At 33.8% G+C, this 63,295-nt stretch overlaps 2 protein-coding genes and 1 pseudogene across 2 annotated transcripts; 1 reads left to right on the top strand and 2 right to left on the bottom strand.

Annotated features, from left to right (window-relative positions):
• Positions 1-6,005: 6,005 nt before the first annotated feature.
• On the top strand, positions 6,006-8,005 carry LOC120068861 (transcription factor TCP9). Its single transcript, XM_039020505.2, has one exon. It carries the CDS (start codon positions 6,117-6,119, stop codon positions 7,143-7,145), a length of 1,029 nt encoding a protein of 342 aa, XP_038876433.1. The 5' UTR covers positions 6,006-6,116; the 3' UTR covers positions 7,146-8,005.
• Positions 8,006-14,025: 6,020 nt separating this feature from the next.
• Positions 14,026-33,309, bottom strand: LOC120068858 (phospholipase D beta 2-like). The gene is made up of 11 exons (XM_039020504.2): positions 32,999-33,309; positions 30,950-32,924; positions 30,202-30,318; positions 28,811-29,005; positions 27,310-27,555; positions 27,065-27,133; positions 26,762-26,909; positions 26,202-26,350; positions 25,319-25,495; positions 24,327-24,524; positions 14,026-14,565 (listed from the first exon to the last, which is right to left on the bottom strand). The coding sequence occupies exons 2-11, from the start codon at positions 32,630-32,632 to the stop codon at positions 14,272-14,274; spliced, it is 3,276 nt and encodes a 1,091-aa protein (XP_038876432.1). The 5' UTR covers positions 32,633-32,924; positions 32,999-33,309; the 3' UTR covers positions 14,026-14,271.
• Positions 19,927-20,758, bottom strand: LOC120068859 (small RNA binding protein 1 pseudogene; annotated as a pseudogene).
• Positions 33,310-63,295: the final 29,986 nt, after the last annotated feature.

Genomic DNA, 63,295 nt, shown 5'->3' with positions numbered 1-63,295 from the left:
TATTAAGAAATAAATTTTTAGGAACCATTTTTTTCGATATAAGAATCACTTAACACTAAACTTACCTAAACTTGACAAACTAAAAAAGTATCTAAAATCATAAGTACAACAAGGTAAAAGCCAATAAAAAAAATAATTCAACTAGGAATAGAAAATATCCGAGAGAGCTCTTCGAGCCAACTCATGAGCAGAAATATTTCATTCCATCCGAAAAATTATATAAAAAACCATTATTCATTAGAATTATTTTATATATAAGATACCATTCTTTTTTCTAAAATTATTTTATATATAAGGATGGTTCATTAAGACATATAAGATGTTACTGAACTTTTGGAAGCAACAAATTAAATTATATATATAATAAGACCTACAAATTTTATATGGGATTGTGGGCATATTGGACATCATAAACATCAAGATGGGATTATAATCACCCCACTTGTGAAAAATCTTGTAGCCAATTGAAATGCAAAGCACCAAATGGGAGTGTTGTTTTTTTTTTTCAACCACTTTAATTGGACTTATTTGAAAGCCTTTTATACTATATAGTTATTTACTTGGACCACCCAGAAATGTTACCTAGCTAGTGTTGTGTTAACTTGATTTCTTAGGCCAATATAGGACACATCCACATTCAATACATCATTAAACCATCATAAATACTTTGTCCAAAAAAAAAAAATCCATCATAAATACTTGTAATATAAACTACTCTATGAATTCTTAATTTAAGACATCTAAAAGATTTATATTTCTCTATAAAAAAAAAAATTAATTAATAAACTAGTTATTCATATTAATAATAGTGTAGGACCCATAATTTATAGTCTCCAAAGTAGATCAAAAGTCACCCTTTCTTAAAGTTTCTTAAAATTCATACACGCAACTTAATTTATTTATTTTTCTTTTATATTTAACCTTCTATAAAATTTAAGAAACATGCAAAATTAATCATTCCAATTAATAATCCTGAAATTTTACCAATAATTAGTAGCTCTTTTGTATGAATTTGACGTTTGAATAACTTCTTATTCAAAGTGTAGCATTCTTAAGAGACTAAAATTACTATCAATAACGGTTGATATATTTAAATACATATCTTATGTAGTGACAGATTCATAAATTTTGTTGACAGAAGATTTTATATAATTTAGTAAAAATAAATGTAATAAATGGGGCTTAAACCTAAATTTAGAGGAATTGAAAGACAGATTTACTACTCGACTAACTAGTGGTTTTCATACTAATAATTTAAAGAGTAAAGAGGGGTCGGACTCGAGCCCCTGAATCCGTACTAAATTTGGAGAGTTTGAAAAATTTTAATTAAAATAAAAAGGTATGCATAAATACATCATTATATTGAAACCATTCCAATAAAAAATAATTTATTTATCAGAAGCTTTTCAAAAAAGAAAAAAAGAAAAGCAAAGAAAAGAAAAAGTATCTGCAGGAAAAATTCATTCCCTTGTAGTTTCTTACAAGGAATCCCTAATTCCATCTTGCAAATATATTAGGATTAGTTTTTATCATAGAAGGGCAGCAGAGTAATTTTGTTTGTTTATTGTTAAATTCTAACAATACAACTCAATGCAAACTTTGGGATATTTTAGATGTATGTGGATATTTATAATTGATAGCCTTTTTTAATTAAATTATGATATACATTTTCTTCTTTGACTAAGATTTCTTAATATATAATAATATCAATCAGATTTTCGATTATCTTTTGCTTTTGCAGTTGAATCTTCTATTTTTCATTGTTTCTACTCTTAGCCTTTTTTTAAAAATTAATTTTAAGGATAATTCAACTTATTAAAATATATATACTCAATCAAAATATTAGAGGCTTGAATTCTCACCTCCACGTCATTCTAAATTTAAAGGAAAAAAATATTTGTAAGATATAAAAACTTTTTTGAGATATATAATTCAAAATATTATAAACATAATAAAAATTAAAAGACTAGCAATATAATTGACATTTAAAACCTTAGCTAAACCTCAAATTCTAAAGGGTCGTTTGGTTGGAGGAAAAAGATGGTGGAAATAGGAATGAGTTTACAAAGTCCATGTTTGGTTGATGAGATTTGTTTATTTATCTTGGAAAAGATAATTCCTAGGTATCTTTTACCCACAAATGAAGGAATTGCATACCCATTAAGAAATGTGGATTTTTATTTCTTATACCGCTTCCTACCACGATTTTCCTTCCTTCCAGTCGTGAAATTGTATAGCATTTTGTTACGTGTAGCATTTTATAAGCCTCAGCGATCGTGTGGATAATTTAAGTGATCGTATAATATTTTGTAAACGATCGTTTGGACTTGTTTTCACAATCTCAATTTTTTTTTATCTTTGATTCCCAATAATTTTATTTTCAAACATATAATTTTTAGAAATCTTTAATTTCTAGGCATTGAGAAAACTTCAATTCAAACTGTTCCTAAATATCTTTATTTTAGATATTTGATTCTAGAAAAAAATAGTGTGGATTGGAAGTCATGCCCATCCGATATTGATCAGTTGCATCATGTAATACCAATGTGTAACGTGCTACTGGTGGACAGAAAATAAATCAGCTTATAATATTTGAGATGTATTTTATTATTACTATCTTGGGAGATTAAATCATTTCTTATTGAGAAAAAAAAAATTAAATCGTTACTCATTAAATCATTGAGAAAAAAATGAAATCAAACATGTTAAAAATGTTTTAAATCATATTTTATTTTTTTAAAATATTTATTTCTTTCTGGTCTTTAGACACTTTATACTTTGAGATCTTCTATTTAGTCCACAGTATTTGAAGAAAAAGATGGTTTACTTATTTTCATACCTTTTTTTTTTCTTTTGTAGTATGTATGCATGTAAAATGAGCCCCCAAATTGAAATACAGCTTTTTATTTTTTATTTTTCAAATATTTTGGTGATTATCACACATTGAATTTATTACCTCATATAAGATACATTTATTATAAGGGCTAATGTTGTTGTGGGTAAAAAATATAGCTAAGTATTTAACTATAACTAAGGAAATGACTCAAGAGATCAATCTTAAAGGGATCAATTCACGATATTAAATTACAAGAACCATAAAGATCAACTGCTAGAGTTCAGTCATGAAAGTTAAGAAAGGCCATAGAGACCAATTTTGTAGACTTCACGAAGGTCGACTCATAGGATCGATCATGTTATGCGTCTACCATGAGAGAAAAATAATGCCTTAGTATGGGGGTTGGTTCTATGAACACCGACACTTAGGCAAAGATATGTCAAAGTGTTTAATTTTTACATGTTTGTGGGTCCACTAGTGAAATGAAATCTCACAATTCAAAACGGTTTGATTAATGACCCAAGAAGTTAATTAGCGAATGTCCATTGCAAGACGGTTTCTATATAACAAAGAGAGCTCGTGACATTTGAGGTATGGTGGAAACATTTTAAATTATCTATTCTCTCAACTCTCTAAATTATTACTAACTTGATTGTTGAAGTGCTAGTGGCCAAACATCATATGGATGATAAATTAGTAATAATTTAGAAAGATGAGAGAATAGAGCAAAATTTGAATTGTCAACTAAACATGTCCTTAAATTTCGATGATATCATGTAAATATATTATATTAAAGAATTTACAGTTTAGTTAAAAATGTGTTGTAACTAAGTTATATTACAAATTAAATCTATAAGTGCTTGTTAAGCTTAAAAAAGTTTCACTTATTTATTAACGTACACGTACACACATCCACACAAATTATAGCAACATGTTTGTCACAAGATAAGAAAAGTCAAGGTTAAACTATACCAAATATCCCTTAATTTTGCTACTTTTAATTCTCTAGTAGAGTCTGAAAAGTGTTCAATTTAAGTATTGGATTTTGAGATTATTTTAAAAGTTACACCATTTTTATGTTAAAGTGAGGTGCAAAGTAATGTACTAGCTAGCATGTAAAATTTAAAGTGTGTATGTGACATAATCTAAAATTATATGTCAACTTTGTAGAAGATAATCATTATAACCATTCATTTCAGTTTAAAAGATGTTCTTAACATCTTTTGTGATACATTCACGCAATCAATTTTATATGTCAATCTGTTGTAAACGATGTCATGTATGCATTCTAGTTTTTACATGTTTAGTTTTCTTATTAATTATTCATTATCTTAATTTCCTTTTAAAAAATCTTCAATAATATTTTTTGAAATAGTTTCAAAGTTCAAGAATTAAAATGAAACTTTTAAAATTTAAAAATATTTTGTATGATTTAACCTAAAATAAGGCTTTAACTTGAGGTTGTTGTAATTTTTAAAATAATATAGATAATTGTGATTTTAGAAAAATGAGTTGTAATGTGAAGCAAACTAGTGTTTGATAAATTCCAACTTTAGACTAATATTTTTTTTAAGTACTCAAACTTGAGCAAGTTAGAGTGTTTCACAAATAAATACTAAATTATCGTGTTTTTGTTAGAATAGCCTATTAAAAATTGTGTGTGTGTTTTTTTTAATAGATTAATGGTTAAATATTGAGGAAAAAAGGCTTTATTTATTATTATTTTTTAAAAAAAAAAGAAAAAAGAGAGAGATCTGGTTATAAGAAAATCGAAAAGATAGCAAAGTACTGATTTTAAGAACAATAGGAAGTGATCGTGAAGGTATGTTTAAAAAGTAATTAAATGATTTGAATTAAAATTAGTTTTACATAATACAAATAAGGATTAAAATATTGTTTTGAAATCAGTAATAACGTTCTCAAAATGAATCCCAAACCCAGCTCAACACTTTAAAAGAGAGAAAGGAAAGTATGTTTTGGACCACGCCCTCAAACTTTTGGGCCCACTGACCTCATCCAACATTTTGGCCACCATTTACCCACCTTGCCTACTCTAATATCATCCATTACCACATTATCGTCCACCAAAACGCCAACTACACTCATTTCAATTAATTAAAATATATATCGTTTAATAAATTTAATCTTCAAATGGTCCAATAACCATACTCCAACCGACATGTTCTTTATATTATTAATCTTGAAATCAGAAGTTGGATTTTCTATTTAATATACAATTGTGGTAGAATCTTAAATTATTTGGTAAATATAAATCACACTCATACTATTTTTTAATTCTAACTTCCTTAGAAACTTGTCATCGTCTTTGACTAATTTTCTACCAACCACAAATATATCTTTTCATATATATATATATATATCAACAACATTTAGATTTTTATAACAAAATTTTATTAAACTTTTATCGAATAATTTACATGGAAATAAAGGTATTTTCAAATAATTATGTTATAGTAAATTTGATATAAAACAATTGAAATGATATTTTTACTTTAGTGACTTTAGATAAAACACAGCATAATTTGTCAAGTTTAAAAATGAAATTTATGGAATGCTATTTTTCTTTATATCACGGTTGACTTTTCTTAAAGCTGTCATAAAATAATTTGAAATGTATATTAATGGGAAACTAAATCCTCTGATTAGCACAACATGTTTAGAAGTGATTTTGAATTCATGGTTTGCATAATCGAAAATCACTTATAAAAATGTGTTTAGTGATTTAAAAATAATATTATTTTAAGAGAATCATACAACACTAATAAAATATTATTTAGTATACAGTGTAAAATATATAATTTGTTGAAAAATTGTAAAAAAAGAAAAAAAAAAGGTGATTTGAATGATATGAAAAATGAGTGGGAAAGCTGGGGTAAAATACGGAGAGGAGAATTTATAATATTTGGGGGTAGCGTTAGAAAGTTAGTGGGTTTTAGAGAGAGGCGAATGGGAATGGGAATTTTGGCAAGTTGGGAGTTAATGGAAGAAGAAGAAGAGGAGGAGGGTAGGTCCATCCATCATCCCCCACCTTTGAGTCTTTGACCCAACCCCAAAGGATAATCTTCCTCCACTCCTGGGCCCCACCTCTTTGTGGGTCCATTCATTCCCCCCCTCCATTTCCACATTATTATTATTAATCCCCCACTTTTCCCTCTTTTCCCAATCTTCTTCCCCACCCACCTTTATATACCTTATTCCTTTTCTTACCCTAAATCCCTTCTTCTCACTTCTCTCACTCTTCTCTCTTCTCTCTTCTCCCATGGCCGATATTCAGAAACAAGAACTCGACGACGACGACGACTCTCCCTCCACCCATCTCCCTATCAATCACTCCGATTCCTCCCGATTGGACCTTCTTCCCCTCCCTCCCAAGCAGGAGCATCCCGACTCCCACCACTCCAACCTCCCCCCCTCCGGAATGCAGCTCCTCAACTTCACCCCAGATATTGCTAAAACAGTCTCAACTCTCCCTCCCAAGAGAGCCTCTACCAAGGATCGCCACACCAAGGTCGAGGGCAGAGGCCGGAGAATCCGAATTCCGGCCACCTGTGCCGCGCGTATCTTCCAGTTGACTCGAGAGCTCGGCCACAAGTCCGACGGCGAAACTATCCGCTGGCTTCTCGAGCGGGCCGAGCCCGCAATCATCGCCGCTACTGGGACTGGTACCATTCCCGCCATCGCCATGTCTGTTAATGGCACTCTCAAAATCCCCACCACCACTTCCTCTTCTATCCAAGATTCCGCTGATCCTTCCGCCGCTAAGAAGCGGCGTAAACGCCCCGCTAACAGTGACTACGTCGACGTAAGCCACGCCCTCTCCGTCTCCGTCTCCGCCTCGAACGGCGTCCTTCAGGCCGGTACCGTCCCCGGTTCCCCCGCCGTCCAACAGGCTTTTCCACCGGGCTTCGTTCCAGTGTGGGCCATCCCATCCAACGCCATAATTCCCGGGGCGGTTTTCATGGTTCCATCCGTGGCATGCTCTTCCACCCGTCCACAGTTGTTCTCATTTCCGGCTCCGGTGGCGCCGCTTATCAGCACGACGGCGCGGCCCATTTCCACCTTCTCGTCGAAACCAGACACGTCTCACATTCAATCCAGCCCCACCAATCAAAGCTCTAGCACTTCAAGCTCCTCCGCTTCCAAGTCTCAATCCGTCATGGCACCGATCTCGAGCTCCACCGCCCAGACGACCGGAAAAACGACGACGCAGATGCTTAGAGACTTCTCGTTGGAGATATACAATAAGGAAGAGCTTCAATTCATGTCTCGCTCATCCTCGAAACATTGACTAGAAGGAAAGAACGGAAACATAATAGATTGGAGCTTGTATTCCATTCTCTCTTAGTCTGTATCTCTCTCTCTCACCTCGTGTAATCTATCCGCCATTGACAAACCAGAAAAGAAGCTTGAGTTGAGAAAAAAGGGAAGAAGGAGAAAAGTATCTTCCTTTCTTTTATTTCGTTGGAAGTGTAGCGGAAGGAAGGGGAAGCACGAGGGAATCACGTGATAGACGTGAGGATCGAAAAGTAAATGCACGTGTAAGGTGGGGTGGGATTATTTTCTTTTTATTTTTTGGGTGAAGGGTGCAAACTGCAAAGGTGTGGGGACCATATCAGCGACGAGGTGGGTCAACACTACGGAAAGAGAGAGATATTTTTTTTTAAAACATTTAGAAGGAAAAAAAAAAGAAGCGGGGTCCAGTTCAGTGGTGGAAACGAGTTGTGCTGCTCCGTGGACCGCGCAAGCCGGGTGTAGGGACCACTAATTGAGCTCGTTGTGTAATGTGATGGAGGTGGTGGTCGGGCGGGTCCACTTGATGGGCCCAAAGGCGGCCCTATGGGCCTGCATCATGTGGTGGTCCCGGCTGCCGTGTCGTGGGTTCGGTGGTCCGAGCCAGATGTATGGCTGGAGGATAAACCGACACGTGTTAGATTGTGGGTCAGAAGAACTTAGTTATGGACACGTGGATGAGTGAGATTGGTTTGGTATCAGATGCTTTTCTGGAAACTTAGCTGGTTATTTTGGTGTGAGAGAGAGAGAGAGAGATGAGGGAGGGATTTGTAAATTCATTCTTTAGCTGAATTCTTGATAATCCATTAATCATTAGTTACTGCGTCACTATAAAGATATATACCTGTTATTTACTTATTTCTTTTGTGAATGCTATATATTTTTAGTTCCAACATTTGCACAACATTTTAGTTTAGTATTATTGACGTAATGGTAATACTTTGATGTGCTGTTTACACTCATAAATAATTCTCTTACTACTAACTCATGCAAATAATAATAATAATAATAATAATAAATAATGTGGGAAGGAGAAATGCACGCGAACTCGATCTCAAATATTTGAGGAGAGTTGTTAGTAGAATACATTTTAAATAATAAATTTTTACTCTCATGTGTTAAATTATCGTTTGTTAACCAATTTAACATACCATGTCAAGATTTAAGTAACGGGTTAACGATAAGATATTATAGAGATTAAAAATTAAATATTTTGTGTTAAATATATATTTTTTTAATTTGACGGAGAATATTGTACATGTGCATTTTTTTTAAAAAAAAATTATTCATTAACTTGGTTAATCACTTCATTAGTTAGTTTATTACAATGTTTTAGCTTAACTGCATGCAGTGTTAATCTTGAAATGAGCTATGCTATATCATTCTTAGTCAAATCATGTCATCAACACTTCAGAGAGGTTGGTCTTTATTGGCTCGATATATGAACATACCTATTATCATTTCTTGTGGGGTAGAGTTGACATCCCCCTATTATGCAATTGCAACACAAATCCATCATAGTCCTTAATAATAATGTCTCTCTTTTAATTTGGAAGTTTGTTTTTTATGGCGAATAATAATAATAATTATTATTATTTTGCCAAATGAGTTTTACAACTTTCACTATGATGCAAAATTCTATACCTTACTCTTAAACTTGACTCAAGATCTAGGTAATAGATGATGTTGAGGATTGCTCATGGTAAGGTCCAAAGTCTACAAACTGATCCAACTTTAAAAGATACAAAAAAAAAGCATAAGAAGCGTGCATCCCAAAAGGAAAATGTTAGTGCCTTAGGGTTAGATGTGACTAGTCGAGTCCGTAAATACATACCAATTAAGAAATAAACGACTTGAAGGCAAATTTGCAGCCTGCAACATCATCGTTGAGAATATCCCATACACCACCTACCATCACATGCAACCGTGAGCATGTGTCAAATGAGAGACTTATAAATAATCACATTCAACCACCTCATGGGGAGACTTAGTACTCTTCGAATAAGAGAGCCAACTTTAAATCTTTAAGTGCTTAACCAAATTAGTCGTTCATTGTACTAGCTTAAGGCATCAGAGTATAATAGGGTCAGCTTAGATAAGATCCAAGACTAGACTAAAAAAAAGTGGGTTGTGAAGGAACAGTGAAGTTCCATTGCGGAAGCTGGGATCGTCCCAATTTTTTAATTTTTACACATAATGAAAATTACAGAACAGAATATCCATAAAACCAACTAATTTACAGCATGCTGAGAGAAGGGAAAAAGGAATTAGGGTTAAGGTTTCAAGAAACTTACCCTTGTAGATATCGAGACTTTCACGAAATCCCCTTTCCAAAAGGATCACGAACAATAAACCACGAACAGTAAAACCAAGGGACACCACCATAAGAATTACCTCTGTATTCTCTTGGGATGAGAATTTCTCAGAAGGTGTGGCCTCTGAGTTTTATTTTCTTGAAGAGAGGGAGAGATTTTTGAGAGAGAAAGGTGTCTCAAAGAAAAATTACCGTGAGCGATGCTTTTCTCTATACTCAATTGGGTAGAAGATAAAGGTCTCTTTGACCACCCCACTCACTACGATAAATCAAGAGAGAATTAAGGGGAGGAAAATTATTTCCACCCCTTTAATTCTAAAATTAGATTAAATTAAAATTAATTTTAATTATATATATATATATATATATATATATAATAACTAACTTTTATATCATACATAATACATAACCTATTGTTTTATATTGTATCAAATACAATATAACCTATAGCTTTAATTTTCTCATTAATACATGATATTTAATATAAGTCTCATTTATACTAAATTTAATTATATGAATCTAATTCACATAATTAATATTTGAATCATATTCAAATATTTATTTCCTCTCAAATAAACTTTATATTATAATGTATCAAATACATTATATTAATTATATGTAATATAATTAATTTAAATTATAATTAATTTCCTAAATTAATTTGAACAATTCAAATTAATCCAAAATTAATTCTCATTAATCCCTGTTGAGGTACAAAGGAGATCTTATGGAGCTGTAGATTGAAGCTTCAATAATAGTTGAATAATTAATTATTCAACATCTATTAACTATCGACTACTCCACTAAAGACCAATAACTGCATTCTTCACACTACAGATATATTTATGTGTCCATTGGATATAACCAAAAGTGTGATAATCCTTCATAAATTGCTCATAAGTATAGTTGAGTCGGCAAATATTCCCAACTCCTCAATCAGACAAATCCCCAGAGTCGACGATCTAGCCACCCTCACCCATATAAATCAAAGGACTGCCTTCATAGGCAAGAGTTCACAACTCACTTAGAATTTATATCATGTCACATATGGTCATCCTGGTGAAATGTAAGTCTCTATTATGAACAGTGTTATATAATGAGACTAGTCATTTCGTGGTCCAATCTTATACAAACTCCTTTGAATAGAACACCCCCGCTCACATGTCTCTACAAGAAAAATTAGAATAATATCATTTGTAGTACTTTATAACATCTAAAAGCGGGTCGTATTCTTAGTGTCACCAAGATAAAGTATCCAACCTTATCCATCTACTAAGACCATTTAAGTTATCACTTAAACATGATTCACTTGTATATCTCTACATACATGTTTAAGCTATAGATGATAACCTTGGAGGTTAGTTTATTGGTTTTATGGGTTAATGCTATTAAATTTCGAATAAAACATCTCATATTTTATTAAATAAATAAAATGTTTATACAATACAATTACAAACTACATGACCCATGAAAGGCATCAACCCCAATAGAATAGAGGTCAAAACTACCAGACACCTACCCAAGCAACCCAAAGTGATCGAGATCTGAGTGCTAATGACAATTTATTTTGGTCACACTTGGCTTTAAATAAAACCACTAAAATCATTTTTCTTTTGTCTCTAGTAGAGATGTCCATTCGGCAGGGCAGGGCCGAGGATGTCATTCCCCATCTCCATCCCTGTGAAATTTTCCACAAGGATCGGGGCGAGATTCTCCGGAGGAATTTGCGAGAATCGGGTTCCCCGCGGGAAATTTTTCCCCGTTACCTTTTTTTTTTTTGTAAGAAATCAATTAATTTAAATCACTAACATGAGCAAATTACAATTAAATAATTAACTTTTATCACTATATTGTTTATTATGGTTAGTTTTACATGACAAATTGAATTTAAAGATAAAGTTTTGGCTTAAAAAAACTAATTAAAATTTTTTAATAAAAAGAAATAAATATAAATCAAATTATTATTCATATATATAATCTAAATTTAAATATTCAATTTAAACATATTCATTATCTTTCACAATAAATAATCAAATTTAAAATTTAAATGTAATACTTATATAATAATAATAATAACTATATTAAATAAATATGTAGAAGCTAATCGAGGTAGGGATGGAGAACGAGGCGGGGGCGAGGAATGCATTTCCCATCCTCGTCCCCGTTTAGCTTACGGAGAATTTTTTTTCCCACTCCCTCCTCCATTCCCCGCCTAATAAGAGAATCATCGTCCTATCCCCATGAAAAAATTGAACATCTCTAGTCTCCACTCACTTTCCATGATGTTAAGCCTTCAACTAAAGGCATCAACTTGCAGCATTCTGTGAAGCACTATATTATGAATCGAAACTCCCCAAGTGGGACTAACATGAGAAAAATGTCTATAGAGCAAAAAGGCAAACTCATTCTCTCAAGCTATATATTTCTAAGAAGTGGTTATTTAAAAGAACCAAACACTAAGTTGACCTACTTTTCTATGTGTTTTATGAATCTTGGACATTGTATGATCATTCTTATTCCTTCTTATTATTGAGAAACGAACTGGCCTGTCATGTTGCTCTTTTCAACCTCTTACTTTATTATTCATTCCATAAAACAATAGAAATGTCAAATTTAAATGATCTAACAAAGAAACCACAGGCTGATATGTGAATTCTTTTAGATCTTTTTTTATTTAACAAGAATGATAATGAGGGGATATGTGAATAATTTGCAAATAAATATTCTAATTTATTCCCACCTAAAAATGAGCTAGGAATGATGTGTGTTACACTAAATTTGAGATTTATTCTTATGGATTACATCATTTTAGATGAATAGGGAATGTTGTTCTCATTCTCTGTCTTAATGATTCTCACCCATATACTTTTTTTTCAAAACACTTTTTCAACATAAAATTTGATTTTTATTTTTATTTTCTCACTATTTGGGATAAAGTATATGTTTCGATTAAGAAGTCGAATTCAAATTCTCCACCCCACTTGTTAAATTAAAAGAAAAGGGATTTTAATTTATTTTTCATGTTTACCTCTTTGGTACAATAGGAGATGAGGAAATTCAAATTACAGATCTCTTAGTCGCTAATACATACTATATGCCGATTGAATTATGTTCGCTCTGACATATCAATAATAGTTTATATGCATGTTTTAGTTGTAGTTCGAAAATAATTTCGATAAAGGTATAGTATTAAAAGTTATTTTTCATTCCACGTTATTAAATTTCAATTGGATTTTCTCCGCTTCCCATGCCTTCAATTTTTCTTTTTTGGCCTTAATTCTATAATAATTAAGGTCCGTTTGGTTTTTTTTTTTTTTTACTTTTGGTTTTTGAAAATTAAGTCTATTTCCTCATCATTTCTTACCACAATTTGCTTCTCTTTCGAGTACAATGTTTATTTTCTTTGCTAAATTCCAAATTTCAAAAACAAATGTTTAAAAGCAACTTTTTTTATTTTTCAAAATTTGGCGTGATTTTTTAAACCATTGGTAAAATTTAGATAGTAAAAAAATAAATTTAGATGTGGAAGTTGTGTTTATATAAATTTGGGGATATAAGTAGTGTCTATATAGGCTTAGTTTTTAAAAATAAAAAACAAAAAATCAGATGATTACCAAACAAGACTTAAAACATTAAATTTATCAAGATTTATGAAACCAAAATTTTTAGGAGAAAAATGGACTCCTCATTTCATTACCATTTTAACACATAAAAATTCCTAAATCGCAAATGCAATTCCAAACAAACTAGTAAGTTATTTTTCTTGTTATAATTGCACTCATTGATTTTTAATTACATACATTGAGCTCTTAAAAATTTACATAATTGTGAAAACGTTCAAGTTAATTTAGATCCCATTTGATAATCATTTTGTTTTTCAATTTTTGTTTTTAAAAATTAAGCTTATAAATACTACTTCCACATTGAAATTTCTTTGTTTGTTATTTACTTTTTACTAATGGTTTAAAATTTAAACCAAACCAAAATTTGAAAACTAAAAAAAGTAATTTTTGAAAACTTGTTTTTGTTTTGAGAATCTGGCTAAGAATTCAACCATTGTACTTAATAAAGACGCAAATCATTATAAAAAATGGAAAAAAAAAATAAACTTAATTTTCAAAAACAAAAAACAAATGGGTCGTAACTTTTATAATTTTGTTGCTAAGAATTCAACAATTATACTTAAAAAAGATGCGAATCATTTTAAGAAATAAAGAGAAAATAAGCTTAATTTTCAAAAACAAAAAACAAAATAATTACCAAATTGAGCCTCACCTACTCCCTCGATTAGGTTCTCAGCTTATTAATTATCTCTTCTTTTTCTTCTTCACAAAAAAATTGATATTGATTTTTTGAAAATATTAGTTTCGAACTTTTTACGTAAGTTGGCTGATAATCCTTCCAATAGAATGTGTGCTACACATGAGCGTGGGCCGTCTACAAGTAAACATTTAAAAGTTCGCTAGTATAATTCATAAATGGTTAAATTTTTTCCATAAATAAACATGAACATGGAGGAAAAGTAATAGGACTCCCATCAATTACCGTTGGATTATAGTCATTGTTGGCTCCAAATAATAGATGTTATTTAACATTATAATGAACCCATGCAATAGGGTTACAAAGGCCACTCCCAATAAAGGGAGAAAAGGATGGCTATTCTGTATATGACCTCTTCATTCATTTTGCTTATGGTAACTAACAAAATTGTGCAGAGATGTAAAGACAGCTTTTTATCCCTAATCAACATGAAACTTGATTTCATCAAACTGGAGGGCTGTGGTTATAGTTGAATACAATGAGGGGTTATTTAGATGGTAAGGTTCTCCTGAATGCCAAGAAATGAACCAACAATTTTTCCTCCTACATCCGGAAAATTTTCATGACCAGGAAGAGATCTTACTCTCCCTCTTCTATCAACTTCAACTGGGTACTTCAGAAGGTGTCCTCTCATCTCTGTTACATCATCTGCAGCAAACTGTTTCCAGTTTAATTCTCCCATCGTTCTAACTCTTTTCACGCATTCCAGGCTCTCCGGGTGGTTGAAACATTCCTCAGTAGTTCCCGTATGCTCCGCCCACAACGACATCCTGTATCCATAGATCTACAGGACAGAACATCCAGATCCCAGAAAGAATTCAGAAATGCAGTTCTATGTAAATGAACAAGAAATCGGTGCTTGCCAAATTCTACACACAAAATGACTATATATATATACCCACTTCTACACTTTATTGAGTCTCTATACAGATGATATGGGGAAAAAGAAAAGTATAAAACAGAATAATGTTTAAATTATAAGCTTGGTCCTCCAAAACTTCGAGATCGGCTCTTAAGCATTTTCTAAAGAAACTTAATCCAGCAGTAGTTTTAATTCAAGAATCAAAGAAAGAGAACTTTGAAGCAAGCTATATCAAATCCCTTTGGAGCTCCAAAGAGATAAGCTGGAATTTTGTTGGATCATATGGAACTTCTCGCGGTTTACTGACAATGTGGGACTCGAGTCTGATTTCTGTGGATGAAACTTTGAATGGTGGGTATTTTTTATCAATAAAATGCACCACTATTTGTAAGAAGACTTGCTGGATCACTAATGTTTATGGGCCAAATGATTACAAAGAAAGAAAATTCGTTTGGCCAAAACTCCTCTCTCTAGCAGTTTATTGTGAGAAAGCTTGGTGCATTGGTGGAGACTTTAACATCACAAGATGGGCCCATGAGAGGTTCCCTTTGGGCAGAAGCACTAAAGGCATGAGGAAATTTAACGACTTCATAGACCAAGCCAAACTTCTAGAAGTCAGGTTGAGAAATGGCAATTTCACTTGGTCAAGGGAAGGTGTTTCAGTTTCAAGATCTCTATTAGACCGTTTTTTCATATCTAAAGCATGGGATGAGTTGTTTGAAAACTCTAGAGCTAATAGACAAGCCCATACCTTCTCCGATCACTATCCAATATTATTAGAAACTGGCTCATTCAGCTGGAGTCCCTCCCCCTTTAGATTTTGCAACAGCTGGCTGCTCAACAAGGATTGTGTCAAAATCATTGAGACAGCTTGGTTAAATGATGAGGTTCATGGTTGGGCTGGTTTTGCCCTTATTCAGAAACTGAAAGAAGTAAAAACGGCAGTCAAGATGTGGCATTCTAAATTCAAAGAAAACCAAAGAAGGAAAGAAGAGGGGCTGGTAGAAGAAATTGAAAAGTAGGATGCTCTTGCCAATAGTTCTCCCCTTTCTAATAGTGATTTTACAATCAGATCCTCTCTGAAATCCGATCTAATGTCGCTCTACAGGCTGGAGGAAATTAATCTAATTCAGAAAAGTAAATTAAACTGGCTCAAGCTGGGAGATGAAAACACAAGCTTCTTCCACAGATTCCTAGCAGCAAAAAAGAGAAGGAACTTCATCTATGAGTTAGTAGATGAGCAAGGGGTGCCAACTAAGTCTAGTATAGAGATTGAAAGCCTAATCCTAAACTTCTACAACAACATCTTTCTTAAATCTCCAGGGAGGAGACACATCCCTCTGAATCTAGAATGGCCGTGTATCAACTTAAACCAAAATTTGACTTTACAAGCCAAGTTTTCAATTACAGAAATATATTCAGCCATAAAAAGCCTTGGAAAATGTAAAGCCCCTGGCCCATATGGCTTCACAATAGAGTTTTTGTTGAAATTCTGGAACCTAATCAAGACAAGCTTTCAATCCACCTTTGAGCAATTCTACAAGAATGGTAAGCTCAACGCTTGTATAAAAGAAAAATTCACCTGTTTAATTCAAAAGAAGAAATTAGCAGTGGCGGTCAGTGATTTTAGGCCAATCAGCTTAACAACCATAATATATAAAGTCATTGCAAAGTCATTGCAAAGGTGCTGGCCGAAAGACTAAAATTGGTGATGCCTAGTATCATTGCTCCTTCCCAAAGTGCTTTCATAGAAGGAAGACAAATTTTGGACCCATTCTTATTGCCAACGAAGCAGTGGAAGATCATCGAGTGAAAAAGAAAAAGGGGTGGACTCTTAAGCTTGACTTGGAAAAGGCTTTCGACTGTGTTGACTGGGATTTCTTAGAAAAAGTGTTGAGAAACAAGAATTTCAGTCTGAAATGGATAGAATGGATTATGGGGTGCGTCAAAAATCCAATGTTTTCAGTCTTCATCAGTAGACCAAGGGGAAGAGTGGCTACCACAAAAGGCTTAAGACAAGGTGACCCCCTTTCACCTTTTCTTTTCCTTCTTGTCAGTGAAGTGTTAAGTGCGTTGGTGTTCAAACTTATTCAATCCGGCCTTGTTGAAGGATTTGTGGTTGGCAAAGAAAAAATCCATGTTTCCATCCTTCCGTTTGCGGATGACACTTTATTATTTTGTAAGTATGACAGCACTATGCTTGCAAAGCTTAAGTAAACAATGGAGTTTTTTGAATGGTGTTCAGGTTAGAAAGTTAATTGGGAAAAATCAGCCCTTTATAATATCAATGTGGATGAAAATGAGTTGATATCCACAGCCGCCTCTCTGAATTGTAAGGCCAATCACCTCCCCTTCTCCTACCTAGGGTTGCCTTTAGGTGGTTATCCGAAAAGTCTTTCCTTTTGGCAACCGGTTTTGGACAAATTCCAAGCTAAACTAGATAAATGGAAAAGATTCAACCTCTCAGGAGGAGGTAAAGCCACTTTATGCAAGTCAGTCCTATCGAATCTTCCAACTCATTACTTGTCCATCTTCCTCATGCCTGAAGGAGTTATTTCTAGAATGGAAAGGATAACAAGGACTTCTTTTGCAGTAGCAAGCTGAATCATTTAGTGAAGTGGGACTCGGTGCAAAAACCCTTAGCGGATGGAGGCCTTGGCCTCGATGACTTCAAATCAATGAATTTAGCACTCCTAGCTAAATGAAGGTGGAGATACTTTAACGAGGATGATTCCTTTTAGGGTAAGGTAATCAGAAGTATACATGGCAAAGATTCATTTAATTGGCATATAGCTGGGAAAGGTGGTAGAAGTTTGAGAAGCCCTTGGGTTAGTATCTCGAAGTCTTGGCTAAAGGTTGATTCTTTGGCCAAATTCAAGCTCGGAAATGGCAGTCGGATTGCGTTTTGGTTAGACCCTTAGGAAGAAAGGACTCCCTTCAGCACCTTGTTTCCATGTCTTTTCAGAATCACCATGCTCCCAAATGGTTCAGTAGCTGACCATTGGGACAGCCGTTTGGCCTCTTGGTCAATTTCCTTCCGTAGACTACTTAAAGATGAGGAGGTGCTGGCTTTCCAAGAGCTGCTAGGGAAAATTGCAGCAAGAAGAGTCGTAGAGACATTTGATAAAAAGGTGTGGTCCATTTCAACTTTGGATCTTTTCACGATCAACTCTCTTAGAATTCACCTTTCCCCCTCCTCCCCTTTGGATAAGTCTCTCTACTTGGCCCTTTGGAAGACAAAAAGCCCTCGAAGAGTTAGCATTCTCATCTGGATAATGCTAATTAGTCAGCTGAACGTAGCCTCGATTTTACAAAGCAAGTAGCCATTCAACTCCCTCTCCCCTTCAATCTGCCTGTTGTGCCTTCACTCTAACGAAGATCCTCTCCACCTCTTCTTTATGTGCCCTTACTCAGCTTGGTGCTAGGAGAAGCTGCTGTCCATCTTCAATTTCTCATGAGTTATGAGCAATGATTTTAAGGGAAATGTGCTGCAACTTCTAGTTGGAACAAGTCTTCATAATCCCAGCCGACTACTTTGGTTTAATGCGGTCAAAGTTCTCTTGGCAGATTTATGGTTTGAAAGGAATCAAAGGGTGTTCCATAATAAAACTCTTGGGCGTCAAGATCGCCTCGATTCTGCCCGTCGTCAAGCTTCTTCATGGAGTATCCTCTCCAAGCCTTTCAATAGTTACAGTTTAATGGATTTTAACCTCGATTGGAGAGCTATTATCTCCACTCCCAATGGTGGATCTTAGCTTAGTCAGTTGTTTGCTCTCCCTCGCCTAGTTCAGCTTGTTTAGTTTTAAGTGATCCCCCCTATTCGGCCATTGTTTGGGCCAAGTTATGTTGTTTTGTCTCATGTTTTTTACTTCTCTATTTATTAGTTTTATATCCCATTTCTTTGAATGTGATGAGGGTGCTAAGGAGGTGTCAACCTAGTTGAGATGCCCGGGTACGCCTGCTGATCCTTAAGACTTAGTCTTTGCTTTGCTCATTGTATAATCCTCTTGTACTTTGGGCTTTAGCTCATATCTATTTTAATATAATGAATCGTTTTCCAAAAAAAAAAAAATTGAGAGAAAACAAGCGCAACAAAACAAGTGTTATCAATGGGCCTAAGATTTCACTTTTCTTTTGCAATATTCAAGATCTATTTGCCAAAAATTTGAACATAATTTAACTACAGCTGATTCATATGAACATGATTGCAAACCAAGGTGTGGAACTCTCCTTCAAGCATATTGTTGAAATTGTGGTTTAGCCCTAAGGGCTTTTTGGTCTTTTTATGTGGTGTCTACAGTCTACAGTTTCTTACTGTTTGGTTATTTATATCTGCCTCTGTATTGTGTACTGTGTATCAGAAAAATTAATAAAAAACTCTTACCGTGGTTTTTTCTCCCTGGTCTAGGGTTTTCCATGTAACTTTGGTGTTTTTTTCTCTTCTACCCTTTTATTTTCAATATGGTATCAGCGCAAGGTGATGAGATCGTGACAGGAATTGAAGAAATTCAGTCGTCAAACCTAGCAGGGGATGCAAATCAAGTGGAAAATTCCCAAAGTGCTGAAATTAGGGTTGTCATCGACCAATATTTACGATCGTTACTTGGGTCATTGCAAACAACCACCATCGTCACGCAACCCACCAATTAGATCCAGTCGCACAGCCCGTCGATCGCCGCCGGTCTCCTTCCCTCCATCGCACAACCTTACAGCAGGATTCCACCAACCAGACAGCTTCTCCCATGCCTTTAAACGCAGCCACTGCCGCCGTTGAAGCTCTTAGCCACCTTCGGAAAACCTCAGCCACATCCGATCGCCGGAAATCTTCAAATGCTGCCATCACAACCAATCGGACAACAGCTAAGCACCGCCCAGCCGACTAGACAACCCTACCCAGGCACGTGACTAACCGTTCCTTCAAACCAGGCGTTGAACCAACCGGTCCAGCCGAACCCGGTCTAGTCAGCCCAGCCGATTCATCAGGGCCACTTCTTAGCTCAGCCAGCCGCTTCCTCCACGCCAACGGAGTCTGTGTATTCAGGTTTTTATGGGCAACAACAACCCACGGTGGGTTTTGGCGGGACGATTGGTTTACAACAACTGGCACACTTGCAGCAGCAGATTTCGGCACTCGGAGCAGCCGTTAGATCCACGGAAAATTTTTCAGCTGACTGCCATCCAGATACGGATTCAGGCTTTCCATTATGTTCGCCAGAAACGGTAACCGCTTACCCTACTTTACCTATTACAAACATTTTTTTTAAAACAAAGAACTGTACTTCATTTTCTTATGTAATTTTTTTTCTTCTTGATCGTAACATAGATCGATAATGAGGAACACGAAACCCATTGGTAATCGGTCAAAAAAGAGAGCACCCAAACGGAACAGAGCCACAAAATAAAAAATGAACTGCTAAGATTTTTTTATCACACTAATACTTCGAAACCAAAAGTTAAAAAAATCATAAAATTCAATCTAATTTCTCCATCCTCCTTCAGATCCGCCGCCTCCTCCTCCCCTGGAGTAAAGGGAACCATCATCACCACCATCGCCACTGTAGCCGCAGTCACGTCCACCACCGTAACCACTTCCTTCGTATCCACCTCCACCGTAACCACTGCCTCCACGGTTGTATCCACCTCCACCTCCTCCTTCACGACATCCACTGTATCCACCTCCACCACCACCACCACGACGGTTGTAACCACCACCGCCACCTCCTCCACCTCTTTGCCGTGCCTCGTTGACGGTAATATTCCGACCGTTCATCACTTCGATAGCACTTCTCATCGCCTCTTCCTCAGCAAACGTCACGAATCCGAATCCTCTCGACCTTCCGGTTTCACGATCGTTAACGATCTTGGCTTCTACGATATATCACCAAATGGAGAGAAAGCTTTCTCTAAGGCAATACTGTCAGTGGCCCAAGCAAGGCCACCCATAAAGCAACGGTAATCAACAGAAGAGGAAGCCATTGAAACGGAACCGAAAGAAAAACCCTAACCCTAAAAAGGAGAGGAAGAGATTTTAGAGAGAGAGGCGGATCGACACAAATCCAAACCTCCAAAGAAGAGCACAATTACCTATTACAAACATTATGTCTGATTTCGTGGATCAATGCTATAAATTACACGGTCGTCCACCAAATGGTAAGCGACATCCTCCAAATGATAAGTCTAAATCCGGTCGAGCCTTTGTGGGTGAAACAGTTGATGATGCCTCCTCGGTGACCAGCCATGTGGATCCAGGTACAGTTGGGACCAACAATGTTGCACAATCAGGTACTCCTCAGTCCTTTAGTTTCCTTGATGAGGGGGATGAGTCCTAACTGGATCATCTGATCAATTCCTCTCCTATTATCCAAGTGTTGGAAATGAGAGAATACGAATTGTAAATGGGTCGTTTGCCCATGTTGCTGGAAAGGGTCACTTATCTCCAATTCAAGGACTGATTTTACAGGATGTCTTACATGTGCCAAAGATATCTTATAATTTGTTATCAGTCAATAAATTAATCAAAGATTTGAACTGCAAAGTCGTTTTCTTGCCAGATAATGTTTCGTTTCAGCACCTGAGCTCAGGGAAGATGATTGGCATTGCTTGACATAATAGGGCACTCTATTTCCTTTCCGAGGATGCTCCTTCTAGAAGTTTATCTAGCACTTGTTTATTGTCTTCTCTTACTGTTTCTAAAACTGATTTCTTATTATGGCATTTCGTCTTGGACATCCAAACTTTCATTATATAAAATATCTATTTCCCCATTTATTTCAAAATGTGAATGTGTCATCTTTATCTTGTGATGTTTATATTCATGCAAAATAGTCTAGGGCGTCCTTTACCTTACAACCCTACAAACCTTACCGGCCCTTCCACCTGATACATAGTGACGTTTGGGGTCCGTCGAATGTCATAACGGTGTTAGGTAAACGATAGTTTGTCACCTTCATAGATGATCACACCCGTCTTACATGGGTGTTCCTTCTTACAGACAAGTCTGAAGTGACGACGGTCTTTCAACAGTTTTACACCACCGTCGAAACCCAATTCAATACCAAAATCGCCATTCTTCAAAGTGACAATGGACGTGAATTTGTTAATCAGTCCCTTCGTGAATTTTTAGATTCTAAAGGTATCATCCACCAGAATTCTCATGCCTATACTCCTCAGCAGAATGGGGTGGCAGAACGGAAAAATAGCCACCTCATTGAAGTAGCCCGATCCCTAATGATACCTGCATTCTTACCCTCGTATCTATGGGGAGATGTTGTACTTACTGCAACTCATCTCATCAATCGGATACCCTCCCGTGTGCTCAAATTCCAAACCCCCTTAGAGCATTTTAAAGAGTCCATCTCATCCACTCGCCTTTTCCCAGATGTTCCTCTTTGGGTGTTTGGGTACACTGTTTTCGTTCATAATCACGGTCCTCACCAGAGTAAAATTGCTCCTAGGGCCCAGAAATATGTCTTTGTTGGGTATCCGCTCCATCAACGGGGCTACAAGTGTTTTCATCCTTCCTCTCGAAAGTATTTTGTCACCATGGATGCCACCTTTCTAGAGGACAAACCCTTCTTTCCTGTTAGTCCTCTTCAGGGGGAGACCACGAGGGAAGAGGCTAACACTTCCACTTACTCTATTCCTTTAGACAACTTATTCCTGAAACAAATGAGCTTGTCCTCCCTACAAAACAAGTGCCTTGGAAAACCTACTATAGGAAGCATCTCCGAAAGGAAATAGTTCCCGAAATTGTTCCCCTGTTGCTTCGCCGGAAGGTGTTCACGAGTCAGAACCAGAACCGGCTCAGGCTCAAGGTACCCTTATTCTTAATGATAATGAGTATGTTGAAGGTGTTGTAGTGAACTCTGGCGAAGTCAGGGATGATGGTAGTAATGAAGCGCTAAGTGATGCTCAGGGGACTGAAAAATGAACAACAGATGGGTACAGATGAACAGGCAGACAAGATCAGTGAAATTGATGCTACCTTGGATTTGCTAATTGCTCTGCGAAAAGGTACGAGGTCGTGCATCAAACACTCTATGGAAAGCTTCTTGTCTTATAGTAACCTGTCTACAAGATTTAGAGCTTTCACCACCAGCCTGGATACTGTGATGATTCTAGGTATTGTGTACAAGGCTCTAGAAATTCCTGAATGGCGAGCTACAATTATGGAGGAAATGCGGGCTCTTGAGACTAATAAAACGTGGGATTTGGTTAGTCTTCCGAGAGGTCACAAAACAGTATAAGGCCAGATTGGTTGTTCACACGTTGTTCACTAAGAGGTCAGCACCAGGGAAAATAACTGTCTTGATTGTCTATGTTGACGATATTATACTATCAGGGGATGACTCAACAGAGATTGACAGGTTGAAACGACGGATGGCAGATGAGTTTGAGATCAAAGATCTTGGTAACTTGAGATATTTCCTAGGAATGGAGGTAGCAAGATCGAAGGAAGGGATCTCAGTGTCTCAGAGGAAATACACTGATCTCAGTGTCTCAGAGGAAATACACTCTAGATCTGTTGAGAGAGACTAGAATGATTGGGTGTAAACCTGCAGATACGCCAGTAGAAGTCAACTGCAATCTGATAGAATCAGTAGATGATGTTCCTGTGAACAAGGAGAGATATCAACGTCTTGTGGGGAAACTAATATATCTTTCGCATACCAGACCTGATATCGTATGCAGTTAGCCTGGTCAGTCAGTTTACGCAGGCTCCGTATGAAAGATACATGGAGGCGGTTACACGAATTCTGAGGTATTTGAAGTCTTCACTTGGAAAGGGCTTGGTATTTAGAAAGCATGATAAAAGGTGCATCGAGGCCTACACAGACTCAGATCGGGCTGGTTCTGTTACGGATGGGAAGTCCACCTCAGGATATTGTACCTTTGTATGGGGAAATTTAGTTACTTGGAGAAGTAAGAAGCAAGGTGTTGTGGCTAGAAGCAGTGCTGAAGCCGAATACACTATGAGCTTGGGTATTTGTGAAGAGATTTGGTTGAAAAAGGTTCTTGTAGATCTTCATCAGGAAAGTCATGACCCGATGAGACTTTACTGTGATAACAAGGTTGCCATTAATATTGCAAACAATCCGGTTCAACATGACAGAACCAAACATGTTGAGATCGACCGACACTTCATCAAAGAAAAACTGGATAACGGTAGCATTTGCATCCCTTATGTCCCGTCCAGTCAACAAGTTGCGGATGTTCTCACCAAAGGGTTACCTAGACAGACTTTTGACACCTGTATTAGCAAGTTGGGTCTCATTGACATCTACGCCCCAACTTGAGGGGGAGTGTTGAAATTGTGGTTTAGCCCTAAGGGCTTTTTGGTCTTTATATGTGGTGTCTACAGTCTAGGGTTTCTTACTGTTTGATTATTTATACCTGCCCCTGTATTGTTACTGTGTATCAGAAAAATTAATAAAAAACTCTTATCATGGTTTTTTCTCCCTGGTTTAGAATTTTTCACGTAACTTTAGTGTTTTTTTTCTCTTCTACCCTTTTATTTTCAATACATATGTTTAGTGAATTCATGGACTTTGTCTTCCTCAGGGTATCTCATAAGTTTTAGTTTGGACTCTTTATGTACTGACTCCATTTTGTTCGGTCCATTAACCTAACTAACATTACTTCAAAAAATATCCCAAATTGGACATTTTACAGTTAAAACTCACCTGTCCACGAGGATGTGAAAGTTTCTTTGCCCACGTATAATGAGGTTGATAGGCTCCCATAGCAATCTCAGTGTCTCTAGTTCCTTCCATGGATCTCTGGTTGATGTTGGCAGATCCCAAAATCACAAACTCGTCGTCAACTATCATGCCTTTGGAGTGAACATATATCATAAACCTTCTGCTTTTCCGACTAAGTGCCTGCAGTCAGTTCATTATATCACTTGTGATTAAAAAATAATAATAATAATATCAGTGACTAACATATTGTGAAAATCTTTATTACTAGCTCTTAACATGGAAACCTAAAATAATGGACTGATATGCAAGGTTGTATTTCCATCATATCTTTCCCTTATTTTCTGCAAGAACTCTTCTTTGTTTTATTATTGTGGTATATGAAACAATCTCCAGTAATGCATCACAATATACAGTTTGTCAGGAACTCAACATAAGAAGACTCTCCTGTAATGTTGGAAAAATATATACAATATATTTTCTTTTTTACGAAGAAAACAAAAAAATTTCATTGATAAATGAAAACTTGCAGCAGAAGTTACAAGTAACTTCCAATAGAAGAGCACAAACTGCCCAACAAAAACCAAAAATTAAAGCTCCGTTTGGTAACCATTTTGTTTTTGTTTTTTATTTTTGAAATTTATGCCTACTTTCTCACATTTTCTTATAATGGTTTACATCTTTCTAAAGCATAAGAGTTGAATTCTTCTCCAAATTCAAAAAACAAAAACAAACTTTTAAAAACTATTTTTTTAATTGTGAAAATTTGGATTTGTTTTTTAGAACATGGGTAAAAAATAAATAACAAAGTAAGAAATGTAGAGGTGATAGGAGCCTTTTTAGGCTTAATTTTCAAAACTAAAAACAAAAAACCAAATGATTACCAAAGGGGCCTAGAATAATAACTCAAAACCCAAATCAAAGTAAAAAATACACATAACAACTGAAATCAATTACTGATTAAGGATACAAGTTACCTGAGGGGTGTTTTCTGCATTAGGACTTCCAGAACATGAAGGATCATTTCCATCCACAGCCTCACGATTTCCCAGGCAGAAGAAGTTCAAATAGTCTTGTGGAGAGAATGCATCCTCAAGACCAACCTCCATCAAAGCCTTGTAAATGACCTCATACATCATTTGCATGGTTTTTTGCTGAGCAATGAAAAAAAGATTAAAGGAATCAGGAGTATACTTGTCATAGATAAGAATATGTGCTTGTACTTCAATGCCCATCTTATTATGTCCCCTCATGGTCTCGCTTTCCATTATCACTTAGCCTGATAACATCTCCAATTCCCACCAAAGAAGTTAAGAACTTCAAAGTTCAAAATATTTAGGACTTCACTGATATTTTAATTACCATGAATTACTATGGGCAAAACAGATGGAAAACTATAAAGTAGCGTCTTCAACTTATAAAAAATCTTATTTAAGCAAGAATCGTATAAATGCGATGTAAATCAAATACTTAAGTATATTGAATAGAAAATTTAATGAAATAGGGATTATAGGTGAAGTGGGATGATTTCAGCAACATTTTTTATTCCAGAACTTTAGCCATATTCTACAATTGATTTAGATATGCGGGTCTTTCTTTTTTTCTTTAAATTATTTTAGGAAGGAAAGTATATACTTCCTATTACCCAGTTTTCCAACGTCGCTGATTTTACACCAAAAATACTTTTGATGAGACGACTCCATTTCAGAACCCTCTTGAAATCATCGTGAAGTATACAAGATTTACTGGAGCCAATAAATGCAGACGCAATAATTTATATAGCATCAAACAAGTAAATTTAATTAAAATATATATATATATATGGTAGAATTCAGCCTAGGTTACTACTAGTGAGTCTACCTGCCAAAATAGTATTCTCTGAGTGGCAGCAGCGGTTGGAACACCCTCAGGCCACATAGGGATGATAATATATGCAGCAAACCTCTCATTTGCTCTGATTTTATCAGCAATCTTTAGCGCAATTTCCATTGGAATCAAATTGTTGGCACCTATAAAAATCAAAAAGTGCAAAATTAACAATTCACTACTCCAATGTTGTAATGTCATCGTATTGCATGACATAGTCCATTCTACTAGGCAAAGCAAAAAAGATACAACTTGAAAGGCTGCCGTAGATTTATATTTTGAAGTCTTAACATCCGTTCTAATGGCTGTTGTCATTGTCACATTATTAGATGCAACTAAATTTGTCACACTGTGGTGCCATGCCCCCAAATCAAGGCATAATTTTTTTTTTCCTTTTCTTTTATAGTCACACGTACCGAACCCTTACTCAACTTTAAATAGTAAATGTTAGATTATAGGTACTGATATTTCAGAGTAATCACATATACTCAACTTGTTAAGCAATCAATATACAGAAAAGGCTTTTTTTTCTCTCTCTATTTTGTGTACTTTACCTATATCTTTATTTGAATTCCAATTGAAGGATGACCCAATGAAATATTGGTTCTCTATGTAAATGTAATGTTGAGCGGCTCGAATAGCTTTCACATATGCTGTGTGTATACTCATGTCAATCAGCACATTCTTTCCACATACGAGGTTCTGCACGGAAAAACATTAGTTAATAAGCATGTTATACAGACACACATACAAAAAAAAGGGCATCCATATATCACTAAATATGTGCCAATTTTATATTTATATTTAACATATCATTAGATTTGATTGAAAATATAGCAATCATAAATGTTCTTTACCTTGCTTGGGGCATCTTTTGGATCCTTTGGGAAATCTTTAACAGAAGTCGAATCAATTGAGCGAAAAATCTGCAGTATTACTCATCAAGAAAATTTCCGATAAGGAACAAAGAGAGTTCATTAAAAAGGTTCTCTGCTCTGTTACACAATTAAACAGAACTGGATCGCAACCAATTTCAATTGCCAAACCTTTTATCACCTAAGAGATGTCTACATATGCATTAAGAAGGGGACTAAAACATTACCTGCACATGCCATGATTCAGGGTCATTTTCCTTAGTGCAGTACGCTTCAGAAATTCCAACTATGTCATGAATTCTTTCAATACTCAGCAAAGCATCATCATATGATTTCAACTTCTTTATCCCGTGAGGTTTTGAAGCCCTCCTCCATCGCTCCTCAAAGTTAGTCAAAACATCATATGCTGCTGGACCATCAATTTTGCTGTGTAGATCATGCCATGGTTCTCTTGGACAACCAACAACACTACCCTGTTCAACTGAACGATTTTGTTACTTCATAAAATCAATTAAAATTGGCAGAAAAGATCTTTTAAATTAGAGAAGTTAGATAATCTAGGGTTCATATATCCTCGTGCAAGATTGATTAGTATGACCAACTAGAGATACACACAGCAATAACTTGGGTGAAATCAATCCTCTAAGCCATTTTCCTCCCATATTCATCTTCAACAACTCTCCAATTTGGTTTCATTTTATATTTGTGTTTCAATTCTAGATATATGATTAATCTTGTTGCAATATTTAGGAGAAAGTTCAATCACAATAACCGAGGAAGATATTTTCTCCCCCTTTATACTATTAAAACTCAGTGCCATATACTGCAGTAGTTCTAACAGTAATAGTACAGTACAATTTAATCTTTTATCATATCGTGGTTTCTTATATCCCTAGACATTCACTTTTATTTTACCAATAATCTAGAAGACAAAGATTGTGTAGCTTTGCTTTGCTGCTATAATTTATTTTTTTGATATAATATAAGTTTCAAGGATTCAGTACTTAGGATCTTCTCAAGAGAATAATGCACCAACCTAAATGGTACACTTTTTCATATCGCACTTATGGAAAGCCATGACTATCAGTTGAGCCAGTTTTTACATGGAAATCAAAATTATATACTCATATAGCATACAGTACAAGTTCCTTAAATTGTCTGCCAATTTTGTATTTCTTTAGTGCCCAATTGAACGAGGCCTCTTTTCCTGAAGAAATAATCAGTTTCAGTCTTCCATCAAAATAATAGTAGATAAATTGAGGCCTCTGCCACGGTTTTGCGACTGTAATACAATGGTATAACACTTTATGATACCTTTACTTGTTTGGGAACTGTACGGTCAGTTTAGTCCAATGCTTCTCTTCATTTCGAGGGATATTCTTTTATTCTTGATTGTATGTATCTTGTTATTCAGTTCATTCAGGCAGGCCACTTTCATTTTTATGGTCACCTTTTGAGTTGTTCATTTTTATGATGCTTTCATCTCATGTACTTCAATCTCTCTAATGAAAGCCTTGTTTCTTAGTTAAATGAAAACAAGAAAGAAACTAGATGAAGAAGAAACTAACATGCCCTTAAGAATTTACTTGGATTAGCCAAGAAAAAAAAAAAGGAAAGATATTACGGTTATTCAAATTTTTGGCATAGATCAACCTTTCCACCTGCATCATATTACCACAGAACTATATTCACTATTAACAGACAAGTGGGACATAGTTAACAGTTTACCGTGTATGTAGGATTGTGGTAATCATCCTTGTGTACTGTTTGAAGGGTCCGAAATATGGGATGTGCTGGAGTATCATAACGCCCATCACATAAATCAAGCCCTCCAACAAACGCTATGATCTTTCTTCTATTATTTCCAGCATCAGCATCCACAATAACTGTTTTCTGATGGTGTGTATATATAGTTCCAACTTCCTGATTATATAGAAAGATGAGCATAAATCACAAAAGGCAATATTTCCACGCCAAACAGAAAATAGAAAATATACAATTAAAGATCATGAAAAGTTCCCAATATGAGTACTCCAAAAAAAGGTCCCCAATATGATAATCAATAGAGGAATAATTTTGTAATTTATCCAAAGAATGGCTTTCTTTAATCCCCCGACGTTGCTGTTCTTAATAAAATAAAGAAGATATGAATTTACCAAAATATTCCTTTTTAACCAACAAATTATACTGATCGTAAGAATAAATTCTAGCTTCTTTAAAGAAAAAATTATGAGATTAATTTTCAAAATTAAAATACAAATGGAGATGAAAAACACATGCAGTTTAATAGTTAAAGAACGAGTTTGCTAGCAAGTACAAGTACAACAATGGTCACATGATAGTTGAAACCAGAATGCTCAAAAATCAACTGAAACGCTTGAAAATGCTCAAACCTATAGCGTCCAATAAGGTAGTACAAGAATAAAATGAAGATTGTAACACCTGACGATGCAAAATAATAATAATAATGAAATGTAAAAATAAATTTAGAAATAGAAAATTATCAACAATTCATTGGACCAGACATATTACAAGTTTCTGGCATAATACAAAATCCTTCTTCTTTTGTTATTTATTTAGGTCATCAAAGTAAAAGACGGATTAGAATAAATCTTAAATAAGGGAAATCTAACTGATAACAAGGTCTTTCAAATTGTTATTCATTGCCAAGAAAAGGAAATTTCATTTGACCACGTCAACAATCTATTCCTGATCTTGATACAAACTTCTTTACCATGAAGTAGAGGTTATTCGCGTTATATTACCATTAAGATGGTATAGTTCCTTAAGGATATACACTCAGGTTTCTACACCATATACCTCATATATTACACCTGTCAATACAAAATCAACTTTTTGTAGATTACCAATTTAATCAAAATAGAAACAAACCAAAAAATGAAAATATACAGGTTTAAATTGCCAATTTTCTTGGCATACTCAAGTTGAAGAACAACAAAAGTCTGAAAGGAGATAGAAGTAATTAGTTAAGACTAAGCTTCTGGCCATCTATTGTTCATTGAAGTATTCTCATTTCTTACCCAAATAGGAAATAAATAAATAATAACCATAGGGAAAAAAAACAAGAGAGAGATAGATAGAGAGAGAAAGATATTAACCTTTTGCTTGACCCAACTATGTCGTTTTCCAGCAATCCGAGGACAAAGTATCACTTGTACAGAGGAGTGTTTGAAAAAACGGCGAGTTTCCTCATCATGGGTTTGCATGAAACCATCCTGCAACAGTTGACATATGTTCTCAGATTTCAGAAGAGTATGATTGGAAATTGCAAACTCTTAGCCCTATCATATTTCTGCATCCAATAAAGGTAGCTTGTAATTTCATGCATAATCTAACAGTTGAGATGAAACGATGGTAGAATATGTCCATCTGGTAAAAGAGAGTTTCTAACAGATCTTTCTTCTTGATTGGTTATCAGAGTTCAAAGATCTGCAGCTTGTCTCCAGCTCCTTATTGTTAAAGCCCGTAAACTTATAAATTAGAGAACATAGAACAATTAATAATATTTTCTTTGGAAGGTAGGTTTTAGAATAGATAGTGTTTTGGCGGAACATATTTATATTCAAAACGGAAATTGGTTTTCCATAAATAAATATTAAAAAGAAAAAAGGTTCAATCTCCAGAGAGATGAATAAAAACTAGGGAAAGAAAGAATCAAGATTCTCACATTTCAACTCCAAAGTAAAACCTTTTTTAAAAAAATAAAAATAATAATTAAAAAAAAAATCATTCAATTACATATAGCATTCACACCCTGTCCTATATTTAATTTAAAGGAATTTTAGGAAAGGCAACTATGATAAGTAAGAAATGTAAAAGGAATAAACACCAGGCAAAGCAACTTACAGTTTTATAACCCAAAATGCTCCTAGAAGTGGGATCGTCCCAAACAAGAAGCAAAACTCTCACTCCCTCCTGGGATTTTGACCTCAGGAGATCTCCAAGGGTACACTCTGTCCCATAGCCAGTATCTCGAACTAGTTTCACTTTGTGCCACACCGACCACCCAGTTATGTAAATTAACCTGCGAGCCTGACGTATTGCATCAAAGATGTCATTCCAACACTTCCCATGTACATAGTACATACCATTATCAAGCATCAAATTTGGAAGGTGCCCGTCTGGAACATGGGCATCTTGATAAAGAGTGACAGCTCCACCTTTTCTAAGGGGGAAATATGTATCAGGAACACCCTGATAATCAGGGCCAGCTCCCACTCCATGATGATAGGTGCTAAGCCTCTCCATTGGGGTATATTGAATAGAAACATTTAGAGCAGCTCCAGGCTTACATGGCTTCCCACCAAGTAGGATTGGGAAGGTTCCCTCAACCATAGACCCTGAATATATTTGTTCTGCAGGAATTGCTACAGTTCCTATTAGTTGTGAACCAACAACATCACTGTCTTTAACGACAAAAACTACTTCAGCAGCATAATGTGCAACAGGAACATAGAAATGTTGCCTCCATACAGGATTTTCATTGTTGCTTATAACAAAAGTCCTCCCAATTACTGCATTTGCTACATTGATTGATACGTAAGGATCGCTAGTGATCTTATGACTCACGCGTCCTTCAATTTTGTTGCTCATGTTCCCAGGTAATTTTGCAAACATGTCCCCCAAGGTTTTGTGAAACATGTCCATATTTGGAAGATTTTGGGCCTCATTAACCCATATTTCTAAGTTTCCATGCAACAGCAAAACTTTCAAGGATGCTTTACTGTGCAACGGAACAATCTGCAAGTTCTGACTATGTTGAGACCCACTGAATGAGCTTGAATGGGAAAATGAAGGTTGTTTGGATGAAACCAATTGATCTGAATTCCCTGTGTCAAAACTAGAAAAGGATGAATTTGGAAAGCCATAAAATCGGTCACGCCGGTCAAATCTCGCACTTTGAGGTGAATTCGCCAATAAAGAAGCTGTAGGCTGTGCAGGTGAAGGTGCTGCAGCAGGTGCAGGAGGTGATGCAGGAGCAGTTGGTTGATGATCAGACAAATGTACATTGCCCAAAAGGTCATCCAGAGGCGGGTATACAGAAGAGACAGACGATGTGGAATCAGTGCTATCATGCCTATAGTGGCCAGAGAAGCTATTTACTCTTGAAGGGGGTGGTGGGTATTGATTTTCTGATGGAGGGTATGGATTAGATTCTTGATACCGATATGGGGATGAACCGGGTTGGAAATTGTTATGATATTGAATGGATGGCCTAGCACTACCATTGTTGGATGAGGCATCAGAGTAAGGATATGGGTAAGGTACAGGACCAGAATGTGGAGGTGGGTGTGGAAAATACTCTAGTAGGCCAGAATGAGATGGGGGTGGGGGATATGCAAACGCAGTGGAATGTGAAGGACTATAGGGGTAAGGGTATGCAGGACGAGCATAGGGATCTGAATTTGGATGTGTATAATGAGGAGGAGGAGGATATTGAGAAGGAGCTGGGTATTGAGGAGGAACTGGACGAGAGTATGCGTAAGGATTGTGGTATGGATATGGAGGTGAAGAACCGTAATTATCCATAACCGAAAGTTGCAAACTCAAGAACAATACAGAGAAGCCTCAATTACAGTTCGTTCGAGAAGTACAATAACAAAACCAAAACAATAAATAATAAGATCGACAGTATATATCCAAATCAAACAAAAAAAAAAGGATTATTCCAAATGAATGGAACCCAGAAAAAGAAATCAAAAGAGAACGAACGAACAAATGCTATAATTACAGAATAGACGAATTGGGTTATGAACTTAACCGCGTAATCCAAATGATCAGGTTGACGACAAAATCGATCCCGAAAACACAGAGAAATTACCTAAAAAGGGAAACAAAAACAATCTGAAAAGGGAATGTTGGTCAAAGGAAAACGGTGAGAAGTGGGGGAAATACCTTATTAAGAGATTGATTACGGAAGAGAAATGGAGTGAATCTTCAATGGAAACTTGAAAAGAAGGGAAGAAAAATATTGAGGAAGAATTATTGGGACGTGGATTCCAAATATACCATCGAATTTGGTTTGAGCTTCTCTTTTCCATTCATTTTCCTCCATCTGATTCTGAAGCGCGCGAGAAATAATTACCTGTTAATCCAAGTGGAAACATATTATTGGTAATCAAAACCGCGTCTTTTTCTTTCTTCTTCATTTTTCTTCCCCTAAATCGGGTTTAAATTAAAAGTATAGTGTCTTCACCTCACCATGTGCCTCATTTTAATGGAGTAATTAATGTTTTAATTGTGTCAATTTTATCATTTTTTTAATCACAGATTTAAATAATCTTTTTTGGGCCATTTTCATTAAAGAGTCTACTCCAAAAAAAAAAAAAAATTTGATTTTTTCAATTGTAATGTGAGAAGTTTTGAATCCACCTCTCTTTGTCAATAACATATATTTTAACTCGTTAAATTATATTCAAGTTAGCCAACTACCCATTATTTTGTTTTTGTTTAGCTTATGATCTATGTGTTTTATTTCTACTCTATACTTTTTACTTATAATTATAATGGAAGTTGTAAGAATTTTTTTCATGGAAAATTAAAATATCAAGAGTATAATGAAAAGTTTTAAAATAATAAGAGAAAAAAGGAAATCAATTATCTAATGCAAGTGCATAGGATAATTTACTTTATATATATCACTACAAGAAATCAAACTTTCTTGTTGCAATGAAACATAAAAGTTGCAATATGCGACGTTTATTAGGATGTCGCATATTGCTACATTTTATTGTTCGTTGCATCGTGTGATGTTTCTTTTTTCGATGCAATAATTTTGTGATATTTTACATTTCGTCACAAATTTTAATGATATTTTAAACAAAATTGTGATTATTCTTCTTAGTCAATTTTTTTAGAACATTACCCCTGATAGTAAACACTTGTAGTGCAACTTTATGTACAAAACATGGAAATAAAAAAATATTAACAAAATATCGTACTATATTAAAATATGTTTATAAAATCTTTAGTATTCACTACAATAAAACTAAGTTTTCCAATAAGGTTCGAATATTGCTATTAGCAAGTTGGGTTTAGTCTTCAAAATATATTCTTCTAGAAAGATTTAATATTGTCACCAACAAATTCTGGTTCAGTCCTGCACACATAAATATTACACATATCAAATTATTTTTAAACACGAGTCATATATATGTTCTCAAATATATCAAAATTTGTTAAATATTAAACTTAAATATATTCACCGCCGACATAAAAAGAATAATTCATTTTTAATTATCAATCAAAAGTTAGTCTAAAATATAATTATCATATAACTCAGTTCACATCGTTTCAAACATAGTTATTACAAAACTCAAATCATAATAAACACAAATTCTCATTCTTTCACCTCACCCTTTAACCACATTTTTCACATCAATAACAAATATGAAGTACTCAATAGTTACCACATAATACAATTATAAACGTGTTTTTTTCCACATTTATTAAAAAAATGACAAGTATAAAATCATAAATATTTTGCAACTATATATTCTTCTCTTTTCCTCTATAAAAGCATTTTAAGGCATTTTAGTGCACAAGTATTTTACTAAAATTACAACGCTAGAAGGTAGTTATTTTGATGTAGTCATTATTTTCTTATACCTCGCACTGTGCTAAGAAGCAAACTTACTAAGAAGGGAAAAAAAGCAAATAAAACTAAAATTGGCACACCACAACAGTTCTTAAGGCGCGTGAAGGAACGAAGGAATCGGTGGCAGTAATGTAGAGGAATAAAGGAACCGGTGATAGTGTGAAGAAGAACCGGCGGCAGCGTGCGTGGGGGAAGGGTTTCGCGTGGGGCAGCAACCTGAAGTTTCACGCGGTGAAGGGTTTTGATCGTCTGAGGTTTCGACGGCAAGAAGGATTTCGGCAGGGGTGAAGAGTTTCGTGTGAAGGGTTTCAATCGCGTGGAAACCACGTGAGGCAAGAGGGTAAAGGGTTAGTGAAATTTGGTAAAGACTAAACCCTAACTAAATGGTTCTAAAAAAGCAAGGCCTTAGATTGAGTGCCAAACATCTCGTCCAATTAATTAAAGTAACATGTGTTGAAATCATTTTTTGTCGCTTATTGTGACAATTTTGAAATACGTCGCACGCTACTTGCAACAATTAAATGTATTTGTCGCAATTCTACGATCTATCAGTTTTTCGTTGCATGAATAGAGACGAAAGATGTATTTCATCACTAGATATTCATTGCTAACCATCATAATTCTTGTAGTATATATATAACAAAACAAGAGAGTAGAATTTAAATTAACAAACTTCTAAGTTAGGAAAAAGTGGAATATACAAATGATAGAAGTTAATGTGAATATCATTAACTCACATTTATAGATATATTGGCAAATAGTTCGAAAAAAAATAACATATATCAAATATGTTATTGAATTATTGTAAATGTTTTTCTATAATTTTGGCTTAAACTTAATTTTGTATTTTTTAAGTGGATGAGGTAAAAAAATCATATTTATTATTTAAGGTCTAAGTTGATTAAAGAGGGGTATACAAAGGAACTAAAATTATATTTAAATGAGACAGATCCTTATGATATACAAATATGGTTAAGACATACTTAAATTTTTTTATAACTATTACATATACGTACAAAGTACACTTTCTCTTTCCTTGACTCAACTATAAAATTTTTTAAAATTAAGTGGGTTTTACTTGAATAATTATATGTTGGATGACTTTTTAAGAATTTTCTTAAAAAGCATGTGAGTAAACTAATATTATTATTGAGTTTGTGCTTTCTAAGTTAAAATATCGAATTTGAAAATTTAAATGCACTAAGTGCATTTTCTCAAAAAGAAATAATAACATGCATAACAGCCTTACAGTTATAATGCAATCATTAGAAAGGAGGGGAAAAAATAGATTGGGCCAGTTTCGTTTTTCTCAACTAGATTGGGATATTCATCCTTGGGCCATGGGCACTTTAAAGCCTGTATACTAATGGGCTAACTACATAAATTCTCAATTTTAATGGAATATTGTAGAAGTAGACTATTTAAGACATTTTATCACATTTTAAGTAACGATTATTTGATTGACCATTCTTAAAAGTATAAAAACCAAAGTGAAACAACCTACTATTTTTAGAATAAACATAAAATTTGAATGCTATTATAAATATTATAATAATATTTAGATATTCATTGTTAGTGTCCCAAAGTCATGTATCACTTTTCATGTTGTCCATATGTTTTGTAATTATTCATGTTTAGTGTTCATGTAAGTACACATCCTACTGGCCACTTTGTCTATAAATAGTGTCATTTGATGGATCTTAAAATTACACATACGTTGGTAAAAAATCCACTTCAAAATTCCACTAACTTACAATTTTATGATTTTATGATTTTAGTTATTTATGTGTTTAATTATTTTATTTTATATATTTAATATTATTATATAAATATATTATTATATTATATTTTCTCCATATCTGTGTTTCCGTTGTGCTCCTCAATTTCATAATACGTTATCATCACGAGCTCCTATCGTTTTCCCGCTAAAGGTGGGTCATAAAAGTATGTCAATTTTTGTGAAATCCCGAATTTTATCTAATTAATTTAGGTTAAAGCTTGGTTAATTAAGAAGCTTGTAGGAAAAATAAAAGAGGAGGAGAATATCTTAAGTGTTGAAAAATTGAACCTTAAAGATTAAACATTAAGTTTTAATGATTGGAAGTTTTGAGTAATAAAATTTAACTAAGTGCCAACATATAAACACCTTGTGTTGATGAGTAATATGCGACCAAGGTCAATTGAAGTAAGTGTGGTGCTTGGCAATGCCCATGTTGGACGCATGAAGGCCCATGCATTGGTAGGAGGCATGGCTAAGCTAGGCATCATGTGTTGGAATGTGATGCTTGACAAAGCAAAGTGTGAGCGTCGGGTAGCCATGCGATGGCATGAGGTCGTTGGCCAAGCGTTGGTGTGAGTGGGCTGCTCATGCGGAGGAATGTAGTTGGGCTTTGGCAATAGCCTAAAGCAAAGCGATGAGCTAGGCAGACACTGGTCTAGGGGCATGCAGCCAGGCAAGGTACTGGTGGACGCGCATAGGCTGTTTGCAGGGAGTGAGCGCTCAGATGCACGTGTGGAGTCGAGTGAGCATGAGCGCAAGACGCCGAGTGTGAGGGCATTTGGGCGTTGCACGAGGGGTGAACACATGGTTACATGGATATAAGTGTGCAAGGCGCTGAGCGTGTGAGGAATCCATGCGATGGCTAGGTTGTTTTGGAGGTTAGAAGAGGCCTCATGAGCGTATATAGCAAGAGTGGCCTAGACGTGAAGGTTGCCAATGGATGTGTGGTATGCGACAGCCTAGGTGGAGGAGTTGAGCGCATGATTATGTGATGAAGGCCATCATGCACTAAGTAAAAGCCATCGTGCATCAAGTAAAGGCTATTGTGTATCAAGTAAAGGCCATCGTACATCGAGTAAGGCTCAGATGCGAGCAAGGAAGCACTTGGTTACTCTTTTAAAAATCTTGAGAAATTAAGGGGTTTGAACAAAATCAGGGTGAAAGGGGGAAATTCAAGAAGGATAAGATGAAACTAAGTTTTTGATAAAGCTTGAGATCCAAGGTATTGGGCTGTTAATTTGTGATTTGAGGGACAAAAGGTGGGAGATATATCAACTAAGTGTTGGACCAATCAAAATTAAGAGCTGTCAACTGGAAATTGAAGGGTGGAATGGAAATAGTTGAGGTGGGTGCACGAAAGAACATGCAAAATGAAACATATACGTTGGCTAAGGGAAAGGAAGACACTTTAGGACCTAGGTGGAAAAGGGTTGGCGTTGGTAACACGAGGTGAGAGCAAATTGACATGCAAACAGGCTAGAGGTGTCAAGTTGGGAAGAACTTTGGACGCTTATAAATAAGGCAGGTTGGGACGATTAACTCTCACAATCCACTAGTGTTATTTAAGTGAAATCGGTGAGAGAGTCCTTAGAAGGAAGTGTAGTGAGAGGTCCTGGGCTGCCATCTCATTGAAGTTCTGAAGAAAGAGGAGCTTGCGTTAGAAGTCCAGTGGCCCAGCTGATCGTATAGGCCTATCACCCAGCCCGAACGGATGCATCCCAGCGTATGTTGCGCGCATCTCACTCCTCAGCACTGCCCTGTGCGAGGTCTACCGCCCATCTACATGCGTCCATGCTCACCTGCGTGCCCAGGCACACCCACCCTGTAGCCCAGCGCCCATCGGCTTGCCAAAATAATCTCCAAAGGACTGTTTTGAAGAAGTTAAGCCTATTTTTAGTTATTTTAAAGGGGGAAGCTGGTCATTCTAATTTTTAAGGTTAATTGAGAATAATTTGGAATTATTGGAAGAATTATGGATTAATTTAGAATTTCCTTAGAAAGAGGAGGAATTCGAAAGAAACAAGGCAAGGATCTGATTAAAAAATTTCCTGAGAAACCGATCAGGAGGAACTATAAGTGATTTATATTTTTGAATTTTTGGATGTATTATATATTGGTACCAGTTTGGTAAATTTTACATGATTTGAAAATATGTTTTCTTGGGTTATAATTATTGTTCTTTTTTTTGGATGTCTCTTCGTGAGTCTTGGTTTGGATATTTGTTCCTATTGGTTTAACTGGAAACTGGAAATTAGATCAGGGATATTATTAACATACTTCGTGGACATTTGACTGGAATTGTCAATATGATCTGGTTGGGATTATCAACGTACTCGAGTATATCTAGTAGGAATTGTCAACATGTCACATTCGACAGGTTGTTTGGGGTATTGAAAATTGTTTCCTCAAATCAGTTTATGGGATTTGTTACATAATTAAAGGATTATGTAATCATGTCAACTTTGTCTCATTTATTAACTGAATGTATATATGTTCGATGGTCGTATATGTTGTGATATTGCTTTCCCAAAAATGTTTTGGAAGCAAATAATATTGCTAATCTTTTCCAAATGTTTTTCTAAATCTTCCCCCCTCCCAGGTATTAAAAGAGGGTGATAGAATTGGCTTAGGACCAGTCGACAGGTGATTGTGGAAATCATTTTGTCTTAACAGCTATATTAGGAGGGTTTAGACACATGATGGCAATGTAACTTCATAATTTGATAAACGATAATGTATTGTATAAAATATTCTTGACTGAAGTAGCGCAGTTCCATGTGAACTTGAAGTTCAGAAAATAATTCATTTGCAAAATATAGCAAATCAATTACTAGAATTTATAGATGCAAAGAAAGTAACTAGGTCACATATGCTAGCTACAATGTTTCATTGAAAATTGATATCTCAACACAACAAGTTGTTACTAATGAGTCTGGAACACATTAGAAACGTGGTAGACCAGTGAGTTCCAAAGATAAAAATCCTCGACAACGAAAAATAATAAATAGTGAAAAATACTTGGTTAAGGATGTAAATACCCATGAAGAAATCCTCGACATGACTAGTGAGGAAGATGAAATACCTAATGATAATAATGAGATTTCAATAAACTATGTCATGTCAGAAAAAAGATGGAATCATACTAATGTAATTATTGACAACATTTTGCGTATAATATTGCTCTTAATATTATATCTGAAAATGAGGATCCTGAACCAAAATCTGTTGAAGAATGTTGACATAAAAAATATTGACTTTAGTGGAAAAAAGCAATCGAGGCAAAATTAAACTCACTTTCAAAAGGTCAGGTTTTTGGACCAGTAGTCCGAACACCAGAAAATATTAAACTTATGGGATACAAATGGGTATTTATGAGGAAAAGAAATGAAAACAATGAGGTCACAAGATATAAAGCAAGACTAGTTGCACAAGGTTTTTCACAAAGACCTGGTATTGATTATGAGGAGATATATTCTCCAGTGGTAGATGCAATTACACTAAGATATTTAATTGGCTTGACTGTATATAAAAGTCTGAATATGTATCTTATGGATGTAGCCACAACATATTTCTGTGGATCTCTTGATAATGATATTTATATGAGAATACTAGAAGGATTTAAGGTACCTGAAACATATACATCAAATTTTTGGGAATAATATTCAATAAAATTACAGAGATCACTATATGGATTGAAACAATGAGGATGGATGTAGTACAATCGTTTGAGTGGATATTTATTGAAAGAAGGATATCAAAATAATCCAATATGTCCTTGTGTTCTTATAAAGAAATCACAATCAGGTTTTGCTATTATAACGGTATATGTTGATGATTTGAATATAATTGGAACTATTGAAGAGATCTTAAAGGCAATAGAATATCTTAAGAAAGAAATTGAGATGAAAATTTTCAAAAAAATAAAATTTTATCTTAGTTTGCAAATTAAACATTTAGCAGATGAAATATTTATTCATCAGTCAACTTATACATAAATTTTTTTGAAAAGATTTTATATATACAAAGCACATCCATTAAATATTCCAATGGAAACACACCATTAAATATTCCAATGAAAGTTCGTTTATTGGATATAAAGAAAGATATATTTCGGCCTCGAGAAGATAATGAAGAACTTCTTGGTCCTGAAGTACCATACTTAGTGCAATTGGTGCACTTAGTATCTTGCAATAGTTCTTCTCCTACAAAAAGACATTGGAAACAGAATTAAACGTATACTCTGTTATCTCCAAGTAATAATCGATATGGGTTTGTTTTATTCAAATAAATCAAATTTTGATCTAATTGGTTATGCAGATTCCAGATATTTATTTGATCCACAAAAAGTTATATCTCAAATAGGTTGTCTGTTCACATGTGGAGGAACTGTTATATCATGGCAATCGGTGAAACAGACTATAACAGCCACTTCCTCAAATCATGCTGAAATTCTTGTAATTCACGAGGCTAGTCGAGAATGTGCATGGCTAAGGTCAATGACTCAGCACATTCGTGAAACATGTGGCTTGCCTTCTAATAAAAATCTTCCAACAATATTATATGAAGACAACACAGCTTGCATAGCCCAAATCAAATGATGATATATTAAAGGAGATAAAACAAAACATATTTCACCGAAGCTTTTCTACACTTATGATCTTGAAGAAAATGTCGATATCACTGTACAACAAATTTGTTCAAAGGATAACCTGACAGACTTCTTTACAAAGACATTATCAACCGCGACTTTTGAAAAATTGGTGCATAACATTGGAATGCGGCGACTCAGAGATCTCAAGTGATGTTTTCTTGAGGGGAGTAAATATATTGTATTCTTTTAAGAGTACGTATTATATGAAATATGTACTATTTTTCCTTCAATAAGGTTTTTTCCCATTGGATTTTTCTTAGTAAGGTTTTAACAAGACATATTTCATATTTATATATGGGCATCTAAGGGGAAATATTATAAATATTATAATAATATATAGAGGCCCATTGCTTAGTGTCCCAAACCCATGTGTCACACTTCAGTTATCCATATGCTTTGTAATTATTCATGCTTGGTGTTTATGTAAATACACATCCTACTTGTCACTTTGCTTATAAATAGTAATATTTGGTGGATCTTAAAATTATACATACATTGGTGAGAATTTCACTCCAAAATTCCACTAACGCTATATTTTTCAATTTTAAAATTATACATATATCTGTATTCTCGTTTTGCTCTTCAATTTCACAACACTATATTTTTCACAAATAAAAGAAAAGTACCATCCAAAAAAATATAAATAAAAATATTAAATATAAAAACGGAAACTTTGTAGAGACCGTTGGGGAAGTGAGGTTTTTTTGTTGTTTATTTTGTTTTTGATTGCAAACTTATCCTTTTGACACATAAAATACAAAATACATTCGAATGTTTTGAAAATATTTTAGGGGCTTCAAATTTAGGATGAGCCAAAAGCTTATAGCAAATGAAATATATAATAGTGTAATTAATGAAAGTCGTTGTCAATGAGCAAATCAACTTCAGGCTTTTTAATTCCTACATATCTTCTTGTTGGTCGGCAATTATTGAATCCTTAAACTACAGCCTTTTTATTTTTAGACTCTATTTTCATCCCCCTGATGCATTGTCTACTTTTGGCCATCATTTTAGATTTTTTTTAAAACAATTTTCTGGTTTATTGATGAAATATTTTTAGGAAAAAAAATCTTGTTACTTCCAAAATTATGAATTATGTCAATGGCAATTTGAATATGTGTGCACAATAAACATTAATATTTACACGTATCATCAGGTTTATTGGAGAAATAAGGCTTTTTTTTTTAATAAATTAAGAAAAATAATTGGTTAAAATTAGGAAACAAGATTGTTTTTTTAGATTTATTGGAATGCATCTCTGAAGAGATACAGACACAATCCTCTATTTTTTTTATTATTTAACAGAGGACGTATTTTATAAAAAAAAAAATTAAAAGAATTGATTTCCAACCACAATTCTCAATTTTTGTCCATTTTCATCATTTTTTTCCTTAATAAACTATCTACCATAATTTTTTTCCCCCAGATCATCCAACAGCTACCCCATTTCTTAACCCATATTTTCTCCATTTCCTCCATCTAACATAATTTCTAGCTTTTATTAATTTTATAATTACTGTTATAATTATTATTTCTATAATTGGTACTCCACATTCTTTTTATTAAGAATTAAATAGTTTTATTTCATTTTAACTCTATACTTTTAAATAAAATTTAAACTTAATCCTTTAAATTAGTTTTGAATATAATTATTAAATTTATCCGAGTATTAATAGTCTCTTATATACATATGCAACTTTGTATTTTAATCCTAATAAAATTTTAGGATCTGTTTGATAATTATTTTTTTTATTTTTTTAAAACTAAATTTGTTTGGTAACTAATTGAATTTTTTATTTTTACCATCTAGATTATTTGGTTCATTTACAACAATCACTACAAGAATTTTGGGCTAAACCGACATTAAAGGACTTTAATGTCGGTTGCAACTGAAGTCCATAATCCATTGAAGCCCTTTAAACCGACATTGAAGCCCAGAATCTATGTCCGTTTTTTTTTCAATTATTGTCCTTTTTTTTTAAAATTCCGTTGTCGAATCCATTTTTAGTATCGGTCAAAAATTTAAAAATGACATTATTTGTCTCGTATTGGGTCAGGAAATGTCCGTCATTGTTTTTTAGTAAAAAATATATAAAAAAAAAATTTGCATGACAAGCCATCAATATTTGTCTTCCACCTATGAATTCATTGAACTCAAACATAAAATATAACAATACACAAAACAATATACTCTACCACAAAACTAAATATAAAGTTACCTGCAATAAAGCACACTTCTATAATAATTTATCCACAAACAAGAATTAATATTTTCAATCCATTATATATACTCATCAAATATGAAATAAACACACTATGTATATCGATAACACACTTTCATAGAACAATAATTATAATTATCAACCACCTCTATAATAATCATTTCTCTCATTCACAAATATCAGTTAATACTTCCATGAATACTTACACCAAATACCCCATAAACAAAAAAATTATATATAAATCTTCCAATAAACAAATCATGGTTAGATAAATTTGCATTCATTCTAAACTAGCATTTACATTCTATTGAGACAAAAAACAAGAAGTACATCCTTATACAAATCGGCCAACAAAACTTGCCCATTGGGTTTGAATTACGTCAATCTCTCCTAGGTTATATGCAATTTTTTGTATTGAACTACAAAGAGAAAAAGAAAAGATAAACTCAACATAGGTTTACATCCATTTATTAAATTAAAGCTAGTATATAAAAAATAAATAATTTACGTATGAGGCTAGTAATGGGAGTAGTAGGATTATGCACTATTTCGTGTATATACTTTTGCACATAGTACCCGCATCCTACAGAATCTAATTGAGGGAGCACTGCATATAAAGAAGTTGAAAACAATTATTCTTATGTTCGAATGAACATAAATTGTTAGAAAATGAATGCAAATTTACCTTTACAGGTTTCCATTTTGGAGAAGACCGATGGTGTTGGAGATCGTATTTGGCTTGCCATGTTTTCAACCCACTACATAGTTTGAAAACAATAGTTAAACATAAATACTTCAATTAAGAGCTAAGAAAGTTCAATTACACTTATATATTTATAACTCCATGAAAATCCTCTTGAACCTTACTTTGAATAAAGTCCAAAACATAAACACAATTTTCTTGTAGATGATTATAATTAATATCCAATGATAACTATAGTAAGCAACAATTTTGAAATATTAGTATGTGTATAATGCAAATTAAAAATAACTAAAGAACTTGTAGTTACTTACCCTGTGTTATATGAAATAAGGACTATTTGGTCCAAATTAGCCAATTCTAGTTGGTTGGCTAAATTTTTGGATCGAATATCTTAAGACTTCACGTGTGGTAATATTCTTGCTTGATCAATTATAAAAAACTTCTTCGTAATATCACAACTACATTCATCCCAAAGATACCTAAACAAAATAAAAGTTATTATTTAAACATGAAACAAAATACGTGAGTGAATCTAGATGAGTAATACTTACGTAATGTATGTCAAAATACACATGTAACCTATTTCAACCATATTGCAATATTTGATCAGATCATCGCAGCCTAAATAAACAAATTTGTCTCTTTCAAATATATGCTCGTTCAAATTGATACGGATCATGTTTACATCGTTCATGTTATGCATGACATGTCCGTTCAAGAGTTTGATGTACCATTGGTGTCAGTATATTTGGAGGACTGGCCGACGCTCTTAATTGTTGAATGGTCCTACCATAACCAAAGTTACAAAAATTTAAAGTACGAAAAATAATAAATAACCAAACACATATACTGAAAAAGAGGCCTACTTCTTTTTCATCAACCATAACTACAAGTTCACGAGGCCATGTTACGAAGTTGCCCATTGCTTGATTTAAGGACTCTATTTTTCCCTTCACAGGAATTGGTATAGGCAAATCTTCTCACATGACAACGTCAATTAGAACTTTAACAAGCATTACATATCATTATCAAATATTGTGACTACTGCAACAATATTATCTACAGTTTCTATAGCTAAGTGACATGGTGTCCCCTTAATAAATTTAAAAGAACTAATGTCATGCATGGTTAAGCACAATATGATTAAAATTTAAAAGTCACGTCAAATAAATTACCTCCAAATCTTTTTTAGGCATCTTCTCAGTATCTTCTTCTTCAGATGCACTTAGTGCGACAATTTCAACAGATGATTTAGACCGCTGAGATTGTCTGCTATGAGGTTTTTCTCTTGACACTTTATCATGTCGAACATTATTTTTATTAGAGCCTCCTTCAATTTCTTGGCTCATTGAGGACTTTGGTTTTACTAATTTGAAATATTGGGAATGGGAAACAAAATCAGTCATTCCTCTAACACGTCCCCAATGTTCCTCTGTACCCAATACTTTGGTCAAAACATCTTTACCTTCATAGACTTCAGCCAATTTATACTGTAAAACATATTACAATTTTCACACAATATTTATATCATCACAAGTTTCAGACATTATATATATGCCATCTTAAACTTTGCACAATATAAACTTACAATTCGATTGGCACATTCTCGAGTGACTTCATCAAAGTATTCATTATTTTTTCCTTTTCGTACTTCTTTCCATAAAGTCACCCGATAAGAAGAATCACTCGATAAGTTCTACATGAACATATATATATAATTAGCATAAACATATTAGAATAAAAGATTTAATTTAAGTCGAAAAACTTACTAATTCTTGGGTAAGATTTGCATAACCCTTCCGAGAAATGTGATGATTATATATACATTTCAACATCTTTCTTTTTTAAGATGATTGATTTCCTGTACAACAAATCTAGTTGAAGTAACCTATCAAAACAATGATAATATTGATATTTATTTAGAATGACTTACATCCCATTCTTCACTCAATCGTTCATTAATAAACGATGTCCACTAATCTTGCTCTATATGAGAATATTGTTGGGGAGGAACTTGCAAGATTGAGGGTTCATCCTTAAATGGAAGTATGAACTTTTGAGTCAATGTGGTCTTGAAAGTCCGAAAGTTCCTAGATGCAGACATGAGTATACCATGTTTGGACTTAGAGTCTACATCGAAGGAAACAATAAACTAATAAACTACTATGTACATGAATTAAAGTTTTAAAAACATACCGCTACACAATCAAAAAGTTTATCTTTTAAATGGTTTGGAACTTTTTTCCAAGAATTATACATTATAGGTATTTGTTGTTGAACATAAACTCCTATATAACTTTGCATCTTCTTTGTACCAAATCCAATCGTTGTCCATGTTCACTATAATCAATGGCTAACCGTTGCCTAGATGTTCTTATTTGTGCCAACTTAGATATAGTAGTTGGGCCAGTGGAATACTTATTCTGCTATTTTTTGTGGGATCATATATTTATCATATTTGATGCAACTTGCTGAATTTTCCATGTCTATCTGGAAAAAAAAAAACATTACTCACACAAAAAACATATAATCTTTATATTTAAATACATATAACCATAGTAAATGACATACCATGTTTAATACATTATTTATCAATCCATCTACCCTCATAATCATTTCTAATGTATGTGGATGTTATATCATCAATCTTAATAGACGTATGAACATTGGGCATTCTTTGCATACCTCCATAACCACACTCTTGTAGCATATCTCCTATTTCATCTTTATAAAAATCATCTTCAATTGTTTGTTGTGGAGATGTTAAAACAATTGACCAACCTGAATTTGTGGGGTCTTTTACTAGAAGACTTGTTTTGTTTGAGAGGCTAAAATAAATGGGTCTGATTTATGTCCAATACGATTGAGGTCCACAATAGTAAAACCAAACTCGTCTGTTTTGACTCCAATTCTATTCTCAACCCAATTACATTTGAATAAAATAAATGATAATCCATGATAGTCAAACTTCCATATTTCTTGTATTACACCATAAAAGGTCATATATGACATGATGAGGCTTTTGTCCTTAGCACTAGAGACTTGCATTGTGGTAGCCATTATACTAACCCCACTATTTTGAACCCTCCTAATATCATCGTGATTCTTTGTGTGATAGTAGTAACCATTGACCACGTAACCATAATATTTTGCCATAGTTGTACAAGGTCCATTAGCTATCCATCGTAAAGAAGGTGATATGGAATTTTTGGGAACTTTAAGAGCTAATGTAACCTACGATATATTTTATAATAATTTAGTAGTTAACATTTAATTATACATCAAATAGTAGACCTCTAGAGATTACCCTATGGACAACCACCGATTGAATGTACCATTATGCTCTTCTTGAAACCACTTTCTACTTTTACTTTTACCAGAATTGAGTTTAGACAAAATATCCATATGTTGCCTATTATAAATGACAAAGATAGTAGATTATTGAATAATCAAGTAACCTAAAACGAGAATAAGATGGAGATCTACATACTCGATGTAAGGAAGCACATCATTTACATTTTGAATGACATAAAGATGAGCTTGATCCAACTCATCCTTACTCGGTCTGATAAAAGAAGCAGCTAGCAATGCTTTATCAATGTTTGAGTTCTCTTTCTTTGTTGATGAGTTTAGCCCAATAGAATTAACACCGACAATATAATTTTCTCCAACACATCTTTCTGGTCGATTTCTATTTCGTACATAAGTTTTCAACACTTTCATGTATCATTCAAAAGGATACATCCACCTCAAATAAATAGGTCCACAAAACTCAACTTCTCTTACGAGATACACTACAAGGTGTACCATTATTGGGAAGAATGATGGTGGAAAATACTTCTCTAAGAGGCATAGAGTGACAACTATATCCTCTTGCATATTCTTTAACTGAGATGAATTAATCGTCTTGCAACATATGGCATTAAAGAAGAAGCATAGGTGAGTAATTGCAAGTCTTACTTGTTTGGGTAAAATATCACGAATGGCTACAGGTAATAATTGTTGCATAAGAACGTGATGGTTATGCGATTTAAGTCTGTAAAGTTTCAAATCTGTGAGCGACACTAAACTTTGAATGTTCGATGAATAGCCTTCAGGTACTTTAATTTTTGATAGTATCTTACAAAAGCTCAATTTCTCAGCTCATGTTAATGTATAACATGCGGAAGGTAAAAAAAATTTTTTCTCTCCTACTTGAGGGGCTAACTCTAATCTAATATTCAGTTCCACCAAATCTAATCAAGTTTTTATTCCATTCTTCGTTTTACTAGGAATATTAAGCAATGTGCCAATAAGATTTGTACATACATTCTTTTCGATGTGCATCACGTCTAAACAATATCGCACGTCAAGATACTTCCAGTATTCTAACTAAAAAAGAATAGATTTTTTCTTCCAATAAGTGGAAGGGCTATCTCCACTGTTCTTTTCCTTCATAGTTTTCTTACAAAATAAATATTGATACTTACTTGTTTCTGCAAGAATTTCTTCCCCACTCAATGGTTCTGGAGAAAATTCTAATTCTTGTCTGCATTAAAAACTTTCTTTTGTTTCCTATATGGATGATGTTGTGGTAGAAACTTGTGATGCCCGAGATATGTCATCTTTTTCCCTTTTGGTAAATAAGTGGATGAAGTTTTCTCCCCACAAATTGGACATGCATGATATCCTTTAACCGTGCAACCACACAAGTTACCATATACAGGAAAATCATTAATGATCCATAATAAAATAGCTTTAAGTATGAAACGTTGTTCTTCATATGCATCGTAACATTCTATCCTATCTTTCCAAAGTTTTTTCAAATCATCTACTAACAGAGCTAAATAAACATCTATGTCATTTTTCGGTTGTTTAGGACCAGATATTAATGCAATCAACATAAAAAAATTTCACTTCATGCACAACCATGAAGGTAGATTGTACGTCACTAACATCACTAGCCAACAACTATATCTACTACTAAAATCTCCATGTGGATTTAGCCCATCTGTCGAAAGAGCAAGACGAAGATTTCTAGGTTCTGACCCAAACTCTAGCCACAAATTGTCTATTTTTTTTCCATGATAGGGCATCTTTGGGATCTTTTAATAAACCATCTATTTCTTTTCTTTTTTTTTTTTAGCATGCCATATTAATAAACTTGTTGTTTTTTTACTTTAAAACATTCATTAAAATCTTGGAATTGGGAAGAAATACCACATGACTTTTGCTAGGATATTCTTAGCCATATCCTTTAAATTTTTATGAAGCTTCCATCTTGACGTACCACAAATGGGGCATACATTTGTATTAGAGAGTTCTTTTCTAAACAAGCAACAATCGTTGTTACATGCACGAATCTTCTCGTACTTCATTCCAAGAGTACCCAACATCTTTTTTGCTTCATAAGTAGAAGTTAGAATTTCATTAGGACTAGGTAATATGTCATGAATTAATTCCAACAACTCAGTGAAACTCTAATTGCTCCATCCATATTTAGCTTTCAAATTATATAACTTTACCAATGTAGATATTTTGGAAAAAGTTTTAAAATTTGGGTACAATGGTTTCTTCGCATCATCTAATAATTCTTCAAAATTATCGGATTTTTCATTAAATAATTGTATGCAGTCTCAAACATTTCAATTGTGTCATCATCATCAACATCATCCTCATCAACTTTGTCTCTTTCACTAGTAAACACATTTTCATTGTTTCTCGTGGTAATGATTCACCGTGAAAAATCTATATCTGATAACTTTGATCTATACCATTAAAAAATAAGTTATCTCTTATTGTGTTCACATTTAGAGTCTTTGCATTCACACACTTCAAACATAGATAACTCAATAACTCATGAAATTCAGTATATTTGAATGTTATAGACCATTTTTAATAAACATCTCAATCCCTAGATCATACGCAGCTGATATTCTATTCATTTTCATCCATGACTTATCTATGATTGTAAAATATGCAACTTAATCTACAAAAAAGACAAACAATAAGAAGGAAAAATTATGTAACCGTAAGCTTGTAAATTTAACCATAATCAATAATAAGACCTAAAATATTAACAAATTGGTTCTGATATACACTTGAACCACACCAAGCAAGACTATCAACCAAGTACATATTTTTTTTAACTAATTTCACAAATTTCAAGAAGCTTAATCATTGGAACAAAATATAAAATTAATGAAATAACACTTGATCCACACCAATAAACTTAATCATCTAAGTAAAACCAAATTAGTTTATATATAATTGAAAGAAAAGGATTTTGATATATACTTGAACCACACCAAGCAAGACTATCAACCAAGAATATATTTTTCAACTAATTTCATTCCAACAAATTTCAAAAAGCTTAATCATTGGAATAAAATATAGAATAAATGAAATAACACTTGAACCACACCAATCAATAATCAACAAATTTCAAGACTACCAACCAAGTATATATTCTTCAACTAATTTAATTCCAACATTTCAAAATTTCAATAAGCTTAATCATTAAAATAAAATAAAAAAGAATGAAATAACTTTAAATTACTAAATTGAAAATTCATATGAAAATAAAATTTTACCTTTCCAAGCAAACAACTTAAACAACCCACAAACTTGAAGAGATTCGAACCGGAGCTCAAAGATTGATATGTTGTCGAGCATCGAACCTTTGTGAACAGAGTTGAGACAATAGATCTGAAAAACGACGAGCTGACCATGACGCTGGTGACCCACCTCTACGACGGAAACCAGCTGGATGAATGGCATGCTGACCCACCGGAAGAACAAACACGACGAACAACCACCAGAAAACCAACTGGAGAACAACGCCACTTAAGGGCCATGCGCCGGCGAAAAAACCCCGAAAGAACATGCGAAGAACAATGGAGAACCCACGCGTCGGCGAAGAACACTCTGAGAACACCTACGCGCCGACGAAAACCAACTGAAGAACACCCACGACGATGATTCACCACCAGAAGAAGCCCACAACGATGGAGATTCAAGCAAAACTGGTGACGACAACCCACGGGAACACCTCGAGAACACCCACGCGCTGACGAAAACCAATCGAAAAACAACCGGAGAACACCCACGACGATGACCCACCACCGGAAGAAGCCCAGGACGACGGAGATCCAAGCAACATCAGTGACGACAACCCACGAACTGATGTGCACGACCAAGCTGAGAGAGGAGAGGGTTTGGTAAGAGATAAGTGAAAGGAGAGAGAAGATTTTATTTAATTTGAAATGGATTTTTAATAAAGTAAATAAATAAATGAGAGGTCTTTAATGTCGGTTTTAAACCGACATTGTAGCCCATCTTCAATGTCAGATTAAAACCAACATTAAAGATCCGTTTTTTTTAAACCGACATTATATATCCGAGAGTACTTTTTTGAACCAACATTAAAGCCCAAATTTCTTGTAGTGAATGAAAACAAAATTTAAATCTAATGAATTTACGTTGTTTACTTAAGACAATTTTGTTTACTCTATGGTACTCATAACGTTTGATGAACAATTGTCTCTCAAGAATAAGACAAATTGCTAACATGTAAATGAACATTTTAATTTGTATATAAAGGAGATGACAATTGGAGTAACAATTCTTATGTTTTTATGTGTTTCTAGATTGACAAGAAAGTCACATATTTAAAAACTATTAGGAACAATTAAAAAATCACATTTTTTTAATATAAAATATATATTTTTCCATAAGACTGTGTCCTTTGCAATAAAAAAACACAAATTTTTTCTTGGAGAGTTGTGGTTTTCTGAATTTTTAAAAAATAATAATAATGATAATACTAATTTTATTTATATCTTTCAATCAAACTTTGAATTTTGAAATAGTTTTGAAAAAAATATTTAAAATATTCTTCTTTAAAAATAAAATAAAAAATTGATATGGAAATGAAGTGTAAAACAAGAAAATGTTTTGAAAATTATTCTCTATTTAATTTCACATAAAAAGTGTTTAAAAAATTGCATCACCTAAGATTTGAACCCAAAATCTCAAAAGACAAAACAAAAAATTCAATTAGTTACCGAACAAACTTATTTTTTTTTTTAAAAAAAGAAAAAAACTAAAAACAAATTGGTTACCAAACAGACCATAAAATTTTATTATGATTGAAAAATGAAGTTGCATATCTATATAATAGATTATTAATTATTCAAAATTAATTTGAAGGACTAAGTTTAATTTTTTTATTTTAAAATATTGAGCTAAAATGAAATAAAATTCTATCCTTAGGTTCTTTTAATTAGTTTTTAACTATTAATAAAAAAATAGTTTTTCTTAAATTTAAGGTAGAGTACCAGCCTACCAGCTATAGAAATAATAATTATAAAAGTAATTATAAATTTAGTACAAAATTAAAAATTATATTAGATGGAGAAAATGGAGAAAATATGGGTTAAGAAATGGGGTGGCTATCGGGGGGACCTTTTTATATTCCAAATGTTATTTTTCTTATTGCAATTATTTTCTTTTAATGAAGAAACCTGAATTATTTTCATATGTTAAATGATTAAAAAATGAGCAAATAAGATATATGCCTGACAAACAATGCAACTACACACAATACTTACAAGTTGAAAATATTTTTGCAAAATGACAATGTTGGAAGCAAAAGTCAAATACAGATGATTTCTCCTCTATGTTCCAAGCTCCGATGGATCGAATAACATAGATGACATGGAAAGATCGGAAGAAGTATTAAGTGTCGCCTTCGGCTCTCGGTCTTGAGGGGGCAGAATGATCAAGGAAACCTAATTTCATTGGACGTTCAAAAAATGGTACGGTACATAGGGTCGGGTGTCGGTTGAATTGATAGCATAGTGGAAGAGCCTTACAATATTAGGTTCTACCTAATTGAAAGGCTTGGAAAAGCAAATATTATTTTGCCTAAAGGAACAAAATTTACAATTGACAATGTATTGTTCTCTAGTCAATCAAAGAGAAATCTACTTGGTTTTAAAGATATAAGTTGCAATGGTTATCATATTGAGGCTGACAGAAAAAATAATATGGAGTATTTTTATATCATATCTACTATCTCATATAAAAAACGTGAAATGTTGTATGTTTATCTTTTGGATTATATTATACTCATATACAAGTAATTGAAACATATGCAACAATGAACCTGAAAGTTATGAATCCAGACATATTTACAATTTAGCATGACAGATTAGGTCATCTAGGGTTTATAATGATGAGAATAATTATTGAGAATTCAAATGGACATCCATTGAACCAGAAGATTCTCCAATCTAATGAATTATCATGTGATGCTTACTCTCAAGGCAAATTAATCATTAGACCATAACCAGTTAAAGTGGGGACTGAATCACCTACATTTTTAGAACGAATTCATAGTGATATATGTAGACCTATTAATCCAGCAAGTGGACCATTTATATATTTTATAGTATTAATAAACGCATCCAACAGATGGTTACACGTGTGCTTATTATCAAGTTAAAATCTTTCATTTGCAGGATTACTTGCTCAAATAATTAGATAAAGAACAAAATTTCTTGATTATATAATTAAGACCATTCATCTTGATAATGTTGGTGAATTTACATCTCAAGATTTTAATAATTATTGTATGTCAATTGGGATAAGTGATGAACATCTTGTAGCTCATGTTCATACACAAACGGTTTAGTAGAATCATTCACAAATCGTTTGCATTTAATTGCTAAATCATTGCTTATAAGAGCTAAGCTTCTTACATGTGTATGGGGACATGTTATTTTGAATGCAGTGTCATTTGTACGCATTAGGCCAATAACTTATCATAAGTACTCACCATTACAATTAGCTTATGGCTATAAGCCAAATATTTCCCATATGAGAATTTTTATATGTTCTAATTGCTCCATCACAACGTATTAAGATGAGTCCTCTAAGGAGGTTGGGAATATATGTTGGATATGATTCCCCATCAATTATTAAGTATCTTAAACCGCTAATGGATTATGTATTTATTGCACGATTTGCTGATTGTAATTTTAATTAGACAAATTTTCCAACATTAGGAGGAAGAATTAAGAAGTTGGAAAAAGAAATTACATGGAATACATCGTTATTGTCTCATTTAGATTCCCGTGTAGATCAATATAAACTTGAAGTTCAGAAGATAATTAATTTGTAAAGTGTAACAAATCAGTTACCAAATGTATTTATGGATGCAAAGAAAGTAACTAAGTCATATATACCAACTGCCCATGAAGAAAAATAATTGTATATGTTGATGACTCGAAAAAGAAAAATAATTAATAGTCAAGAAGACTTGGTTGAGGATGTAAATGCCCATGAAGAAATTCATGACATGACTATTGAAAAAGGTGGAATACATAAAGATAATATTGAAATTTAAATAAACTATGTCATGACAGGAAAAAAATGGAACCGAACACATGTAGTTATTGACAACATTTTTATGTATGATGTTGCTCTTGATATTTTATCTGAAAATAAGGATTTTGAACCAAAATCTGTTGAAGAACGACATAGAAAAGATTGGCTTCAATGGAAAGAAGCAATTGAGCATAATTAAACTCACTTTCAAAACATTAGGTTTTTGGACCAATAGTCCGAATACCAGAAGGTGTCAAGCCTATGGGATACAAATGAGTATTTGTGAAGAAAAGAAATGAAAATAATGAGGTCACAAGATATAAAGCAAGACTAATTGTAAAAGTTTTTTTCACAAAGATGTGGTATTGATTATGAGGAGACGTATTCTCCGGTAGTGGATGCAATTACACTAAGATATTTAATTGGTCTGACAGTGTATGAAAGTATGGATATGCATCTTATGGATGTAATCATGAAATATTTATATGGATATCTTGATAAGGATATTTATATAAGAATCCCAAAAGGATTTAAGGTACTTGAAACATATAAATCAAATTCCCAGGAATTGTATTCAATAAAGTTACAGAGATCGCTATATGGATTGAAACAATCAGGACAATGTAGTACAATCGCCTAAGTAGATATTTTTTTAAAGAAGGATATCAAAACAATCCAATATGTCCACGTGTTTTTATAAAGAAATCATAGTGAGGATTTACTATCATAATTGTATATGTTGATGACTTAAATATAATTAGGACTCCTGAAGAGCTTTCAAAGACAATAGAATATCTTAAGAAAGAATTGAGAAGAAAGAACTCAGAAAAATAAAATTTTTCCTTGGCTTACAAATTGAGCATTTACAGATGAGATATTTGTTTGTTAGTCAACTTATACAGAAAAAGTTTTGAAAAGATTTTATATGGACAAATGACGTCTATTAAACATTCTAATGGAAGTTCATTCACTAGATGTGAAGAAAGATATATTTCAACCTCGAGATGATAATAAAGAACTTCTTGGTCTTGAGATACCATATCTTAGTGCAATTGGTGTACTTATATATCTTGCTAATAATACAAGATCAGATATTGCATTTTCTATAAATTTATTGGCAAGATATAATTCTTCTCCAACAAAAAGATATTGGAATGAAATTAAGTATATACTCCGTTATCTCCAAGGAACAATCGACATGGATTTGTTTTATTCAAATAAATCAAATTTTGATCTAAATGATTATGGAGATTCTGGATATTTATCTGATCCACACAAAGCTGGATCTGAAATAGGTTATCTATTCACATGTGGAGGAACTATTATATCATGACGGTTAGTGAAACAGATCATAACAGCCACTTCCTTAAGTCATGCTGAAATTCTTGCAATTCACGAGGTTGATCGAGAACGTTTGTGTCTAAGATCAATGACTGAGCACATTTGTGGAACATGTGATTTGTCCTCTAGTAAAAATGTTTCAATAATGTTATACGAAGACAACACAACATGTATATCCCAAATCAAATGAGGATATATTAAAAGAGATAGAGCAAAACATATTTCACCGAAGTTTTTCTATACATTTCTGGAAGAAAATGGTGACATCACTGTATAACAAATTTCTTCGAAAGATAACCTAGTAGACTTATTTGCAAAGTTACCTACCACAACCTTTGAAAAATTGGTGCACAACATTGGAATGCGGTGACTTAGAGATCTCAAGTGATGTTTCCATGAGAGTAAATATACTTTTTAAGAGTATCAGGTTATATAAAATATATACTCTTTTTTCTTCACTAGGATTTTTTTTTTCCAATGGGTTTTTTCCTAATAAAGTTTTAACGAGGCATATTTCATATATAATGGGTATCCTAAGGATGAATATTATAAATATGTTAAATTATTGTAATGTAGATGTCCATTATTAGTGTCTATTGGTCATATCATTATCCATTACCCCATGTATTGTCTATGTGTCTCAAGATGTGCCCATTAATCCACCTCTTACTTATCAAATTTTATAGTGACATTTGGTGTATTTTGAAAGACACAAATATTGGTGATCAATCCAAAAAGATTGGAGAAAGTGGATAAATTCATTCTTTGTTATTTTATTTACTTTTTGTTATTTATTTATTTTATATATTTATATATTATATTATATTCATTTTAATATTTATTTATTTTATTTTATATTATTATTATTATATTATATATATTTTTTATATCTGTATTCTCGTTGTGCGCTGTTGTGCTCTTCATTCACAACAAAAGAATCTTTTTTGGAACATTTTCATTAAGTGTCCACTCAAAAGTAAAAAGAAAAAAAAAAATCTTTTCATAGATAAAAATGATTTTTTTGTTGTAATGTGGGAAGATTTGAATTCATATCTCTTTGTCAATAACATATATTTTAACTCGTTAAATTATACTCAAGTTGACCAACTACCCATTATTTTATTTTTGTTTGGCTTATCATCTATGTGTTTTATTTGCCTTGGACACGTAATGGATCTTGAAGGACTATTTCCGCATCTCCCTGACCAAATCCTCCCACATTAGGATTACTCGTTAATGGTTGATCAAGTTTGATAGATTCGCCCTCTGAAACAAGAAGTTCTGGTCCTGGAGGGATAATATCAACCACTTGACGCCCATTCGCTGCATCAACTATGGTTATTTCATATCCTCCTTTTTCTTTTCGTATTATTTTGCTTACTATACCTGCTGCTGTAGCATTATAAACATTATTATTACTCTTACTCCCGTCGGGATAAATCTGACCCCTTCCCCTGTTCCCGCCTACGTATATGGGATATTTTAAGAAGTGAACATCTTTCTTAGTCGCAGGGTCCGGGGAAAGAATAGGAAAGGTGATTTCACTATATTTCTGACCAGGAACAGGCCCTATCACAAGAATATTTTTTTTAGTGGGACGATAGCTCTGAAAAGACAGATTGCCCATCTTTTCTTTTATCTCGGGAGAAATACGATCGGGGGGGGCTAATTCAAACCCTTCGGGTAAAATAAGAACAGCCCCCACATTCAAACCGCCCTTTTTACCATTCGCAAGAACTTGTTTCAGTTGCATATCATAAGGAATTCGAACAACTGCTTCAAATACAGTATCAGGAAGTACCGCTTGTGGAACCTCGATATCCACGGGCTTATTAGCTAAATGGCAGTTGGCGCAGACAATACGGCCGGTTGCTTCTCGTGGATTTTCATAACCCTGTTGTGCAAAAATGGGATATGCATTTGTAACGGGTGCCCAAGTTAGTATATATATCATGAGTGATACGGAAATAGATCGAGTAATCTCTTCCTTTATCGAAGAAAAGGTATTTCTAGTTTGCATGGTCCAATCATTGAGCCCAAAAATTTCTACAATAAAATTAGGTAGGTCCCTAGTATAGTTCCCTATCCATGATTCTGCTATTTACTGAAATAATGTTACTCGAATATAGGAGGCATCCTTCGGGATGGGTAGAAGGAATAAGTACAATTTTGAATGTTTTACTTATGTACAAAGTAACAAACATTAGATTTTTCAGTCATTCATTGAATGATAAATCACTACAAGTGACGGAGATACACGATTTAAATAACGGAAGATCCAATATTTGAAAATTGTGTCAAGAATGACTAGAAAAGTGGAAACAAGACCGGATATAATTTGATCGTTATGAGAAAATCCAAAATCTTTGTAGACAGAACCAATCATTAGTTCCCAACCATGGGGCGAATGGAATCCTATACATAAATCAGTTAATAAAAGAATAGAAAAAGCTTTTATTGTGTCGCTTAAGTTATATAGGAACTCTTGAACCCAAGAGTTAAGAATAACAAGTTCTTCATTACCAAGAATAGAATAACCACTTAGAATAACGAAACAGATTATATTTGTCGAGAAGTGCAAAATCGTATGGATACGATCCTCATTGTGCATCTTGATCAATTGGATCGTTTCTTTGTAGATTCCGATACGAAGCTTTTGTAGATGTGTTTCTGGGTATTCCTTTAGCATTTCGTCCAAGAGAAAGAGTTCCTCTAATTCTATAACTTTTTTTATAATACTCTTTTCTTGAATATCATTCACAAAAATTTCGGATTGACCAGTATTCCACCAATTAGTAACCCAAGATTCTAGGCTTTTATTAAATGAAAGAGAGATCCACCAGGGCAAAAATACTATAGATGCAAGATATAGAAGGGGAATGAATGCTTTCTTTTTTGCCATTTTTTCGTCTTTGATTTTTTAATGAACTCACTTCATTCGTTAACTCTCTACACTACTAATATTTATATCAAATATAAGTTCTATTACAAGTCATATGGATACTATTATGAATCTATTCCCTGTTTTTTAGTTTTGTATTTGTGATTCATTAGTTAATCCTTGAATTTCGAAATAATACAGAAAGAAAATACCAAAGAATCCACTTTTGTTACTGTGGAGTTGATTTACATACGCATCAAAATTTCGGACAAAGACAGTTTTCTGGCTGTTCGGTATACATCTGCTTTGGGTCAAATGAGCATTCTGAAGAAATTCCAGTTAAGTTATACTATTACTATGGTCTATAAAAAAGACTATTCTTTCATTTCAGTTTTATCCCTCTTGCTACGAACTAAATTCATTCTGAACTTCATTTTTCAAAAAACTTCAATTGGTACACGCAAGAAATAGGCCAATTCGGCAGCCTTTTGCTCAATTTCTCGTGGGGTCAGATTCTGATCGGTACGAGTCAAGGGAATGGCCCCTTGGCCTCTTATTTCCATATAAAGGACACGACGTGCATAAATACCCTCTTTAACTTCTATTCTGATGGACTGAATGTCTTTCATAAGGAATCGGAGGAAGATTCGACGATTTTTTCCAGGAAACCCCCAACGAAAAATAGACACTATTTCTTCTTTTCTATCGAATCGATCATAACCGCTACCTACATTCCACAAAATTGTGCACCACAAATAGGAGCTAATAAAGAGACCGGCAATCCCATAGAAAGACATTACGATCCCCTGTGGAAAAAAAATTATTTGCTGAGACGGAAATAAAGATATCAAATCCCTACCAAGATAACTGGAAGTTCCAACCAATAAAAACCCTAATGAACCTAAAAAAAGGATAAAAGCCCAGCAGAAATTGCTGATTTTTCGAGAGCCTCTTATAAATTCTATCCATATACGTTCTGATCGCCAATTCATACTAGATCTCGTTGCATTTTATTGGAATTGATAGAATAACAAAAATCTATTTGACTTTTTTGTTTCCGAAGTAACTCTAATCAACTAGCACTATTTTGATGTGATGTTATTATTTTAGATCTAAGTAATTCGATCTAAAATAATAACATCACATCACCTTTATATGATTCCCTATAGATACCTACATCCATATAGATATATTGATTTTATATCTCAAACATTCGTCGCCCGATCTGTTATATATTTTCAATTTTGAAATACTTATAATTTATTTCCTCAGATATCATGTTTACGCATGTATAATCGCTTATGTTTGGAGTAAGCCACATGTTAGACTCTAGTCTACTAAATAGATAGCTGTGTTATCGTAAAAGTCTAAGGTTTGAAAAAAAAAAATAGACGGCACTAGTATATTTAAAAAATCTTGTTTTTTTGAACATGAAGAAATAAAGAAGCCATTGCAATTGCCGGAAATACTAGGCCCACTAAAGGCACAAAAATAGAGGGTAAGGTGGTGAGAGTTGTCATAGAATGGATACCTCGACTTAATATTTGTACCTGTTATTTATTGTTATATTAATTGTTATATTAATATTTTTACCTGTTATTTATTGATTGTTATAAAAGGTATCTTATAATTATACTAATTCATATATAATTATACTAAGTAATATCTACGTGAGTATATATAGAAAAGGAATGAGGAATGTCGAATTAAATAAATGGACTTACTCATCTTTCGACATGAAAGATATGTATCAGAATAGACTTTTGCATTATTTTAGTTATTATCTTGTCTTATCATTTTTTTGAATAAAATTTCATCAGGAATATCAGTAAAAAAAATTCTCCGCATGATTCTTTCTACAATTTAATCTTATGTTACCAAAGAAAAATCCATTCTTCGAATTTGCACTTTGATTCCTATAAACTAAATAACTACTTTTTCGTCACAAATCAAAGAATTAATTTTTGAAGTTTTGAGTTAAGTAAGGCTTTACTTGATTGAATTTTGATTCGAGGGAACAAAAGCGTGGAGCTGAAATAACTCACTCACAACACCTTTTAAAGGATTACGTGGTACGATTAGATCGAATAAGCCCTTATGGAATAAATATTCAGCCGCCTGTGAACCCTCAGGGACTGTCTTATTCAATGTTTGTTCAATTACTCTTTTACCCGCAAATGCGATGTAGGCATTGGGTTCGGCAATAATGATATCCCCCAACATACCAAAACTAGCTGTCACCCCACCAGTAGTAGGAGATGTAAGGATTGCTACATAGAATAATTTTTTATTTGATTGATAATCATATAAAGCGGAAGATATTTTTGCCATTTGCATCAAGCTCAAACTTCCTTCTTGCATGCGTGCTCCTCCAGAAGCACACACTAAAATAAGAGGTAAAAATTGATTGGTAGCATACTCGATCAAACGGGTGATTTTCTCGCCTACTACAGATCCCATACTACCCCCCATAAACTGAAAATCCATAACCCCAATTGCTACGGGAATACCGTTTAATTTACCTGTGCCTGTTTGAATAGCCTCAGTTAATCCTGTCTTTCTTTGATAAGAATCAAGACGATCTTTATAAGGGTCCTCCTCCGAATGAAATTCAATGGGATCCAAAGAGACCATGTCTTCATCCATAGGGTCCCAAGTACCTGGATCAATCAAAAGTTCGATTCTATCTGAACTACTCATTTTCAAATGGTATCCACATTGTTCACAAATATTCAGTTTTGATTTCAAAAATTTCTTATAATTTAATCCATAACAATTTTCACATTGAACCCACAAATGCCTGTATTTTTGAGTTACATCTAGATCATTAGAACTTTCTGTTCTAGTTAAATCACTTCCATTCGTGCTAGTTCTTATACTGGAACTCTCACTTTCACTACTATTTCCACCTTCACCACAAATATAACTATAAATGTAACTGTCACTGTAATTGTGACTACCACTTAAAATGTAACTATCAATCCAGATTTGAGCCCCAAGATAACTGTGAATGCAACTATTAATGTGATTATTCCAACTATATTTAGTATCATACAGGTAACGATCATCGTGGGAATCAGCACTCTTAGATACATTATTTTGATAAGTAGAGTTCAAAAAACGATAAAAAGCATTTTCTAGTTCACTTACAAAAGAAGGATCATTGTCAATCTCAAAAATTTGATTTTCACTATCCAAATATATGGAATAACTGCTGCTATTACTATCCCTAACTAAAAAAGTGTCATCAGATACGAAATTCCGAATGCCGACTAAATCATCAACAGTACTGTAACTAGAATTGTAACTATCACTATGACTAGGAATGTTTTTATTCATATTATTTATACTTGATCCTTCACTTTCAATAGGACCAAGACTATTGATTGATTTACTTAGCCTACACCTGTATTCTAACTCCCCGTTAGACAACATCGAAATTAACCATCTTTTTTCCATAGAGCTGCCCCTATTTACATGAAAATACAATAAATAGATGAATAGTCATTCGCTAAAAAAGAAATCATTTGAATATCTCATTTCCTATCAGAATAGGATCTAAATCCAATCACTAGGATTATTAACTACTAACGAGTCGGTCTTAAAAAAAAAAGGGTTCCGTTATATGTTATATATAGTGAAGTGATACTTAGCGTTCTCGCAAAAGAGAATTTTTTTTTTTTCAATTCAATTTTGCATTTTTAAATAGCGGTTTCTCACCTGTTATGTCAATTTCACATAAAAAAAAATCCTTGTTCTCCCTATGAATATGAAGAACTTTTTCGTAAAATCTCGTCTACTAAAAAATTTGTATTCCAAGCCAGAACAAAAAGGACAATATACAGGATGGGTAGAAGAAGTTGTGATACTTGGCTCGATCCCGGATCTGAAACGACGCTATGGGATATAATCTATTAAACGACTACACCAATCCTAAGGATCCATAGGCTTAATTGCGGATCCAGCACAACAATCAAAATGTTTAAGTTGTTTCGTCTTAGATTTTTATTTCAATTTTGTATATCTAGCAAAAAGATACACAATAATATCTTTGTATTGTATTCGGCTCAATCCTTTTAGTAATAGATTGGGCCGAGTTTAGTTTAATTGTGAAAATCAATTACAATTAAAAGAACGAAGAGTAATTACTGGATTACAAAGTATCCATTGCCTCAAATTCAAATTTGAGCTCCTTCCATACTTCACAAGCAGCAGCTAGTTCAGGACTCCATTTACTAGCTTCACGGATAATTTCATTACCCTCACGAGCAAGATCACGTCCCTCATTACGAGCTTGTACACATGCTTCTAGAGCTCCTCGGTTAGCTACGGCACCAGGTGCATTACCCCAAGGGTGCCCCAAAGTTCCTCCGCCGAATTGTAGTACAGAATCATCTCCAAAAATCTCGTTTAGAGCAGGCATATGCCAAACGTGAATACCACCGGAAGCCACTGGTAGAACACCTGGTAAAGAGACCCAATCTTGAGTGAAATAAATACCGCGGCTTCGGTCTTTTTCAATAAAATCATCACGTAGTAAATCAACACAGCCTAAAGTGATTTCTCTTTCCCCTTCAAGTTTACCTACTACGGTACCAGCGTGAATATGGTCTCCACCAGACATACGTAACGCTTTAGCTAGTACA

The sequence above is a fragment of the Benincasa hispida genome, chromosome 12 (genome assembly GCF_027475165.1).
Source record: "Benincasa hispida cultivar pf3 chromosome 12, pf3_genome.v1.1, whole genome shotgun sequence".
Lineage (NCBI taxonomy): Eukaryota > Viridiplantae > Streptophyta > Magnoliopsida > Cucurbitales > Cucurbitaceae > Benincasa > Benincasa hispida.
The sequence above is the reverse complement of the archived record's forward strand: the minus strand, read 5'-3'. Positions and strand labels throughout refer to the sequence as shown.

Excerpts from the sequence above, each read along its gene's own strand:
- LOC120068861 (XM_039020505.2), top strand. The coding sequence starts at position 6,117 with ATGGCCGATATTCAGAAACAAGAACTCGACGACGACGACGACTCTCCC.
- LOC120068858 (XM_039020504.2), bottom strand. The coding sequence starts at position 32,632 with ATGGATAATTACGGTTCTTCACCTCCATATCCATACCACAATCCTTAC. Across the intron at positions 25,496-26,201 it reads AGAGAATACTATTTTGGCAG|CAAAAAACCATGCAAATGAT; the intron begins GTAGACTCACTA and ends TTCATTGCTCAG. Across the intron at positions 14,566-24,326 it reads TTTCACATCCTCGTGGACAG|ATCTATGGATACAGGATGTC; the intron begins GTGAGTTTTAAC and ends TCTGTCCTGTAG.